This window comes from Pseudopipra pipra, chromosome 3 (genome assembly GCF_036250125.1).
Source record: "Pseudopipra pipra isolate bDixPip1 chromosome 3, bDixPip1.hap1, whole genome shotgun sequence".
In the NCBI taxonomy this organism is placed as follows: domain Eukaryota; kingdom Metazoa; phylum Chordata; class Aves; order Passeriformes; family Pipridae; genus Pseudopipra; species Pseudopipra pipra.
In genome coordinates, this window is record NC_087551.1 from 32,178,378 (window position 1) to 32,249,899 (window position 71,522).

The window sequence follows — 71,522 nt, forward strand, 5'->3', positions numbered from 1 at the left end:
TATACTGGCAAGAAGCAGCTGGCTTCCTTATGTGTATGGCAGCAGCCAGAAAAGCAGTATGCAGGTCCCCTGAGAAATGTACCCAAATCTCCTTCATCTCTACTGTGAAGATCATCTTCTGCTTGCAGGCAGTCTCCAGTAGAGGACAGGGACCTCTGTGTCCTGTGTCTGCACTCTGCGTGAAGGTGACTCAGCATGGTTTCACCCTGAGATCCTTAAATAAGATCACATAAGATAAGTGCCAAATACTTCTCTGTGAAAACCGAACGCCTGTGTTGAATTTGGGATGTGCACAGTTTTTGAAGATTCCCTCTACCTATCATTGTGGGTTTGGTAGATGAATCCATACACATGGAGAATGGTCCCATTTGCAGTGCGACTCTTGTCCTGCAGCCTTCAGACAGTCACAAGTTGCCCAATATCCTATTGGAAAGTTCTCAAAAGTGATGTTATTATGGGTGAGATAAAAATCTCATGAGATGAGTCCTGAACTTATCTCATTCCTGACTATGTACATCTTTCAGAACACAACTAATTCTAAGTTTTCTTTAGGCAGGACCAGTAGTCATTTCCATAAAGTGCTGGAATAGATTTTTTTTTTGTGTCGGTGGAGAGGAAAGCAAAGTCTGGCCTTAGCGCTATGTCATACCTACGTGGCTGCATGTCACCAATGCTACAGACTGGCAGGTCTGTTGGTATGCTCAGTGCTGTACTCACACCCTGGATTCTGGTTCTGAGCTGTGTCCCTTCACCTTGCACCCAAAGCAGCACATGCTGTTGTCGGGATGTACATTTTGATAACAAAGCATGCCCATAGCATGCCCATTAGCAACCCCTTGAGAATAAGTGACAATGCAACATTGAGTATCTGCAGAAAGGGAGTGTGTAAAAGCCCTGTAGATGCCCTAAGCATTGCACATGCTTTTGGTCATGCTCACCTCGGGGCACAGTGCGGCATAGTTGCCATCTCCAGTGTGTGCTGTTAGGTCCACCTACTCTGCCTGGGTTTTGTGTTCTTAAATGACTTTGAGTTTCTTTTATGGCTCAGGATGTTTCCTGTGTGTTCCCTCTTCTAGTACGTTGTTAGAAGGGTGAGGCATTAATTTTTGAAGTTTTATAATTGATGTGCCTACACCTGGAGGTCAAAACAGCAATTTGCACCAGGAAGAATGGAGCACTCAGAGGAAAGCCTTGCTCATTTTCTGCACGACAAGGGAAGTCTCTGGACCCTGCACATGACTCAGATATGGTCCACAGGAACTGCAGGGTTCTGGCATCAGCCTGGTGATTTTGCAGGGCTGCCTGTTGTGCTCTAATCACCTTGCTTTCATGGGCAGCTGCACCAGCATGACAGGTTTTCCTGCCTCTTCAAAACACAACACTGGCCAATGTGTATGGGCAGAGCTTACTGTTTACATTTTTCTGCATGACAAACATGTCCTGTTTGTCTGTGGAAAACTGCTGCCTGGAAGGAAGTGATGACTTCCTTGTATGTCCTATGTGTTATGTTTTCATTCCATCTTCACTCTAAATCTCAGGACTGAGATTTTCCAATTGGCCAAAATCCCCAGCACCTTCATGCAAGAAGCTCAAGCTAAAATGCTCCTCAGTGCTTCAAACATACTCAGTTGCCTCAAAGCATCATTCAGAGTGGGAATTACATCCAACAGCAGTGACCAGAAAAGCCAGTGTTGGTAGCAGGAAAGACCCAAAGAATTGTTCCCTTCACCCAACTTTGACTAAGTCAGGTCCCAAGAAGAAGAAATCGTAGCACATATGTGCAGCCCTCCAAGACCCAGAGGGTCCAGCAAACCTCAGTGTCAAGTGTTCACTGGACATGGTCCTTCCATTGTCAATCACTGAACTTGGGAGTGAGGCCCCAAGGAAGGCAGATAGGTTTCATCACAACTTTAGCCTCTGCTCAACAGTGTCAGCAGATGAACATGCTGCAGGAGCAGTACCACAAACAAAGCAAGGAGCCCATTAGGCTGCTGTCAAATACATGGCGGTAAATGGAATGACTTCAGTCCAAAAGCCAGCCTTGTTTGCTTGAAGACTGCCATCAGGGTTGAAAGTTGATGCCAGAAAGCATGGTGCAAGAGATGATAAGCCCTATCTTTCTAGACTGCATCCTGAACTTCTCTGGGCCTGAATACAAATGCATAGCATGTCCCCCCAAGTAAAAAAGTTGTAGAGCATGGTGCTTTTATAACAGTAAGGATACATAAAGCATACAAGGTTTATGGGTGTCTTCCTAATTCTCTGGTGTTTTCCTGCACTAGGTGGAATGTGGAGAGGGGATCAGCAGCCCTCTGGGGACTGCAGACAGGGAGGCTGTTCCGCTCACTTGCCATCTGCAAGGACACAAAATTAGTGTGATAATATCAACAGAAGCTCTAATTAATATCTTGTCTGTGGGACAATACCCCTCTGGAACTGAAAAGAGAGACATGAAAACTTCAAATGAGGAGGGTGATACAGGGTGACAGCCAGAGAGAGGAAGAGAAGAATCCAGTAGACTTCAGTTCCTGATTTGTACAAGAATTATACACAACTGCTACCCATTTCCAGCCAAGGAATGTGAGACTGTATGGGCTGCCTGGCTCACTCAGTCTGGTCCTCAGTTTTCACAGGCACTGTATTTCAGAAATATATTGAATTCCATCTTAAAAGGGGGTGGGTATTTGCCTGAAGTAGAAGGCTGTTTCAAAGCCCAGTTGCTGAACACAACCTCTCCAGGGTCATGACATGTTTAACAGAGGTTATGAGCTCATTGGAAAAGTGATTGCAGAAGAGGAGCTTTGGCTAAAGGTTGGGTAACATCAGAAGCAGTATTGAGACTCTTTCGAATTTCCCTCCTAATTCACTGTCCTTGCCCTCACGTGCCTTGCCTTCATGCCTTTTAAGATGGAAGAGGCAGCAGGCATGCTTCAGTAGCTACCCATTGTTTGTTTATTTTTTATGACCCATTTGCCTTAAAATTATCTTGTTCTATTCCAGCCTCCTTCACAGATCAGCCTTAAAATTACCATGTAAATCGCAACCCTCCTTATTCTATATACACAAACAGGGAGCAATAAAGAAGCTATAAAAAGAAATTTGGCACTTTTTCAGCTTATCATCTAAGTGTAATTGGTTGTTCTTTACACAAGAAAGAAGCTGACCTCTCGCCTATATTATTTGTATGGAAGAGGAGTAGCTAGATGGGGTTTTAAGGTGGAAAATTCCTGCAAAAGCCAGAAGTGAATGGCACAGAGAGGTCTATTGGCCCAGTTGTCAGGTCTAGGTTTCACCCTGGCTCACCCCTGCATGGAGAGGAAAAACATGTCCCTTCTCTCTATGTGGTGCTTGGTGGATGAAAGAGTTCAGAGCAGCAGGGACCTTGATTTACAGTCCAGCTGTCCTCAGTCAGAGGACATGATCAAAGCATCCCGCAATCCCCCACTGGAGAGATGGGAAGAAACGGCTGATTGGCTATCTGCTTGGCATATTCAGCTTTAGCATGAGGCCAAGGCAAGTGCTTTGTTTTCATGGACCAGAGCTTCTCACAGTGGCTGCTGAGAGGAAGTGACAGAAAACTAATTCTCAATTAAGTTGTGGAACCAGTAGGTGGGAAGTTCCACTCAGGCCAAAAGCCCATAATCTCATCTAGAGATGACTTTTGTCAAGAAAGAAAAGGGTTTGTGTTGTCCTGTCCACAGATTTCCTGCTGTACCCTAGAGGAGGTCATGACCCCCTCTTGTACTCCTCTCCCATTGAGCACTGATGCATCCATTTGGAGACCCAGCTACCAGGACATGAGCAGATCTCCAAATGGAGATGTAAAACAGAGAACATGGGATGCAGCCCTCTATGTTGAGCATAGGACCAGATCAAGATCCTGTGAGGTTATGAGACCAAGGCTGAGCTCAGAGCAGAGATGACTGTGGTCTCCTAGGTCCTTCACTGCAGCATGGAGAACAAGGACAGGTCCAGAGACATGGCTTGACAGGGACAGTCATCTTATCATCCCGGAGAAAAGGTGTAAGGCGTAGGGCATACCTGGTGCTGTGCTATTTCCAGAACATGGGGCCAAAGGGGTTTCTTGGTATTTGAGAGCAGGGCTTGCACATGCATATACTGCCAACCTGAGTTACATGGCACAATGCCACAGACACCTCATATACATTGATGATGGCTGGCTCACCAGACCTAGCTCACCTCTTGATACGTGCTTGGAAAAGGAAGGGTACCCATAGTAAGCAGAGAAGAAAACTGGCTGAAGGAACCCTTCTGAGAGTAATTTCTCTCCCTCCCTGCAATCCTAGCAGCACCTACTCCACCACAACATGGTGTGTGTTGTATTGTTTGATCTTTGGGACTGTCCTGAGGGGAAAAGCAAAGGGCCTTAGTGGAAATGTCATGCAGCTTGCCACCAAAGGGGCAGCTCTGGGGCAGCCTCAGGAGGTGCCACTCTGTGGCTGACATGGCTACAGAGCACATGGACTGTGTAAGGATACTGGGTCCCCCCAACTGGGGAAGCCTGTAAAGAAAGCTGATTAATGCCTGGAGGGGTGACTGACCTTCCCTTGTGAGCCTGGGGAGGATGTGGTAGTGGAGAAAGGGACTGTGATTTGGGGACGTATTTATATGGGCAATGGGAAATAAGGGAATCTTTGAGTCACCAAATGACAGACCCAGCCAGAAGGGACATGCAGAGAACAGTCACTATGGTAAATAGTCCTTGTGCGTATGTGGGATGGAGGTGCTCACTCTGGACAGAGATAGCTTTCACTTAGGATCAGTCCTGCAACCCCAGATGTGATTCCTCAGACTCCCAAGTTGGAAAATACAGCAAAATATGTAAGTCCACCTCGAGGATGTTTATTCCTTCAGTTCCTCCAGCTACCTCCTCACCTTAGCCTCTTAGCTCTAGTCCTTCTCATTTACATCATCATGCCTACCAAGGGGACTAGCTCTTAACCTGTACAGAAGCTTGCTTCTTTAGACTTGTTCTTGCCACCAGAGTCACTATCCCAGGCCCAAGCCACCTGCATAGTCACCCTTCCCTGACATCACTGTCAGCCTGAAGGAAGTGGTTGAAACATGACGCCCATGCCTGGTCTTGACCTCTGGTGTTGTTGCCATTTCCAGTTTTATTCAGTGTGGTTTCCTGGATAAATAGATGGATTTTCCTCTCCTAACCCTTCATAAATATTATTTCAAGAGTGCCTTTGAAATTGTACAAACAATCACCTGTTTTCCACCTTCACACAATATTTTTGCTGTCCTTCAATATGCAGATGGGTCTTCTTAGTCTCTGCCTAAGTTAGCATTCTTCTCCAGTGCCTCACACTTCTGTTTACCTCTTAAGGTTATTGCCTTTCAGTCACAGCCTCGAATTTCTTGCCTCCCAAATAATTTCATTGTATTTCAGTCACAGCAATGACTGAGGGATTCTTACAGCATTGGAGGCCTGTGCCTTCCTCACAGAGGTATCAAGGATCCTGTTAAAAAGGCCCAGCCTGACAAGGTTTTCTTTGAAGAACTAAAATGCTAAATTTGGATGTCTTATATTATTGTAGGATATGAGCAAGTGAGAGGAAACCTGCCCCTGCATGCCTAAAAGCTTGTCTTTTTCCTAATGGTGTGATTTGGTCCAAGCAAAAGGTATATTTTCTCCCCATGACACTTAATTTGTTTATATTATCTACCACAGATATAACACAAATATGGAAGTCTATAAATGTAAAGGACCGGGGTGAGGCAGCAGGAGCAGTCACCCTATTTGTATTTCAGAATTTAGTGCAACCATAAAAAACATTACTGATAAAATACTAGAAGGAAAATCAACAATGATTGCATCATCATCATCATCATCGTCATCATCATCATCATCATAATAAAGGCACTGAGAAGTCAGTCAAAAACAACCACAAAGGGAAGTTTTGGAGGTCTCCAAATTTTGCCAACATACTGCTACTGCTCTTTTTTTTGTACCTATTAGCTGCCACCCCATCTTGAGTAACTTCTCTGAAGCAAGCCCTAGAGAAGCGTGGCAGCCAGAGGCTGTTTTTCCTCTGTTCTCATCTTTTACTTGAAGACCTTTACTCCCTCAGCAAATCCTAACAAACTTATATGGCACTTGAATGAACAGCTTAACTGTAAACACAGAGCAGGACCAAAGGTGAGATAAACAGGAGCCCAGCAGCTCTCAATGATCCGGGAACAAGGGGCAGAGTTGACGTTCAAGAATTGGACTGAGACTGATGTTTGCTTGTCCCTGAGATCACAGGACGTTGTTTTGAGGACCCTTTCCATGGGGTTCCTATAGGAAATTCACTGCCTGTTAAAGGCAAAGTGGAAGGAAAAGCAGAACTAACTCCACAGCTCAGACCATTGATTGACCCTATGAAATGCTTGCCCAGCACCTGGTCATCCATCACACTGGCCTCATTAGCAGGAAAGGGGTCCTCCTGCAGTTTATGCTCCCTCTGCTAGTGCAGCTCCCTGGAATGGGAGTTTCCCTTCACCAGGTTTGCACAACACACAGAACCAGGGAGAATCAGTGGAAATACTTACTGATAGATAACTATTGTTTTTCTAAGAGCAGACTTGCATTGCTTTTGGCAAAATTTGACACAGCCAGTTTCAAAACACTTGCCCTGGACCAGGAACATGAAAAAGCTCAGCAGGACTGCATCGAGAGGACGCTTCATTCCTTGCAGAGTAGACTGGGATCAGCTGCCACTTCTTAACAGCCAGTGCTGTCCGGAAGACCTAAGCTCATCTGCCTTCCCCCCAACACCTCCATTAATGCACGTGGCTTCGTGGTGCAGTGAAGAAGGGTCTAGCTCTAAGTCCAGAAGAACTTGACCAGGTGATATGTGCTTGGAGCACTGCATCTGCATCACACCCACCGCAGAAGTGCCAGCAGCACATCGGTGAAGCTGCTTCTGCATTGTTATTTATCTTCACATCCCACCCAGCATGGCTACAGCTGAAACCAGTGTCTGCAGACAGAGCAGGCTAGAATGTTTTTAAGCACAGCTTTTTGTCCTAAAAGATGTTTTGATTAAATACCTTGTTTTTAATAACCAAATATGAATATCAATGGAAATTTCCCTGGTAAAATATGTCAGTATGGGCACCTTCTTTGTTCTGGGCTGAGAAATACATATTCATAAATTAATAAAATTCAAAATTTTATCCCAATTTTCATTGCAATGCTTTTTAACTTAATGAGAGCGCCTCAGCGTGCACATCACCATATGAAAGACTTGAAATATTGGTGGTTTATTTCCTTTCTTAAATCATGATGGACAGCTGTTATTTAGTACTAATTGAAACACCTTATCTTTTTTCACAGATCAAAGTGTCTCCTGTTTGTTTTGTAATGAAGTAGTTTGACACTTTCTGTGTTTGACTTTTTGTCAGACTATTTCATTACAAAACAAACAAAAGTCTCTTTGATCTGTAGAGAAAGATAAGATTTTTTTAATTAGTACTATATAACAGCTGCCCTTAGTTGTGCTTAAAAATAGAAGAATGGAAGGCCTCAAATCTCTTGCTATATTATGCATGAAAACTTTATCCTAAAATAGTCAGAGATCACTGCAAAACATGAAATGGACATGAATTAGGATTTCTAACTGATGTTTTAAAATTCCAGGATGTGAACAAAATATGAAGTGTAAAACTCAAAATCCCAGCTGGAAACATAGTAAGAATCCATTTTGTAAGAAAATTCCAAAAATAATTGATCTGATTTGCAAATACCTTTCAGAATTACTCTTCTCATGGAAAAGCTGAGAGCCTTGACCTGAAAAATCATCAAGCAAGGGCTAAGAAGAGCTTACATCATTGGAAAAACTTTTTGGCATGTTAGGACAACATGCAGCCTTGGTGTTCCCCTGGTTCCTCTTCACTTCTAGACATTGAAGTAGCCACATCTGTTAGATTCGTATCTGCTGCTCTGTATGAACATTGCCTCAAGCAGCAGAGTCTCATTCTTGACTGGCATCTCATCATACTGCAGATGAATAGTAATAGAGCATCTTTTGGCAAGGGAGACAGCACCTCTTTCCCGTTGCATTCACATTTTGATGGAGCCTTTCCAGAGACAACTGTCCCTGAATTTGTTCCTCCTAACTCCATGTTGGGCACCAACTTCAAACATCAGAACTTTGGTTCTCTGCACTAGCTCTGTACCAAATTTTGGGCCAAAGCCAGACTTACAGCCCTTCTCTCCAGACAAATTCACAGTCTGGGTGCTAGCTGCCTAAGGGAACTGTTTCATGCTTTCTGATGGTGGCCACTCACAGTAGCAGTGATTCACCCTAAAATCTTTGTCTCAAGGGAACACCGATGTCTGCAACAGATGGGCATCTCCCTTGCAGCTTGGCTTCTACCCCTATAGCTTGCCCCTGCAGGGCGCCAGATGAATGACTGCCAGCTTTCCCTGCTCCCAATGTGAGAAGCACGTCTCATTTCAGCCAGCTCACCAGAAAAACACCATGCACACCAAATAGAACCCTGGCTGCTGTGAGCACTGAGGAAGGTAGACTGTCCCACAGATGCAGAGGTCCCCAGCACAGCTAAAGAACCTGCTCCAGAGGAAAAGGTGTGTGGAGAGGGGAGGGACGGCAAGGGAAAACAGCAGCATTTCTCTCAGCAGCACATCTCTGCCAACAGCCAGCACCACATGCTTCATGGGTGGTAGTAAAACCCTCATAGTGGACAGTTATGCAATAGGCTTCCACGTCTGGCTCACAGCAATTATTGTCATGCAAGATGAAGATTTATATCCCGTGTAGGTTTTTAGCCCAGCTGGTGTAGGGGTGGATGATATTTTTATTGCTCCTGTATGGAAAATGTGAGAGTAATGTCTTGGCCCCAGTCATATTTTCAAACAGTGAATCCCACAGGTTACATACTGTATAACGCAGTATGTTCCCTTATTAGTATTTCAGGTGCAGTATTTTAAGTCATGATCTTTTTCTTTCTCATTCACCTATTTTAATAAAGAATAAATGGCAGGATCTTCTGTGCCTTCTCCCTGCCATTGTTCTTTTCATTCCCATGTCACATCCCTCTCACTAAATTAACGGTCCTAATCTTTTCTTTGTGAAATCCTTCTAGGTCTTCTAATAATTTGTATAATCTATCTTTAGACATCTTCAATTTCTGATATGTCTTTCAGAAAAGTGACAAAATCTGAGTACATCGTTTCAAATGTAGACCTAATTCTGATTCATAGGAAGGTATCATAATACAGCTTTTCAGTGCTAGCTATTGTGATCAGTATCGCTCAAGGAGCCTGAAAAGGACCTTGATGCTTTCCTGAGTAAGAAATAAATAATTTAGGGCCTGTCGTGTTACATAAGTAGCTTAAATTGATCTTTCATGTTGCATTACCTTGTACCTCCCCATGCTAAAATTAAACTGCCAGCTGCCGGTTCTGGAGAACCTCACGCTCTTCCTTCTTTGAGTCCTCTCAGCAACATGCATTGCCCTGGGGCCCACGTTAAGTCTTGCAAAACCAATGCCCAGGGCCCAGAGAGGTGCAGCAGGTGCCGCACAGCCCTCTGGCAGTCTTGCAATGAAGAGTGGTGGGTAACATACCAGCCATCCTCCACCCACTGCTGGGAAACAGCTGCTGAGTGTTGCTGCTACACCACAAGCAGGTCTATGGGAAAGGTGATGTAAGCCCATAAAGAATGGCTGCTGTCTGAGTGGCTAAATCCTTACCTGTGCATGCACTCAGGGATCCACAGGCACTTTTAGTCCAGCTTTCTTCTAATATCTGCTCAGTACCAGCCATAACTTTTGTCCCAGTCCTCTCTTCTGCAAGCCTTGGCGACTGCTGAATAAGGTAATGCCTATCTCTTGGAAAGTCAGCCAATTCCAAGTTTAGAGTGCAAGGCTCAGTGACCCCACTCCATTGCTGTATATTTCTCTGTGGGTCAAACCAGAATTTGGCACATGAATCTAGCTCCATACACTGTCTCTCACCTGATGCAGTTGCTTGTGGGAATGCCCATCTCTTTATGTTTTCTGTTTCTTTTTAATTATGATCAGTGACTCGACACAGGCTTGAGGAGTTGCATCAGCAAAGCTGAGAGTAATGGAAAGTGAGTTGGCTGAATCTGGATCAGGAAAGCTCCATACATTCTTTACACTGACAAAAAAGAGCAGAATTTGGAAGACAATTGTCAGGGATCTATAGCTTATCAAGATTTATCTCTTTGGACTAATTCTTGCTGCCTTGAAAGCAGCTTCATTAGAGTTGTTTATGTAGAATTGTCTAAACCCTCAGTAGTTATAAATCAGCATAGCTCCAATGAATTCAATGAAACTGTCAATTGACACCAAATAAGCACATGTAGTACATTCTTGAATCCAACCAGATCACCTCCTTTTCGTAAATACCTGCCTGGCAGTTTTCCCTCCAGGATCCCTACACACCTTTCCTTCTGGAATCCAGCAGAATCCATGTTCTTGCTGTCTCTTTGGGCACAAAGTAACATCTGAATGCTAGCTCCATTAAAAAAAAAAAAAAGCACACATGAGTTTTTTTACAACAGAAACCTATTAGCAAGTCAAAGCAACAGCTTGGAATGGTGGAGGCACAAACGTAAGGAATCTGTGGTATTTGTAAGAAATGCAGATAGCAGACAATTGACTTATTTCCAAATACTATGGCAAATGTTCCTTTCAATGCACAGGGCTCTGCTCAGCCTATTGTATTGCCTGAAACAGCAGTGTATTTATGGATGGCTGGAGGCAAATACACAAACCTTCCTGTAAGAAGTTCCTGCCCCATATAGTAGAGGGATAATATTCCTCCAAATCACCTTTCAGCAACAGATTTCTGGGCACTTTGCAAACAGCAAATTCAGTATCAAGGAAACCATCTGTGAGGCAATTAATTGGTGTTGCTATACTAAGAGAGTGATTCAGTATATTGCTGTAGGACAGTGGAAAAGGCAGTTAGTGGAAAAGGCAGTTAGAGTTAGAGGAAAACTCCACTAACCCACTTTTCACTTTCAGGCTACAGTCAATCCCTTCTCAAGTCTGGAACTAGAAGCCAAAAGCCTGAGTCCTCTCACCAGCTGCAATCTTCTTTTTTCATTGGCAGAATAATACCTACATCTCTCACACCCATAGTCCACACTGTAAACCTTACACTCTTGGTAAAAAGTCACCCAGAAAGACTCCTCCATTTGCTTTAAAATTGTATAAACCCAAGGTTCCCCATGTTGTGTGGCAGGGTACACCTTTCTGCTCTTCAGTTTCCTTTGGAAGTCTCCAGTGGAGACTCCTGAGGAAGGGAAGAAATCCAAGCTCTCAGTGACAGACTTCTCTATTCTGTTAGGACAAAAGTTGGATAAGTTATTGCAGTTCAGTCTGAATCTCTGCAGTGTTTCTGGTGATGATGTTTCAACACATTTCCATATTTTAAAATACTGATTCTTATTCCAGATGATCTCTCCTTTGCCTGTCTTCCTCTTTCCTATTCTCTACATCCCACAGATATTTTTGCTGTTTTTCTACTGTCCTCTGCATTCTAGCACCCAGATGTTTTCCACCCTTAGCCCACCTTTTCCTGTTTTCTTTCTAATTCTTTAAGTTCAGTCTGAATTCAGTGTAAACTCTCTTGCCTGACTCCAGGGTATCTGGATTTGTCTTTCCCCCGATGCTGTTTGCTGCATCTTTCCTTTCCTCACCACTCCTGTGCAAATCTCCAGGTGACATTATATGTGTCTGTTCTCTGAGATGTAGGAGCATTTTCCACTTTGCCCATCTAAGTCCATAGCCTGGCCACATTCTGATTTCCTGGTGGGACAAATCCCAGATATACTTGATTCTGAACCTCTCTCCACTCTACCCCATGCCTTCCTGTCCACAGATATAAGACCTGATATGTCCCCCTTGCCTGGGTAGGAAGACACATCTCAGCCACATCTCTGTCTGGACACTCACAGGGAACAAGACCAGAGTCCACACCATAGAGTACCTCTACCCATAGTGTAAACCAGCTTTTCCTGACTGTACTTCAACAATGCCACAAAAACTACACCTATTCAAATATCTTACCATATCTTCTTATAATAACTTCAACCAGACATTGAATGTGAGAAGTGCTTAGCATCTCTAAGTTTATGATCAAATAGTTACTGAGCCAAGCAATGAGATAAGAGATAAGAGAAGGCCTCCACAATCAAAAATAGGTACAAAGATGGAGCCTATAATCACACAGCAAGTTGGTGTTAGGTTAGGTACTGCACTAGGTCTCCTGATTGTCACCACTGGTGCCCTCACCACAGACTATATGACATTTCTCTCTCCTCACTCCCTTCTCATCAATCCCTTCTGCATCCCTCCAAGCCACTCCTCTCCTTTTATTTTAAGAGCTGACTCTGCCATTTCCCATCTATAAGGTGACATATGAAAACTTTCTTAGAAAACAGTCATAAAAAGAAGAAGAAAATGAAAAAGAAAGACCCAATGGAGAGCAGAAAATTACAGTGTCTGAGCCGTATTTACAATAATTATAATTATTATAAAGCACAATAGGGTGTAGAAACCCATAATTCTCCTGGTGCTTTCTGATTTTTAGATCTATGTTTAGAAAGCACATGTCAAAGAAACAGTCAGAAAAGGAATGCCATGAAGTCACTTTCCTCTCTGTGTTGTAAAAGCATTGGGGGGAATATTTGTGTTTGCAGAAACACAGGGACAAGCAACTTCAGAAATTAATCCATCGTTGCCTGTCCCAGGATGACGTACTACCTGCTAAAGTGAAAAATTAAGCCCTCTCCTGACATCACTTCACAAAAAGAGGTCCTCCTTTCTCTACCCCTTCCACTTGTCCTTTTTATAGGACCAGACATTTCTCCCATTTCTGATGCTTTAATGACTCTTACCCAAATGTCAGACTCCACACCAGCAGCCATGGTCCCCAGCCCACAGTAATGGAAACTTGGAGTTGCTCCCTCTCTTACACAAACATTTTGTGGCGGTATCTGAAAACCTCCTAGTAGCACCTGAGGCAGTCTGACTAACATATGCCCTATGGGACTCTTTTCCTCATTCCTCTCCCACATGCAGAAGCATGCAGGTAATGCAAGTGTTCCATTTTGCTCACCAGGTATCATAACCAGAGAAAGCAGCTTTGAAGTGCCCTCATATGTGAGACAGAAGGTGGGAATTGTGATTGTCCTTTGCTCCTGCAGACAGTTATCTAGCCCACCAGAAAGCTCTCCTGTCAGCCCAGAGGTCTCCCCATTTGGCAGCAAATTCTGTTGCTCATTGCTGCAGCTTTGCTATTAGATCTCATGCAATCTCTTCAAGGAACGGGATGAGACCTTCAATTCTAATCAGAGGTATTTCATGAGGATAAGAGCTTATATTCCTACCTAATCCTCCACAGCTGCTCACCTTGAAGCCCAACCAGTTCATTCTGGTCTTCTCCCAGTGTGAAAGTGTGAGATTCATATCTCTTAGAAGAAAGAGAAAGGTGTCACCATGTGGTTTAATTATGTCCACAGTAGTCTGTGTTGTTGGAGGTTATGTGCTTCAGCATCCAGTGGGTTATTTTACCTCCACAGATCTCCCTGCTCTTTCCTGCCTGGGTTCAGACTCTGCCATCCATGCCCTGACTCTCGAGCTCTGCTATCCTGTTCTCCAAAGCATCATATGCTGCAGCTGCTATGATATATGCCAACATCTCCTGCAGGAACATTTCACAGCCAGTAGCAAAAATGATGTTTGAAGTGCTATGGAAATGCCCACATCCGTTTCAGAGAGCGTGGGACACCTTCTTAGGCTATTTAGCTGGAAGCAACCACCAGACCATAACTCTTGTTTTGCCGAATGGACACTGAGGACTTTCTAACTAGCAAGATGGATTAGAGGCATCTTCACTTGAAAGAGATTTTTTTCTGAAAACAGGCCATTAGTTCTCTTTATTAATACATGAATGGGTGATAATAGCGCCCAAATGTGAAAACCCACAATGAGTTATTACTGGGAAACCTGTCTGAATAACAGGTACATGCTTACTGGGTAAATAGGAAATCAACCAGGGACCATCCGTGAAGGAAGAGATGGTTTGTGGTTTTGAACAGGAGTGAACACACCCTGCCCTCAAGTATCAGTTGTGTTTGGGTATAGGTATAGGGATTGGTTCTGCGCGTTGCATGGGTACATATGTGAGTATAGATACATGAATGCTTCTATGTATCTGTTTTTCTTTGAATGTTACACATTTTTTGCCCAAATAAGGGGGAGTGGGACTGCAGCATGAATGTTTGTAAGCAGAAGACAATAGTCCTTGCAATATTTACGCCAATCTGCAAAACCCCTCCCAACCCTGCAGTAATGTCAAGACCAGGCTCAGATAAAAAGTCACAGGATTATCCCGAAACTGGAGTGTTTTACATGCCTTCCACAGGCATCCCCTCTGCTCTGCTGCACACCTAGTGGAGACAAAGGATGAAGAAGCACAAAGAACTCAGAGAAGGACTTCTTAACCCTTGTTGTTTCCTAAGGGGCAGGTGGAGAGTTTTGCATGCTGCCTTCAGCAGCCAAGATGAGTTCTTTCCCTGAGAGGTAGGAAGGTTGCCAAACGAAGAGGTTTTCCACAAGGAGGGCTGAAAGTCACACCTGGCCAGGTGTTCTTGCTCTCTCATGAGACCAACTCCAACCCCACCTCAAATGAGACAGCCTGAAGTGGGAAGAGAAGATGATCAGATAGATGCACATAGAGGTATCTCAGATATGCACCTGCCACTCAGCCAGCGCCAGGGAGACGCCAGGGAGAGAAGGAAAATTTTTTTTTCTCTGACATTTTTAACATGGATAACAGAGTTCAAGCAGAGCAGAGGAGCCCAGCGATAATGGCTTCTGTTGCCTTGAGCTAAGCTGCTTAATTGCATTGAACTGGTTCATCTAATCAGGGAGAAAGGTGAAATCCCTTGTTTCTTGCCCCAGCTGACTTACCTCAATGAACAAAGACCGTAAGCCAAATGCCAGGTGATCCCACACATCAGAAATAGCTGAACACGGCAAAAGGAGTCACACTAATGTAAAATCCTGTGGGCAATAACATCTGAGCGTGTATGTGCTAAAATGGTTTGCAGATCAGGCTGAATCCAAAGCCCATGGTCCTCCCAGCTCACTGGAAACACATCATTCCTAAGTTACCTACTGTCCCATTCATGCTTCAGGGATCTGAGGAGCAGCAAGCAACTCCCGAGTGGTTGCTGGTATCTAGAATAAATTCTTCTAAAACAGTTGAAATAAGGATCTTTCTTCCACTCAGTGTCTCACAGTTCAGGGTAATTTTCTTTCCCCCTGCCCTTCCCCTTCTTTGCAAGACCTTGGCTTGCTGTTTAAAGAACTTGCAATCACCACAAGATATAACATGTTCTTCTAGGATGTAAAACTAAAGATCTTGATGCACCCCGAATAATCATGGGTAGAAGAATAAAATAGCTCAGCAAGAAGGGAAAGAGACCTGGACTGGTCTCTTTCTGTGTCCCATCACTCGAACCCCTCAACTCTTCAGCAAAACTGGATGACATGGGATAGAGTCTTTGCCAATGTGGGATCAGGGCAGGGCCGAGGGGTCCCACTGACCTATGAAATGTGTTCCACGGCATACAGAAAAGCATAGGTGGTAGTCTGTTTATTTTAACTTAGGAGCCATTCAAGGCAAGACAGGTAGTTTTGGTGCCATTCCTTGGCCTCTTTGGCCCATGACAAATTCCACATTAGTCAGGAACAGAGCACAATGGGATCAGTGCCCTGAATGGAGCTTGGCCCTGGTCTCTCTCTGGTGACAGATGCAGCATCAGACACCACAGCCTCAGAGAGGTGACCTCAGGCTTAGTGATCAATATTGCAATCTCTCTGGACAAGGGGACCCGCCACCAGTACATGGGAATGGCTCACCACACCACTCATGGGCCTGTGAGTTTATCACCAGCATCAGCCACACCACCTTCTAGCCCTGGACCACACACCCCTCATTTTCCCAGATGTCACCACCCACTGCAAACAGTGCCCCAGTCCTCCATCTGCTCTCGGGGGCTGCTGTCTGGCCAGAACTCACCTCCTTGTCTTCCCATGCACACCCATAGCCAGGCCTGGCTTTCTCTGCCAAGCTGGGGTTTGTGCCAAGATAGGAAAGTACCCTCATGCAGCCTGTGAGTTCAGGGGAAGGCCGTACTCTAATCCACTAGAAGGTGGACTCTGGGGTGGCTCTGGTATCATGCTGTGCTGGAGCCCTGTCGCAGAGGTAATGTGTACCCATAGTGCAAGCAATCACGAGACCTGGCTTCATGTCCTACGACTCACCCAACACGTGGCCCTGGGCAAGGCTTTTGTCACTTCCTTCTTTCTGTTTTCCTCCCTATCTGTCTTGTTTTATTAGGTAAAAGCTTTCCAGGGTAGAGATCATCTCTCCCTGAGCAGTAACACAGAGCAGCTGGGAGCACTCCAAGACACAATTAACACCCGAGCAGAGCAGACTCTCTGAATGCGACAGTACCAGCAGGAGCAGGCATCCCTGACACAAACTTTTATCTTCTCTCAATTAGCGGGCAGGAAAATCTCAGACCTTCTGTAGTTTGGTTGGAAAGCTAAGGGTCTCCCCAACAGAACCAGCCAGAGTGCCTCCCTGGCCTCAGCATGCCAGGAAAAGCGTGGCTTTTGCAGGAAGTGCGAGAGGCCTCTCCTGTCCAAAAAGCCTTGAAGGCTTGACTCAAGCACAGAGCAGAAAGGCTTTCTCAAGCCTTGGTGCTGCTAAAGGAAAGGATTTGCCCGCTAGCTGAAGATAGCTGGAAGAGTTCTGGAGCTCAGCCTATCTCACAGGTAGAGGCACACAGGCAGCAGGGAGACAGTGACCCTGGCATAGTTATTGCAAGGGCTTAGGGCTGCTTGCCTGCGTCATGGTGGAGATAACATCAGCCTACTGAAGACGGTCTTGGAGCAGCCTAATTGCTCCTCCAGAAGGAAAATGTGGGCCACAGGAGCCGCTTTGGCTCTCAGCTGATTGTCAGGCAGTCATGCTGCAGGGATCATGTATCCCAGAGGAAAGGCTGCTGAAGATGAGTGATGTGGCAGCTAGCATGGAGATGAGTGCTGTTTAAACACCACAAAAGATGGGGGAGAGAGGAGTACTCAGAGGAGCAGGCTCAGTTCTCTGTCTCTTGGTCCTCCCTGGGGACCTGGTTCCAGGTTGGGTGCTATGCTAAGGACAGTGGCTACCATCTCAGAAAAAAAAGGTGAGGGCTCTGTTAAGGGCCAAAGGAGAGTAGAGAGGAGGGGTGTGATGGCTGCCGAGAGCTTAAACAGGGGCACTGCAAGGGATACAAAAGCATACAAGGTCTCACTTGATTCTTTGCTACCCGCCTTATTATTTCATTGCTGTTTGCCAGTAGATTGAACACAATAAGAAGAGAATGTCGTGAGACTAGCGCCACTACAGACATTGCTAACCTCAAATGCAATCACCAGAGACAGCACTGCAGAATGGCAAACCTGAGGTGTGCTGGCATACCAAACCCAGACTCTCCTCACTAAAAATCCACATGCTCAGGATGTTTCTGACATGGCTTATAAATAACGCATTGGCCTTAAATATTCGGAAACCCACAGTTATGTCCTCTAGGATTGAGGCCAAACAAAATAAGCAAACATTTTGAGACGATATAGGTCTATGCGTTTGAGAGCTTCATACTAAAAGTGGTAGTGCCAATAAATGCAGTGTTCTTTGTTTGCCTGGTGAACATTGGAGGAGTAAAGCGTGTGTCAGGTAGCGTTCCAGCTAGGATGGAAACTGGAGCTGGCCTTAAGCATGTGGTTCTGGGCATCTTCCTCTCCTCTTACCTTCTAATCCCTGTTCTGAACAGCAGTTCCGGCAATTTGGCTCATCACTCTGGCTAGAAGCACAACAGAACCCAGCTACACTGATGAGGATCCATTTACACTGACCAGGCCAACTGCAGGACAGGGAGCTGAGCTTCGTGGAGCTTGCGAAGCAGCAAGACCTCAAGCAGTCTTCCCAGCAAACTCTTGAGCTCATTCACAGAACGGGAGCTCGGAGCACCGTGATACCACATGCTTACCAAAAGGAGCCTGGAAATCATCTGAGGGAGAGCACAGATGGAAATCATTGTCATCAGGGAGGCCAAGATCTTTGCAGGAAGCACGAAAGTATTAGATGTTTCAATGCATAAAAAAGAACATCCAGAGCTACACGAGATAGAATAAAAACGTGAGAGATCTAAGCCCTCTTTCTACGGAATACAAGCCAGCCCTGACTGACAGATTAAGGCAAAAAGCCTAATCTGAGTAAGTTGCTTTGTAATTACCTGCAGCCATATTTCCTGCCCCTTTTCCCTGCAGTGTCTCGTACTGGCCCCATCCCACACGCAGCTCTGAATTAAACAACTGGGAAACTGGCAGGAGTGGAAGGAGACTCTGTGGAGGGGAGACAAGGAGACAAACTGAGAAACCTCAACTGTGGTAGAGTGCACTTATCCCCCTCTTGCTCTTCCCCTTCTCCCCCACCACTTCTGCCAAGGAAAGATCTTGCCTAAGCAAAGCTCTGATGACAGAACAGCCCGCCTTGAATATTTAGTTAGGCAAGGGAAAAAATTAATTTTCAGACCATCTGTCCTGTCTGAAGAAGGGCAGTCTTTCCCAAACTAAGCTAACTCCATGCAATGGCAGGAGTAAGCAATGTGATATTAAACAATAATAAATCAAAACTGACATCATTTGGAGCACATCCCTGTGGGGGTATCACTCTTCTGTGTGTCAACAGCGAGAAGAGAAAAGCAGAAAGAAACTTAATCTGAATCAGATAAAAGACAGTGGGCCTAGGATGGTGCTTCTGAGAGAGAAGACCCCTCCAAAAGACTTGCTGTGGGCACTGCGAGGGTGGGAAAGGGGCACAGGGGAGGAAGGATGGGGCAAGGTCACCTGTCCCCTTTGAAGCAGATAACCGTCTAGAACAGCAAAGCCACATTTGGCACAGAGGGCTGAGACCATCTTTCCCCCCTGCAGCAGGCAGTACACCTTCTGGAGCCCCTGCTTTTGCAGTGCGGCCTCTTTTACCAAATTGTAAGAGGGCTGCCTGCATTAGTCCAAACCAACAAGCTCAAAAGCTCAGATGCTTATTAGGAGCAGCAGGGCAGGAGGGACGCTCTCATGGTGGCTCTGGACTGGAGGATGTGGTGGGAGTTTGACAGTGATGTAAAGTGCCAAAAGAGCAGCCCAAAATCATGAGGATGGTTTGGGAAGACATCCCTGACCAGTTTTAAACTAGATGGGGACTCATCAGAGAGTATGGGCAGCAGACAGCCAAGCTTGGCCTAAGCTGCAATCCAGATACCTCAGTGTGTAAAACCACTATATGGTGTAAACCCATGCTGAGAGACAGAAAACAAGGTTAAAACTCAGATTAAAACCCAAGCTCATCAGGATCTGTTTACCAAGCTGCAATCCCACCTCTGGAATGCAATGCAGACATACCCAATGGATGACTGGATTTAGCTATCTCCCTATAAAATACTAATGGAGAAGTGACTTAAGGGAGTTTTATTCCACAGCCAGTACTAAAACTGTGCACTAAGCACTTCAGGGTAAACCTACGTTTTGGTTTCTTCAATGGTAGCAGAAAAAAGGAGCCATTTTCCCAGTGATGTACCAGCAAGGGACAGCAGTGTCAGTGAAACATACTGCAGACATGCTTTCTGCTTGTGTCTCCCCTCTGCACACATCTCCAGGTCAGGGTATTTGTATCCGCACATACAGAAGTCACCTCCCTCTCTAGTTTGATACTTTCTTCAAGGGCACATCCAAGAAACTTGCCAGCAGGCAAGGGCAAGTTGGCATGTGGATGGTGTTCAGAGAGCACAGCTTGAACCTAAAAGCTGAGGGCATCTCCCAGGCGCAGACCTACAACTGTGCTACGGACGCTGTCAGCCCAATGCAGGGCTGTACAGAGAGCAAGGGCAGTGCTGTCCTTCGGCTACTTCAGCCTTTATAAGAGGTTGCAGACATCAGGGTGGATGGCTCTGAAGAAATAGGAGTCCAAGGCAGTGGTTGAGAAATGTGTTTTGGATCGCACCACTGACAAGCGCATCAGGCTGGGGGGAATTGGGCTGACAAGGGCCATGAGGCAGGAGAGAGGGGCACAGAAAGAGCAGGGGCAAGGGGGTGAAGAGGGGGCTGGAGACAGGCTTGGGGAGAATTTAAAGGGTCTTTAAGTGACTGGGTAAAGAATTATCTTTGTTACTCCCATCTCCCTCTCCCCTGGCCATGTATGCTCCATTAGAATAACTTGCTTCCAGTGATGCTGAAAGCTCTTCCGGCCAAGGACTAATTCTCCAGAAATGCTGTGCAGCTCCAAGAACCAGGGATTACAATACCCAGCGCTTCTGTCTCTGCTGCCCTCTCTGCAGACACTGAGATGTGCACGTGATAAAAGAGATGATTTACAACAAAAAGAAGAAATAAGGTACTTGAGCTTCTTCCTTTGAGTTAATGAGCTTCTCGTAGGTGTGCCACTGCTAATGAGTGTTGAGTCACGCTGGCCAGAGCTTTCTCTTGCACAACTTCTCTCTGCCTCCCCAGATTGTTCTGTATCTGCCCTCTGAGAGTGCTACACCTGATGACTAGGGCAAGCACCACTGCCAGCAGCAGGTTTTACGCAGTATTTGCTGAGCTTTACCAGAACGGGACCCGATTGTTTCACTTTGGCAGCTGTTTGCTCGGCCAGCTCACTGTTTGCTTGGCCGTTCCTCCCCTACGACCTCTCCAAAATCTTCGGCAGCTGCCCTTGCGAAGGGTGAAGCACCCCTGAGGTGCAGCTCCAGCCTGACAGCCCGCCGTGCCCCCAGCAGCAGCCAGCGTCGGGGCCGCGCTGCTCCCCTCTGACATCACTCGCACCCCACCCTGGCTCGCCAGCGCCCACAGCCCTGCTCCCTGCCCCTGAGCACAGGAGGAGCCACCCACCCGCCACCCCAGCTGCGCTTCCAGGGCCAAACACTGAGGCTGAAGGTGAAACCAGCTCTTTCCTGTGGCATCCGACCGTCTCATATGCAGACCTCCTCGCACCTTCATACCAATCCCCTTCAACCCCCCCCCCTCCCCCCCCGGGCATAGACTAATCCCAGCAGAGAACACACCAGCTCGGTGCAGGGATGGCTCACACTGCAGCCAGCTGGAAGTAGCCAGGAGCTACAGTACATGATCAGCCCCCATAGATGTTTAATTTTCCTTTTCCTTCCTATTTTTCTTCAGGCTGCCAGAGAAGTCTTACGGTAGGCAGTATCCATGTGCACCATTCAGAGGCATCAATACCATCAGGACTTTCTTGACAACCTCTGTGCACAGGGAGCACTTCTAAAGCTGGTTTGTGAAACCTCCTATAGCAGGACTGTGAGTCCAAAGACACAGTGTGAGTAGGCAGCATTCCCTTGCTGATTCAGCTGAATGTACTGGCGCATCACGGGGAAAAAGCTGAAGTTTTTCACTGACTCACATGGGTCCAAAGATCCTGTTAGATCTATCCCAGTCTATAAGAGTGGGTAGAGCCTGTCTGTAAGTGTCAGTGCTCTGGGACTGCAAAGGGCGGGAGAGGAAATCCCTTGAGGGGAGGAACTTGGATCCTGTTTAACACACCAAAGAGAAGAGAGACCTTCCACCTTGCAACAGGCACACGCCACAGGGCTACATAATGCAGCACCTAAACTGCCGTAAGGCAGTTTAGACTTCTTTCTGAATCCAGCCTTCAGTCTCTGAGTGACTCCACAGGCCAGGGCACAGTGTCCTGGCATTAAAAATACCAAGGCTGACAGATAGTGTTTATTAATAGCACGAGTGGTGTTTATTGCTGAGCAACAGTCAGCAGCTCGGAGGTTACTGCTGTTACAAGCCAAGGTCTGAGAGCATTGCCACATTGCTTCATTCTCAGGGGAGAGAGGCCCCATCTTTGGCAGAAGCCATGGGCATACGGGATGCTCAGCTGCCTCAAGGACCTGCTGTGTGAAGAGGAGCAGATTACAAGCGTAGCATCCTGACCTGAGGCACAGGACAGCCCCCATGGACAGCAGTACCCCAGCTCCCTGAGGTGACCAGCATAACACACAGTGCAGCCTGTGCAAATGGGTGCAGAGCAGACATGCCAGTGCTGAGCACCCGTTTTCTCCTCAGTGCCTTCATTCAGCTGTGCTGGAGGCTCAGGCACACTGTCTATGAAGAGTCCTGGTCTTCTGGGACCTCAGACCTACATGTGGGCCCCCAGCTCTGTCCCTGACCATTGCTCCTGCCCCATGGTCCCTGCCAGGCTCCAGGCACCAAGCTGCTGTTCAGGATGATGTTGGTTTTAACATCCCTGTTTCACAGGGAAGGAAGTTGAGGCATAGAGAGGTGAAATGATCCATGAAGGGTGATCTTTTGCCTGTGTTCCAGAGATCTCCACAGATCTGGTGACTACATCTTAGTGAACCAGAAGAAGTAATGAAGTAGGACACTTTGCTGGGTGTTCCGCAGAGATCTACACACCCAGCTTCTCTGAAGAGCTCTGAAACACCCCTGAAGGACAGACAGGGGCTCAGAGACTGAAAAAACTTGAAACAGAATAAGCAGTTGTCATTCTCTAGGCTCACAGTTCATACTATGGAGTTGGAGGCCATATCCACCTTTCAGCAGACATTTCTTTCCAGTCCTTGATCTTACCCTCCCAGCAGATTTTATGTGATGGTTCACACTCTCCGTGTGTCTCTCCTGAGAGCTGTGCTCCCTAGTTTTTATCTAGTTTATGGTTAGAATACTACAGAACACTACAACACTAGTGTGCTACAAGCAACATCCCACTTTGCTCTGTTTCTCCTATTTTTTTCCGTCCTCTTTGTCATCACATGCAACACGCAAGGGTCTCCTAGAGAATGTTATCCTGGATAATCTCTTTATATATTGCTTCAGTGGAAGATAGTTGCAGCTGGAAGGCTGCTCCATCCTGCCCACACGGACTGCTGCACACCTCAAAATAATATTACATGAGCGATGAGCACTTGTCCTAATCAAAGTGTGACTTTCCTTTGGAGTCACAGAGAGAGGAGTAAAGATGCAGGGACAGACTGCTATGTAAGCAAAAGCCATGCATTGCACAGCACGCACAACTTCGGCTTGCCACTCGCTGCCCACTATCATGGAATCTCTGAGCACTCAACAGAGGTTACCAATTAATTCTTCTTTAACTCCTCACCATTAATTCACTTACAGATCATGCCCCAGGGCAACTCAGTACTGTTATCATCACTGTACTGTTATCACCACTAACAGATGTGGAAACTGAGGCACAGGCCAGAGTAGTGATTGACACCGCTCTAATTAGCAAGCAAGGGACAGAGTTGGGAAGAGAACCTAGGACTCCCAGCCCTGGCACAGTATCAAGGTACAGAATCACCTGTACTGCACAACACTGTAAATTTTACTGAGTTTCTTTTACATCAAGACGAAACAGAGGATTTGGTAAAATAATCTTCCATAGAGGCTGCAGCTTTGGTTTGTCTTGGCTAAAAGATCCTATCCAAAACTCCCTTTGTTCTTGGTAGTAGCTCCCAGGCAGGTTTCCCATCATTACTCTGCCTTCCATCTTTACCCACACTCCCTCACCCTCGATGAGGTAGAGACCAGTCATCCAGTGTTAGCCAGCATCCTGGACTCAAAGGTTCCACTGTTTTCTTGTACAGGGCTCACTCTGCCTGGCCACCTGGGCTGGGAGAGCCAAGGACCTAGTTCAGAGGTACCCATAGACATGATTCTTGTCACTAGCATGTTTTACACACTTATTATCTGAATAAGAAAATGAGGAGTCTCTGGATACATCAGAGTCTGTGCACACAGGCAGGTCTGCAAAGAGATGCTGACTGAGTGCACGGACTTCTTGTGCTCTCAGCACAGTGAAAGTGAGGTGCCTCCTCTACTCTCTCAAGGCCCCCAATCCAGGTCAGGGATTCAGGCTGTGGATGTTTAGTCTGGAACAGTCTGCGGGACATGATTTGGTGGTGTTCCCGTGATATTTCTCACAATAAGCTTACAGAGGACAATGCAGTTGCTTTGTGAGACATGGTGATGCTGTGTCTTGTGACACAGCCTATTAGCAGATTGGCTAATGCTGGGTGTGCAGCTGCTTTCTGTCACGGGAAAGGCTGAAAGCAGCCAGAATATACCTGTGAGTCCTGTCTCTAATTACTTAGAGCAAAACACACTGTGCTCCCAGTTTTGTCACATCCAAGTACCTTACACACACATGAAAAATAACAGCCAATAACCAGCACAGAAAACCCCTTTTATGCCTTACTAAAACCCTGCTCAGTAGACAGGACCATACTTGAAATAGGCTGTGGTAGAGATACGAGGAAAGACACACAGATGCCCACATTTCTTTTCATGAAGAAACTTTCTAAACAGCTAAATGGATTTTGCAAATTCTGCTTAACCTCAGCTACCTCTATGGCCCCTATTTAAAACATTTTGCTTCTTTATAGGATCTGTCTGGCAGCCCTCCATCACTGCCTAATTGTGCTGGGGTGGGATGCGAAACAGCCTGATGAGGGAACATAACATTTTTCCCTTATTTTCACCAAGGCCAAGATTTCCCCTTCTTGCTGAGGGTGGCTTGATGGTAACAAGCATCCCAGCAGTGAACTTCCTGTGAACTGATGGGAATGGCCCTTCTCCTGGAGTGAGGAGACAATATCTGAGGGCTGTGGACAGAAAAACGAGGTAGTCAGCTAATAAAGAAAATTAACCCGGTGGACATGATTTGCCCACATTCTCCAAAGCTGGAGTTCTTTTATAAGGCTTGTCACAGAAAGCTCTTAAGGATAACAACTAATCCCTGGATAAGGGTCAAAGTTCTTGCTGGGCATTAAAACTTGGTGATGTGATTAAAGAAAAAGTGAAAATTCACTGCTCAGAGCAGAGCCTCCAATGAGGAAGCTGCAGGGTGCCAGTGCTCTGGTCACCTTTGAGTGATTCAAGGACACCAGAGATGAGGAGCTAATGGGTTTGGCTCATGGTACTGAGGTGCTTAAAGGAAATATGAAGATACTTTGGTGTGAAGCTGTGCAACAACCCTCTGAAATGGCTCCGAGATACACACAAGTTGATGTATCCTGGCACAGAACAGCCAAAACTTCACCTTTTAACCAATAGTTGTAGAAGGTCCCCTCTGGAAAAAATATTCAGCAGTTGCTGTGGATACCCCTGATGGGATGCCTGAGTTTTGTGTGTATCTACTACCGAAGAGGTAAACAGGACTCAAGTGACATAAAACTGGGTGAGAAATTCTAAAATATCCGCAGCAAGAGAAGGATGTATATACAACCCTCTTCCAGGCTTAGGAAAGGTCTGAGATTGACAACACCAGAAGATGGGGAGTGGATTAAAAATAGAGTGGAACCAGGATGTAAAGGGATATGGCGAGAACCTGATGAGCAGAGTCTGAAGCATGCCCAAGGGGAATCACTGGCAGGATTTAAGGCTAGGAAGGAAAGTCTTTGCTGGCAAATCACCTGCCCAGCTGAACCTTGCAGTGGTTTGAAAACTAACGCAATCTGGGCACACTTGCCTTCTGAGCTTTTGTAGTATATTTGGGTCTTGTTGAATTTTATTTTTTCAGGAGCATGAAGGGCCAAAATCTTTTTGGTTTGACTAAAAGCAGGTAGTCTTGAACACCACATGGCTCTTGTGCTGGTGTAATTAGCACAAGATTCTCAATGTTTGCTATGATGAGCTTTAGCAGCTGCCTCTTCACCTCTATAACCATGGAGGAAGCCATGCAGCATCTCACAACTGCCCTTTCTGGAGCAGGGCTCTCTGTAGCATGGTGAGGCCAAGGGGCTGCCCAGGGAAGGTTCCCCAGGTGCTGGAGAGGCTGGTAGCTCAGGCACTCCTGCAAACCCTAACCATTAGTTTTCGAGCACTCAAAGCAACTCACACCAGTGAGAAATGTGTCCATGGGAGTGCAGGAGGTTTCATAACTGGGAGGGTTCACTGTGCCTGGGGCTGCCAGATAATCTCAGATCTGCCACACCTCACTTCTGAGACATAGACAGCCTATTCCTCCTCATCCTTGCACCTCACGGGGCATCCCTTACCTTCCATCCTCCTCACCCTTGCACTGTGCCCTACCTCTTCCAGATAGTAAAGCCCCTCCTGAGCTGTGTCTTGCTGTTTCCCCTTCCCTCCACCCCCCTACCCTATTTGCTCCTATCCCCTTCCTATAGAGCACATGGAATGAGGTGCTATCGGTACCAAAATACCTGTTGAGGTTCTCTCTCAAATGATGGAGAGGAGCAGGGAGATATGACTGCAGCTGGGACTGGGTGGTGAGGGGATGGTGACTTAGCTGCTTTTGGGGAAGGTATACAGAGAACCCTAACAATTTCAGCAAGACGGGAAGCCTTCTACCAATAGGCAATAAAATAAGAAGCAGTAAGTGGCACTTGACATCTGTCAAAGGTCCCAAAAAGGAAGGTGGAATTTGTCTTATGCATGGAAAAATCAAGGCAAGGGAGGGAAAGCAAAGCCCCAGTGACCCAGCTGGGAACTGAACCCAGCTTTCTCTCCTCCCACACCTCTGCTTGGCTCTACAGACCAGGACCAACTGACTCCCACTGTTCCTTCAGCTGTGCTAGGCAATTCCTATCTGATGGTGAGGGAAAAATAGAACTCACCAGGTGATTGAACACAGCTATGCAAAGGACCGCACATGTGCCCACACCGTGGACATCACCACCACTACCCCAGCACTGGGAGCCACAGCACACTCCTGACTCAGCAGCACCAAGGAGAAGGTTCTCCCATGAACTCCCCAAGCTGGCACCTCCAGCAGAAGTGATTGCAAATTCCAGTGCAAACTGAGAAATCCTCCAAAAGGATTTAGAGAGATTAGAAATGAGCAGGAAACAAAATGAGATTTAACTTGGGAAAAGATAAGCTAATGTTGCTGGGGCAAAGCGGCTTTGTGGGGGGAGGGGACACCTTGGAAAGCAGAACTGCCAGAAGAGGTTGGCAAAGAGCAACCATGGAGAAATGCATCCAGAGAGAGACACAAGGGGATATGTTTAGAGCCAGTAGCCTGTTTGCTTTTCTATAGTTCTGGAGTGATCCAACTTTGAGAGTGTTCAGCAGTAGACAACTTTTGAGGCAAAAGGAATATTATTGTTATATATGAAAGATGTCAGGATATAAAACACAAGAATGATTGAGGGCAGAGCTCAATGAGCTGATGCCATGGGCTTTGAAGAACCATTTTATGTCACTGGCCAAGAAATGTCTGCAGAGGAGATGTAATGAGATTCCACAAGCATCTGAGGGGTCTATATCAGAGAGGAAGGGAACACACCTATTGATACATTTGCAAACCTAACTTAAGGGCGAAATTAAATCAGAGAAAACAGAGGATAAAGACAAGGACAGAGTCCAGACAGTGCAACAGGTTAGGCTGTGGGGTACGACCCGCACAAAGACAAACATATTCAGAACAGCAGCACATTTGCAGCTGGTTGACAAGACAACCTAACTGCACAAATTGTTCCTTTTGGGATGTCTCTGACTCTGTGACTCGTCCCAGCAATTCTGCAGGGGTGTGGATCACACTCAGTCCCACAAAGTGACTCATAAAAGTCACAGCCTCTTGCACTGTACATCCAGCCACCAGTGGGGTACTGGTGCAGAGGGCAGTGCCACTCCCTGACTCATCAGCACCTCCTCTGGCAGCTCAGCCAGTTCTCCTAGCTGCTGTGTATTGACTAGGTCTACGCTGCACGTCCACAACAGAGAGCTCTGGGAAGCCAATACTGCAACAAGAAATTGGCCCTCAGCCTCAAGACCAGCCTCATATTAGTCACCAAATAACTCAGGATGATCCTATGACTCATAATTTATTATGCCTATGAAGACTGTAAACAATCAGATTCAGTGCTGTTGACCCCCATTTGCGACACTTCCAGTAGTGACATGAATCAAAGTAAGTAGGAGTTGGCTCCTTATCTCCAGGAGCAATAACACCTTAGAAGAAACTCAGAAGATCTGCTCAGGAGTGTCCAGCTTCTCCCAGATGTGAGGTCCTTGCAGTGCAAAAAAAGAAGGCTTGAACCTTCTAGCAAGCTGCCCAACATAAGGAAGGGGACTTGGAGGAGAAATGAGTCAATTCAAGCTGTAAAGACAAAAAGTGGAGGTGATTGACAGGAAGTTGAATTTCCAGAAGTTAGTTCCTGCACAGTTTTCTCAGTAGTCAGATGAGGTGTTTCTTTGAAAGGATTGAGTCCAACATAAAGCTCTATGGGGGCTTTCGCTTCTGCATTCGTGGTGTCAGAGCTGAGGACAGGCAGGAGGGGCAGGGAGGGGTGCTGGTGGGAGCCACGCTTCTGGAGAAGAGGCCAATGACACAAACGTATACTCCCTGGGTATCCATATGTTCATGGCACAGGCTGCCTCCAGTGCCAGCAGGTTCTCTGTTATCTGAGGACAGGAAGACCAGGAAATGAGAGCAGCTTGGATGTCTTTCCAAAGTGTACACCACAGCTCAAGTACGAGTTATCGGCAAATGAAGGCAAAGGTCTCAGACAGGTCATGCTTCTGGCCTTAAAATCTCTGAAGAGGCGACGAAACTGAATTATTTGCTTAAGTTGATCCTTTTGCTCATCTTGTGCTGCCTCTCCCAAACTGTGCATAGGGCTTGCAGCTAAGGGGTTAGGTCTCTCTCCTTTTTGATTAGATAATGCTCCCACTGAACGGGGTTGTATGCCACGCTCTTCCACAGTTGTACATGAAAGGCCCAAGGGCTTGCGTGAATCACACCCTTCCTGCACACTTCAGACCCATTTGACCAAGATTTACAGGTAATGGCATCCAGTGCCAAAGCTTCTCACCTCCAAGTTACCACACAGCCTGGGAGCAAGACATCCTGACCAGCATCCCAGATTGTTATGGCATTACACAAGTCTCCCTGGGGAATGTTCAGCAGGAATTGCCACTCATCAGCAGTCCTGGCAGGGGGCTGAGCAGAACCAGATGCCTTTCCCAGGCCGGGTCCCACCACGCAACACACAAGCATGGAGTGCACCAACAGCTCTCAGAATAGCTGGCAAAGGAGGTGTCGAAGTAACCCCCGAAGTAAACCCCTGCCGTGCTGGCATCAGGCTTTTAGCATGCCTTCCCCCTGCTGCATGCACCAAGCTTGGCCTGGAGACAGGCAGCACAGTGGGGGGGGGCAGCAGAACTACCTGGTACTAAACCCATAGAAAAGCCTATGGCAGCAGGTTGCAGTGGGCAGCCCTGATGCCTAAAGAGATGCTTGGGCACTCTCAGGCTAGTGAGGGATTGTGCTTTTTTTTTCATCCCCAAACAAGTGTCTGGGGCATCTGAAATGGCAAAGTAAAAATAAAGAGCATGAACCAGCAAGATTAGCCCTGTATCACAATGTACTATAGCCCAGAACTGCAGATGTTTCCTAAGAGTTGTCACTGTGCAGCATTGCCTGCCTGAAGGTATGGAGGTGGCTCAGGCAGGAAGTTTAAAGAAATCCTTATGGAAAGGCTTTTTTGGCCTTGGGAGGCCAGCCTTGGGCAGGTAAATAGGTGGCACTTGCCCAACAAGCCCATTTCCCTGAATAAGTCTGTAATCACCTCACACGCACAGCGAGCTGCACCTCTGGGAGATACTACCCTGGTGTAGGCAGCCAGCAAACCACTGACGTTTGAAGGAGAACCTGAACTTTGTCCCCTCCTGAATGCAAAACCCCCAAGGCCCTCCCAGCTCCCCACACCGAAGGGCAAGCCTCCCCCAAAGCTGCAGTCAGGCGCTCTTTGCATTCCTTTCGCACCCTCCTTCACTGCTGGTGCAGGGTATTTCACCTCCCTGCTCTTATCCACAACTCGCCACCTCTTATGAGATATGGAGTACTTGGCTGGAGGTCCAGGCATGAGCGCCTGGTTCCTCTGGGATGGCCAGCAGCTCAGCCACCCCATCATGCACAGCATCGGGTGCTGTGGGGCACAGCGGGGGGGTCAGCAGCTGCCTGTGGGGTGGCACAGTGCCACTGAGGCCACATTGCCCTGGCCCCGAATGGGGACCTGGGAGCAAGCATGGTGTTTGCACAGACTGGGACTGCAGACCTTGTGCTGGATGACTGGGATTAGCCTTGAATTTCAGGCATCCCAAGCACAGAGAGACTGCCTGTACACTCACCACGTGGTCTACGATAAAAATACCCATCTCTCACTACCAAAGCTCCCACGGGCAGACAGTGGAGGACACGGCCTGTGGAATGAATTTCCTTTGGGTTTCCAAAGTCCTTTGAGGGACCACACTGAAGGACAGGAGCTTTATAGGCATTTCTAACAAAGACACTGCAGCTGGTGGTGGAGCCCAAGCAAAGCCTGGCTAACTTACAAACCCAGAGCAGAGGACATCAGCAACAAGGGGTTAAACCAGCTAGCAGGTGCCAAGAGTGAGAGAAGGACCGGGTTTCCAACCCATTATTCCATTGCCAGTGGGGTTTTCTGTTGTGTCTGTCTGTCCAGGACACCGTTTTCTGCCTTTCATGGTGCCTCCGCTTTTTGAATGCCACAGAATAAATGTGGGAGGCACGAGGAAAGCACCAGCCAGCTGCCTGAAGATAGCATTTTAATTAGCCAGCAACCAAAACATGAACGTGACCAGAAGCCTTTCTCGCACGCAGGGTGAAAGGCTGTATGCCGAGATCAGAGTGCCAGCCGAAAACCTGGCCTCCCTCCCTGTGTCCTCACCTCACCTTGGGACAGGGCACAGGCAAGCCAGGTGAGAACTCTGGGCAGGGTGAGGGGCAATGCACTCCTGCATCCCAGCTCTTCCAGAAGCAGGGGCCTCAATCACATACAGCCTCTCCAGCCAGCCTGAGCTCACTTCCAACACCAAGCTATAATTACTCTCCTCATGAGAGGTGACATCCCGGTTATATCAACCCTGAAGGATAAAGGAGAAGAGCTGGACTGCTTCTAGGGCCCCAGGTCCCTCATTAAGAGCTGGCTCAGGCAGGTTCTTGCTTCAGTTGTTTGAGGCAGCTACCTTGGTTCTGCTGCAGCCACACAAATTCTTTGAGTTGTCCCAGCTGAAACGTGCCATCCAGCCAGGCATAGCCTGTCTCATGGAGGAGGTGGCTACCAGATCACCTGGTTCTGCAGATATGCTATTTCTCCTGAGTCCTTAGAGGTAGAAAAAGAGCTCCTGTCCTCCAGGCACCAGGAGCAGCCAGCCCAGCTTGTCATTGGTGGGCAGGGTTTGATGTGTTGTGACTGACAGTAGGAACCCATTGACTCATCCATCTGGGAGACCTGGGTCACGTTTTGCTGAGATTTCATATCCAGCTCAGCCCAGGGGAGCAACACTGACCTGTCAGTTTCAATCTTTCCAATTTGATGACTTGTAAACATTTCCCAGGTCATATAGAGACAGTGCAGGTCTCCTGAGGATAGGCACACCATCTTCACCATCTTGCACAGCCATCTGCAAAACAGTCCATAGATCCACACAAACCAAAATCCACAGTGGTGAATACGCAAAGGAAGCAACTCCTTGGGTTCCTCACGCAGCAACATCCAGGTGGCCCTTGCTCACCTTCTCACCTCACTGCTGTACTCCACAAGATGTTACTGAACAGAGTGAACCAGAGCATCCTCAAGTATTCATCCTCTTTTCTCCGCTCTGCTCTCTGCAGAGGAAGTGACTGCAGATCCACCTGTTGAGCTACCTGAGTTCATCCAAAATAAAAGCCAGATCCTTTACCTTTGCAAGAGCAGGACAATGCAGCCATGAACTCGGTGGTCTGTATTAACCTGAGTGAGTCACCTCCCAGACATCCAGGAACATCCTGCGTGCTCCTTTCCAGCGTGGCCAGATGACTGACACATGACACACTCATCTCCATGGCTGACGAGGAAATGACACTGCTGTCGAAGAGCTTTTCCTCCAAAGACCCCAAAGCACATCATAAAAGATGCAACAGTATCAAAATCCCTCATGAAGCGATGAGCATGGTCAGAGCTGGTTTTTGTTCAGTGCTGTCCAGGATGAGGAGGTCATGCCAAACCATTACTGACAGCAGGTTACATACACACTGCTCCAACTGCAAACACCAAGTCCATTACCAGGAAGAGCAGGCTCAGAGCCTTACTTTCATCTTGGATTGTAAGCTCCACCGGGATCGCCTGTATAGTGCCCAGCTCACAGGGCTTGGCTCCTGGACAAGACAGAGGCAGGGTTGGGACCATCACCACACTCCTCGGCATCAGGTTGGGAAGGAACCCAGGAGTTCTGCCCCCTCGGTCCTGCCCATCAGACCACCCTCTTCTCACCAAGCAGGGAACTCGGGCTGAGCTCCACACAGAGATTCTGGTGCCTACCTCCCAGTCATTTCTACGGGCTTTGGTACCTAGATGCTTTTGGAGGCTCTGTGCCCAAATCCAAGAGTCCAACTAGCAGGTTGCTGATGCCCTGTAGCCTCCAGAGGCAATACTGGAGGAACTGTTACACAATGGAAGAAAACCAGGATGCAAGGTAGAAGGAGAAGGCAAAGGAAATCAAGATCAGAATTAAATTCTTTAATACAAAAAAAAGTTTGTTTGTCGTCGTCGTCGTCGTTTTTTAAGATATATCTGTAATTTTTTTGTTTAAAAATAAATATGTACTAAGGAATATCTTGAAAAAATTCACTAGACACAATATGTAGTGTTAATATCTTTTTTCCCCGCAATTATTACAGATAAACAGTAGCACCAATAAATAAAATGATAACAAATATTAAAATTAAAAAGGAGAGAGATTCAAGATGTAGAATTTTCTATTTTTCCTGCTTCTTCTTTTTACATATATAAAAAAATCGTAGCGTCTATTTAATCCGAATCACACATATACATAAACATATATATATATACAAACACATAGCCAAATATATATATAGTATGTAGATGTATATCTAACCCTTGTCTCAATAGGAATGTGTAGGGGTAGGTGTTAGAGAAATTAATTAAATAACTGCCCATAACATGCTACTGACTCTGCCAACAATTGGGGAGATAAGGGATGGGACAACAGGAAGGTTAAATTTATACACAACAAGTACAAATAAAAAAAAAAAAGGTACGGCTTATAAATAGTTGAAATTAAATATTAACAAAGAATACTGAAAAATCCCTACTCTTTAATTAAATTATCTGTTTAATTTCTAATTTAAAAAGGGATATTAAATAAGTATATAAAACACTTTCTCTTCCCTCCCCCCGATCGGAAGCCTCTGTCTTGCGCACGATGCAGCATGAGTATTATACATTGCAGATGCAAGCACCCACCCATGTGTTTTCTCTCCTTCTGAAAGCCATCGGTTGGATGGGGAGATCCTAGTGGTTAGTAGTCGCTTGTTGTGAGTCTGTTTTTAGACTGTCTTGTCTTTTTGGAAGCTTTCCGTGTTGTACATTATCAGGCGTTGAAAATACAATTGCAGATGATGTTTGGCAGCATTCTGACACAGACCGAGTACCTTTTTGATTATTATTATTAATAATAATAATTTTAATCACAGAACTAGATTATATATATCCACATAGATGTACAAACACACTTTCGGGGGGGGTGTGTGTGTGCGCGCATGTGTAAGGTGGGTTTCACATACACCACAGTGTATATTGCCGATACACACATAGCCAAGATTCTCATGACATGGCTAAGGGACTCTGCCTGCCTTCACATTTGATTCCCCAGCTCAAGATGTGGAAAAGGGGCCTGATATTTACAGTATGTCATAAAAAAAAAGTCTTGACGTTCTTAAGGGTCATTCACACTGGGCACGCAAACTGAAGGCAGCAAAAGTTCCTTTCTTTTTTCCCCCTTCAATCTTGGCATACAAATATATTATTTTTTTATATATATATATGTATAAAAATAAATATATATATATAAAAAAGAGAGAAAAACACATACATACATACATACATACATACACACAGACACAAATGCGTACTTTCACATACATACGCACACACACCCCCTACTGTGTATATACTTTTGATTAATATCCCTTTCCAGAAATGTTCCGTAAGCATCTTGGATGCTCTTGAGTGGCAGCTCTGTGCATGAAGAAAGCAGACAGTGCTGAACAACTGTGTGGCTATGCACCGGTCCCCATTCTTGCTTCAGCACACTGTAGACCTTGTGTCCTTTTGCAGCCACCAAGGGCGGGAAATCTAGACTCCTGTGATACTTCCGTGAATGGAAAGCTAGTGCGCATCAGCTGCCCACCATCCTTAAGAGAAGCCAGCACGTCTCTCTGGCAAAGTTTCTATAGCAAATAAAGTCAACGCAAAATGTACACTGACATCCCATGTCCCATCAAGGCAGGCAGATTATGAGACGAGTAAGGGCGAAGGTTGGGGGAAGAGAGGGGAGGAGGAATCCTTGATCACGGAGACGGCCATTTCCTTGGCCTTTGACCCATCGCACCACCCTAGGATGCCGCTCTTTGGAACTCCCTGCCCATCCTCTCCATCACCTCTCCTCCCTGTCCCAGGCAAGGAGAAGGTGGTTTGTGGTACAGCACACTCTACAGAGAAACAGCGGAGGCCGCACAAGTCAGTTAGAGTTAAGAAGTTTACACCCAGCGCTTCTACTCAGTCCAGTCTTAGCTTGTTTCTTATGCCCCAAGTAGCCCGCTTGTGTCCACAGCAGTCGAGTATTATCCAGTGAAGACACCAATAACATTAGCAATGTTAAAAAAAATAATCAGTATATATATATATTATATATATATGTGTGTGTGTGTGGTTAAGATATACATATATGTATATATAGATGTGGTTAAAATATATATACATATATATATATGTATATGCATGTATACACACATATATATGTATGCATGGGAAAACCCATCAAATACACCCCTATAAGTCTTCCTGGCTCTGTTATTTAGCAGCATGAAAAGAAAAATAAAATAAAACAGTTCAAAACCCAAAGGTGAATTCTGTGCGGCGGGTGCCTTGGGGAATGTTCCTTCCGGAGTCCATCGTCCGTACTGAAAGTGCTGTGCTCTACCGATCCTTCATTTTTAGGGTTCATTTGGATTAGTGTTTTGTTTTTTTCTGTCCAGGCGAGAAATCAGGCTCCAGAAACAGGGCTGTTCCCCCTTCTTTTCCGCTGCTCACCGTCTCGGTTTTTCACATCTGTCAAAGAGGAGAGGGAAGGAAAAAAAGAGAATGGGGTTAATTTTTGGGATGAGGGTGCAAGTAGGACAGAGAAGGGGTGGCTACTGTGTTTAAGAGCACATGGTGTTAAGACATGGCATGATGTCACTGGTGGGGTGAAATGCTGTGCAGATGGGGCAAATCAGCTGAGAATCTCAGTCCCATGAATCAGTCGATGAATTCTACTCCCCCAGGCTCACCTATACGGAGTGGGGGGAGATACTCGTACAGGGGTAAATTTAGGAGCAGAATCAGTGGCTTCCTCACAGATGAGCTGAGTGTTTTGTTTGCACCCTTTCACACCATGCGCACACAAATACACACAAACACACAGAAAAACAAGGCTAAGCAATGCATGCAGAAGGACACAACCCCTCAGCTCTCCACCTAGCCTCTTGTTTGGGTCGGAAGCAATGCAGCCAACAAGGCCTCATGCAGGCAAGAAGGTGAAAAGTAAGTGTCTTTCATTCCACTAGCTGCCATGAGCAGGGGTTAGCACCAGAGAACAGCAGCAGCCTGAAGAAGCAGCAGGAGAAATGAGAATTTGCCCTCCCCCATTGGGCCCAATTCTAAATCTAAGAAAGAGCATGAGGAACTCCAGCTTAATCAGCTTTTTATCCGGAAACTGATAATCTAACCACTCCTATGACTCCTTCCTATTTTTCTGGCCAACACACCAACCTCCCTTAGTGCCAATTATCCCATCACAGTGAAATTAGTAAACCCCTTCTGTCATCATGACTTCTTGGGCTATTGTTTGGCTTTTCTTTGTATTTGTTACTATTTCTCACCCTTCAAACCTTGTGGGGTAATTTTCAGCTATTCTGGGCTTTGGGACAGCAGCAGGGGGAAAAAGGCCAAAGGTCTCAGGCTTCAGGGGTTTTGCTCACTAGGAGAAGCTTAACTCCAGAAGTTGCTCTATTCTGGCCCCTCCATCAATTACTCTCCCACTGAAACTAAAGCATCTCAGAAAAATTCTCTGTATACAGAGCAGTTTCTACCACCCTGGCAGTGCCAAAGCCTCTCTGGTTTGGGCACAAAGCATTTTCATCTCCTAGATCTCTGTGGAAAGGATCTGAGTTCAGAGTCAGAGCCAAGGGCTCATTAGCAACCCCATTTCTATGTCTCTCTCTAGACAGGTTGGATGATCCTACACCAGAGATGCACACATACCTTGTGCGAGTCAAGATACCCCACTGAGTTCACCAAAGTGCTCAGACGGGAAACAAGAATCAGTTTCTGCACGTGTCTATGCCACAGATGGTGTGTGACAGTCCTCAGATGACACATGCACAGCATGGGTCTTTAAAAAAACACCAACCCCACACTGCTTTTGTATCTCCCACCTCACACCTGAATACGCATCTCTGCCTTCACCCAGAGACAGACTTAATCCTGCTGTATCCCATGTCACAGACCTGAATGCTGCCCCTCAAACCACAGCTCTGGACAGGACATGGACAGGGAACTGTGAGCACAGTGCAAGAGGACAGGCTGGTCTCCCTGGATTTTAGAAGAACAAAGAGGCAAAGGAAAATGTAGGCACAGCCTTGAGGGAGGCTCCTGGTGACTTTCCTCATTCTGCACACAGCAGAGCATCTCATCTACAAGCCGCAGAAAAAGGGCTTGGAAGACAGGGGTGATTAAATCCTAGTCAGTCAAGGATTTGTCTTTGTCCAACAGTATGCTCAGAGTCACGTACAGATGATGTACAGAGGGCTACAGATCCTCCCCTGGCTACCTCAGCAACACGAACTCCATTATCTTGTTCTACGATACAGGATACCTGAGAAAGAAATGCCTTGTCTCAGGGAGCCGTCCCCGTCCAAGTCCTGACAGCACATCTGAAACGCACAGCTGCCCTCTGAACCAGGGAAAATCTGTCCTCATCCCAGTTAGCCCCTCTGCCCTCTGGCCCATGTAGGACAGAGAAAAGAAGTAACCATATAGCACTGGTGCCAGAAGTCAGCAGGAAGCAAGCTCCCCCCCTCTTTCTCTTTCTCTCTCTTTCTCTTTGTGTGTTTCATCCTTCAGGACACAAACCTGCAAGTGCGCTCGTTTAACTCAAGCTGCCTCGACTTGCAACGTGAGTCTGTGAATTTGCAGGAACATTTACAGGTCTGGGGATCTTGTACAAACAAGTGCTTTCTCCTCTCTGAGCAAGGCTCACAGTGACTGCAAAAAGGCAAAAGGAAAGATGTCTAAGCTACAGCGCTTCAGCAGAAAGAAAATACACATGCAACACCCTAAACATCAAAGCAATCCCCTTGCCCCCTCCCGCAGCCCCCATGCTGCCCACTGGAGTGTCGCAGGCTGGTGGATTTTCCAGCAGCACTCTGACAGCCCCAGGACAGCACCCCCTTGCATTAGCGTAAAGAGAAAGAAAACAGGCCTTCTGCACAGTATTCACAAATGCTGCATTGGATCCATCGGCTCAGGCCAGAGGGAGGAAGAAGGGGAAAGCAAGGATGGGAAGGTGAGAGGTCCCAGCCAGCTACTGACATATCAATGAAAGAAGTTCTCTGAAGTGGGCTATTTGAGTAGAAAGAGGCCAGTGACTAAATGAGTTTTAGATAACACAGGGTCTCTGCTCCCCTGCAAAGTAGCTTACCCCTGCAGCTGGCACTGCCCTCCTTTTTGTAAGCCCCATCTCAACCTTGCCACCTAGGAGTCTCCTACAGAGGAGCCGTGAATTAACAATGCAGAATTTTGTGAATCACCATAAGAGAGGCAGAACAAAAGAGACAGTGAGAGAGACAGTGAGAGAGAAGCCACCAAATCCAGCAGAAAGAGAGAAACAAAAAAAAAACAACAGAGAGCGCACCCGCCCCAGTTCCCCAGCACCCCCTCTCCAGCTTCCCGCTGTCCCACCTCTCCTCTCCACCTGTGACTGCACCAGACACACACTCACACGTGCGCACACACGTACACACACACATGCATGGCAGATGCCAGCCTGCCTGTCACCAGTCGCCATAGCAGTGAGGGCACAAGACGAGTGGGGGAAAGCAGGTGAGTTGGAAGGCATGAAGAGGTGCAAGGCACTCGCCCATCTACCCGCACTCTTGTGCCTTGGGAAAATAGTCGCCACTGATGATTAGAGAGCCAAGCAAGCTAGAGCCGCCTTCCCTGAGACAGCCTTAGTGCCAGAGCGGTGCCGCCACCAGTGCCGCCCCTGCAGGATCCGCGGCCCACCAGTGACTGGGAGGGGAGGGTGAGATTTGAGTGAGCAGCAAGCAGGCAGATTGGTTTGGGGAGAGGGAGGGAAGAGACTCTACAAGCAGAGGACACAAACGTACAAGCTGAGTGGTTTGTACCGGCCTTTCTTGCGCTTTCTCTTTTGACCCTTCCCCTTTCCTCGCTTTGATTTTCTGGAAGAAAAACAAAACAAAAAAAAAGAGAAAGAGAGAGAGGGGGGGAAAGAAAGGGAGAGAGAGAGAAAATGGAAGAAAACGCAAGGAAGAAGAGAAAAAAAATACAGCCATGTGCCTTGCTGGGAGGGGAGCAGCACATGAGGCAGGACTGGAGGGTAAATCCCAGGGCCGAAGCACAGATCTCCACCTTGCACACACATTCACTGGCCCTCTGGCGCTCCGGTCAGCACCACAGCCAAGCCAAAACCAGGGTACTCAGCAGAGACCACCTCCAGCAGAGCTGCTGCGAGCAGAGGTGGATCTGCTGAAGACTCAGATGGGCACCTGCCCCCTCTGAGAGGGGCAGTGGGAAAGGGACAGGGGGTGAGGGAGAAGGAACAGAAAGCTTGGTGAAAGCATCACGCAACCGCAGTGAGCGCAGACAACCATTCCAGGCAACAAGCACGGGCGCACACCAATCGGCAAGAGGCAACCTGAGTGAAAGGGTTCTCTCCAGGGAAAAGGAAACCACTCTGACCTGACGCACTGACTGGCACTGGGTCTAGGCAGCAGCTGAGCTCCAACAGCTCTGCTGCAGGGCTGGTGGCAATGCTGCCTTGGGATGGGAGCCTGGCCTCAGCAACCCACAGACAAGGGGAGAGATCTGGTCTTCACAGCACTGCTGTGTGGGAGAGGGCTATCTAACCTGAAGGCTTTGCTCATCCACCGCACTTCCTGCCTGTGGTTCAGAGGACTCCAGGACACCCTACTTGAATGTCTGAAACATCCCCTCTGGCAGTCTCCATCCTGAGTACTGAAGGGGAAAGAGGGGGAAAACTGACTTAGTTATTCTACTCAGGAGATAACCAGCAAGCAGCTTTCAGTTCTTCCCTCCTTTCCTTCCTGTCACCTTCCACAAGGATCTGCCAGACAGACAAGCAGATGGAGCCAAGGTATTGACTCCATTCTGAGAAATTCACCAGTTGCCTCTGACTCTTGGGCAGGAGCTGGGACAGGCAAGGGCTAGGACATGCAGTCCTGGACACTAACCATGGATCCCTATGGGCCATTGAGAGCACAGGGAGCAAGGGAGGCTGGAGCCTGTGCTGCTCCTTGAGCCACACTAGCACAGGACCAAGGGAGAGACATCCAAGGAGAACACCCTAGGCAAAGCACTAGGGCTTCTCAGGCAAATGAGTCCCAGCTCTGCGGCACTTCTGCAAAGGCTCCCTCGTTCCCTGTTGCAGCCTACCTCAGGAGAGAGCTGTCAAAGGGAATTGAGAGGCAGAAGAGAAAGCACCATAGGTGTTTCCTAGGCCCTGTTCAAGTCATCTCACTGGAACAAGTCTCAGAGCATCAGCTCAATCCTGGTTCTGCCCTACATGTCAGGCAGGAGTCACAGGGAGATGGTGAGGGGAGGAAAATCAACCTGAAGGGAGGAGAGGGGTACCAATATAACAACTTTCAATCCAGCACAAATCAAAGTACACCAGCCTCTCCCATCCCTTCCCTTCCTTCCCTGGGGAGTGCAGAACCAGCAAAGAGCAGGCAAGGTGCTGTTAGAAGAGGAAAGTGAATGCAACACAGTTGGAGCTGGCTGCTACACCCACACCCCATCCTCACCAGAGTTCACACAGACCAAACTCTTGCACACCTTCAAACCACAGTACCACACAGACCAACCGTCCCCAACACGGCCCTGCGCACAGAGGAGTGTTGGCTGCACACAGCCCGATGCAGCCAGGAGCAGATTTCCAGGGGGAGGAGGAGAGGCTGGAAGGCAGCTAGAAATATACAACCACCAGGAGAGGGGTGAAAGAAGTTCTCTCACTCTCCTGTTTGCTCCCTCTGTCTCTGTTTCAGCCTCATCTCCAAACATTCACCCCTTTCTTTCCAACTCCGCACCTCTAAATGGCAGAGTTGCTTTCCCAGTCATGCGCAGTCCAGCTGACCCTCTCACCCAGAGAGGTCATTCCTTCTTTTCGACAGTGTTTCACATTTTGTGCTCATTCCTCAGACTACTGCAGGATGAGAGCTTATATTTCTACTTCCACAACCTCTTTACTTTGGGGAAGAAGTAAAGGGAAGGTTGTGCCTTAGCCTCCTTCACATCACCAGAGCAAATCCATCAGATTGCAAAAAACCCTTATGAAAGCCTCCGCCAAGACCCAGCAAGGACATCCATCTCCCTTCATACCCTCCCAGGTCCCCACCCAACCAAAACCAGTGTCACATCCTGCATGGCATCAGTCCTGCCTCACCAGGCCTTTATTGCCACCTCTCCCTGTAGCCAGCAAAGTTCCTACCCAAGCTGCTGTGAAAGAAGCCAGCAAGTACTCACTCAAGCAGCAAGAAAAAAATTAATAATAAAGAAAGGCAGCGATTTGCAGTAACCAGAAACACCCCAGAAAGAGGGAAGGGAGAATGGGGGCTGCACCTTGAATCCATACTGGTAGGACAGACACGACGGCATTTCCCTGACTTGGGATAATGCATTAGGAATGACTGCCATGGCCATGGGTCATGGAGTATGAAGGAAGGACCATCAGATCTGGGTTTCTGTGCCCACCTGGAATGGATTCAGAGTGTTGCTCCATGCACTACCATACGCCATTTCCAAAAACACCTTCTCAAAGTGAGTATCTCCAACCAAAGAAAAGGGCAAGGGGCAGTGGGGCAAGGAAACACCAACCAACCACCAAAAGAGGAAGGAGGAAAGGCTTGTCACTTACTTTTCTTGTTTGTTTTTGACATCTTTCTTTGGTCTGTGGGGGAAGAGAGAACAAAGGCCTCATTAGAAAAGAGCTTACCACGTATACTTCCAGTATTATCCCCAGTTCCCACCAAGTCCAGGGAAAAACATGTTCAGTCAGCATTGTAGGATGCCCACGGCACAGGTTAAGTCATCCGTCTCAAAGTGTTTGCTCTCCTGTTGCACCTCACTGGCAACCAGTGCCAAAAGACCCCAGGTTGCAGACTAGCACTGTCCACCTGTGATAGCTAGAGATGGAGGAGCCCTGCCAGCAAAGGATTGCTTTTCCCAGGCTTGGCCATCCCACTGCAAACCAAGTGAGGAGACTGCAGAAGCCTCTGAACAACAGTCCCAACCCAAAGGCAGAAAAAAGCAAAGGCTCAGAATAAGTTTATTGCAAGAGGAACCAGTGCTGCTCCATTCTCACCTGCAGTCACATTTACTGTGCTGTAAGAAGCTCATGTGTGATATGTGCTGACTCTGATGGGGTTTAATTCTCATGATCTGGAATGAAAGAAACAGAGAGGGTCACTGCCCATTCAGTCTTCATATTCACAACTCCAAAGCAGCCTGCTGCACAGCAAAGCATTTGCACCCCAGGTGCTCATGGGAAAAGCATGGCAGAGTTTGAGCTAGCTTTGAGGCCCTGTTCTCCCAGTCAGGGAAGGCCTTTGATCACAAGCAAGCAGCAGCAACACCAGATTTGTGCCAAAGCTCTGTTTGCTCATGCTTGCCAGGTGCCAGCACTAGTGGACTGCCTTGGAGACAGGCATGGGAGAGGGCATAAAACCATAGCAAGGTTCTCACTGAGCCATCCCTGGTTGATGCTAGAGCAGCAGTAAGAGAACATCCAGCCTGCTCACACAGAAGCAGTACTTCAGTCTAACACACAGGTCCAAAGCATATCTGACTCCTTTTCCCTAGGCCATATCTTCCCAGCTGACATCTCACTTTCTCAGTGACTCAACACATAAAATAAATCTGAAGATCTGTGCTTAAAAGAGCCCTGCACAGCCAGACATTACCCAGCCCCCAATCCCAGGTGCCTCCAGGGAAGTTATATTAGAAGATATGTAATATTGTCACAGTCTCTCAACCCAGAACGTGTCCAGACCACTCTAGCATTTTTACCAGAGATCTGCTTAAGAGCCTCTGACCCTTTACAGGCATGCAGGCATACCAGCCAAGAACTGCAGTTCAGCAAGGAATGGTAGGAAGAAAACCATCCCTAGCTACATCATGCTAGTATGCTCTGGTCCAGGCTGGAGCCCGCAAGGGGAAAAGCAGTATGGGGAACCATGGAAAGGGACAGACTGGTTCTCCAACAGAGTTTAAATACAGCTCAAATAACAAGTAAAAAGAGCCTGCTGGGTAATCACTCAGCACTGCAAATCTCTCATCGATATCAAAAAGTGATGGTAATATTTACCGTGGCTGTTCAAGAGCCTGAGGGACAAAAGTAGATGAGGGAGCTGTGGGTTATGGATAATGGGCACCAGCACCATTTTGGACACAAGCTGGGATCCAGGCTGACAGAAAAGGGCAGTAATAAAGCTCTCTAAAGCAGTTTGCATCTTCCCCACTTGCCCAGCCTTTGCAATCATGGCCATCTCTGTCTCTTCCAAGGAATGAATTCAACAGCCTCCAAACAAAGGAGGAAGATGCCCAGAGGCAGAAAGGCTTTTACACTTGACACTGAAGCAGTGTGTTTCTTAGAGCCCCTTTCATCCCTGCTGTGCCAGCATAGCTAATGACACAAATCCCCTGCACCCCTGGTACAGGCTGACCTCAAATGCCCTGCAGGAGAGAGTACTGACAGGTTCTCCCCTTTTGCACTACTCAGCTGCCTTCAGAACAGCAGCTGTATGTACCAAATGCAGAGTTAAAGTGGAGCAAAGGCCCAAGGAGTATCTTCTTTGGGAACTCAGAGGTAATACCACTGGAAATGCTCCTTTGCATTCTCTAAGCACAAAGTGCTCCTTTGCAGAAATGCTGCTTTTCATCCTCCTAGCTACTGTATTTGGACAAGAGCCAAAACCAGATTCTCCTCTTAGCCTTAGACAGACACAGGCAACTCATCTTTTAGCCCTGCATGGTGTAACACTGGGCACCAGGGTCAGGAGAGGGTTTCCCTGGGGTAGGCTGCCCTTCCTCTGAATTAGCTGGGAGGTGGGACTTAGAGTGGTTGTGATGGCTGACTTGCTTCCTTCCAATCAAGCATGGCAGATTGCAAGTTGGGCCCTCACCTCCATTGTGACGTTGTACACATCCACAGGGACACATTCTAGGCCCTCATCGCCGCAGCAACCCGCACATCTCATCAGAGGCACACAGGATGGCTTGAATATGTACTCCACCTCATCAGGGTACTCCTGGAAAATGTCCACCAGGGTCTCAATTGTCCTGCAGAAGCTGCGCTCGTAGACTTCCAGGAATTTGATAACTAAAAGGAGGAATGGAGGGAATAAGTTAATGAAAACTTAGCTCAAGAATGTCTAGTGCTTTGCCCCTTAAAATGAGCCAGACAGCTGCAACACAACTACCCTGTGCTTTTCACTAACAGTCTTGCAGTCCTAAGTCCTTTGTCTGTGTCCTACATACACACACACATAAGTGGGGAAGAGAAACAGACAATCTCTTCCTAAAGCTGCTTCGGGCAGCGGCGAGATAGACAAGAGACCCTCAATATTTGTCTCCCTGATGCGTGCCACAGGTGACTCTTCCCAAACCCCTTCTGTGCTATTCCCCATACTCCTGGGATGCTGCCACTAAGCATATCAGCCAAAAAGCACCTGAAGCTGCAGCAGATGATCTGCACTCTGGATTAAGGCCCTTCACCCCTTTGCCCTTTACCCCCTTTCAAAACAGCCAGTGGATGCCTCAGTGGGTTTTAGAAGGCAAGGGAATAAGCCAGAAGGATCCCTCGTACAGACCTTGGCACAGAGACGCTTTCAAGAACAGAGGTTCTGAACCATGCAGCTATGTATTTTCACTCTTGCTGTCAGCTACCTCTTTTGCCCACGCAGAACATGCACCTCAGCAGGCCACCTCTGAACCACAACAGCACCCTACAAGTCACAGCCTCCGTGTCTCCATGCTGACCACTTTCCCAGACCAAGGAATCAAGTCACTCACTGAAAGATTCAAAGCAAGCCCACAGGACCCCCAGGATTAACTAGACTATATATTTGGCTACTGAACCACAATGAGACAGTGTGGGAGAGGGAACAGGGTGGATCTGCCATTATCCCGTGCCTTCCCTACGAGTGGAGCAAACATTAACTGCTTGCGATCTGCACTGATTTCACAAGCATTTCTCAATGTTTCCCAGTCTCTTGCCAAAGCTTCATTTTGCTGCTTGGTCAAGGGTTGGAGAGATTTAAAGAGATGAGAGATAGGATAGATAAGTACACACGCACAAAACCCAGATGCTAACACACTACTGCAAACAGCGAGTACCTGGAGCCCTCCAGGCCCCCTAGCTCTACCAACATGCTGGCAACGGAGGATGTCTCAAATGGAGCACAGGATAAGAGTACACACAAAGAGATAGTACCTGCCCCATGCTGTTATGCACTATAATGATCCACCTGTACAGTATGCAGTCGTACAGCACCAAGGTTGATAACTCAGAGTGATAAGAGCAAACTGCTTGCATCATGGAAAATAATGGTCTCCAGTAAGCGTTTCTAAAGTGCCCTGAACTTGTGACAAACTGGCATAAAGGTTACTTTGCCACAAAAATGCAAAAGCTTCAGGGCTTGGAGCTCACAGCCCGCAGTTAATTGTTGAAAGTTAATTCTAGGTCATGCAGGGCTGACAGTGCCCCAGTGCTGAAGTGATGAGAGCAGGTACAAGAGGGGAGGAGCTTCCATCCAAGGAGTCTGAAGTGTGTCAAGAGAGCGTGAGCGGCTATTAAAAGAGAAAGTGGTCTGTGAAAGGGAAATGTAGCCTGGCAGGCATGGACTGCTTGTTGGTATTCCTTGTCTAGAAGACAGCATGTTTCTGTTCCCCGTTCCTTCCCTTCCTCTTCCCTCCTCCCCTAAGTGCAGTATATCTCCTATCTATTCTCCTATCTTGTCTGTGGCTACCTCATTCTTCCTGTTTCCCTTCAGAGTGACCTTAGTTACTGCCTATGTTCCAACAAGTTGGACAACTTAATATGTGGGAAATTCTGCAAGCACAATGACAGTTGCTGAATTGCACTGTTGATTATTCACATTCTGCCAGCAGAAAGGATCTGGGAACTCTGGCAGAAAAGGCACAGTTCTGGATAAAAATGCTTACAGATCTACATCAAGGGGAGGGATGGAAGGTAAGAGAGAGGGAAAGCATCAGTTACCTGTACAGATCAAATGCTCCCCACCACACCAGTCTGGGGCATAAAGAAGGCAGAAACCAAAACAGAGTAGAAAGCTGAAGTGAAACTGATCAATGCCTTACACACTTTTTTAAATGTTTGCACTACCCAAGCAGCTGGATTACACCAGAGAATCCAGACTACAGGTTGGCCACAGAACAGCACATTCAACTTCTTTTGCAGAGCCTTTACTTTCACCGCTGCACCCCAACAACTATACTTAAGATCTGGAAGATATGACAAGACCAAATCCTTCCCATAAAGAATCCAGGAGTTTTCACCTTTACTTTAACACATGATGATTTTACAAAGTCTGAATCAGCCTCTGAAAAGGAAACAGGGAATCTTTCCCTAGCTGCCAGTCAGAAAATCCTGCCAAGAAAGGTATGTTGCCTTGATATAGCCAGACACAGAGCAAGACATTGCACATGAGACTGTGCAACACTCCATAGTTCATTTGCACAGTTAGCACCCAAACCAAACTGCAGCGCATGACTGAGGTACAGCCATCCCCACAGCAAAGCCCTGCCCCTGCTATCATACCTACACTTCTACCCCTATGTACTGGGAGTCATATTCCACACTTTGCCAGGCTGATTCAGTCTGTGCTTCCTTTCCATTAGCCGTGTCAGGGACGGAAGAAGGTCTGTCTTTCATGGGGAAGCACAGGAAGGTCACCAAAGGACTAACACCACTTGGCCTGCTCCCTTCCTGCAATTTGGGCTTCAGCCCACGTTAGAAGTTAATCCTGCAATTAACCCACACCCCTACCCTGCAAAACACCTCCAGATTTGAGTCAGAGGTTCTTCATTGTGAATGGAGAGGGAAGCAAGGTTAAAATTCAGTCAGAGCCCACATTAACTCTTCGAGGCAGACATAGACACAGCAGGCAGGATTCAGTCCAAATTTGGAGCAGTCAAGTGGGAACATGCTGGACTAGAAAAGGAGAAAGTCTATGATCATTCTGCCTCCCTCCCCATCAATGGCTTAGGAGCAACACAGACACGCTGTTCTTTTAAAAATAAAAGTGCAGCCACAAGTGCTGGTGGTTTCCTTTATTTATACCAGAAAATCTTTTCTCATGGAACAAAGAGTGTTTGTCTGACTCCTCTACAACTTCCTGTGCCACAAAACATGTGGAAGGCTCTCTTGAGCACAAAAGGGTAGGGGCTGAAACTAAAATTACAGTCTCCAACCAGAGTAAGTTCATCCCAAATAAAGACCTGTCACCACTTGAAATCTCAGAGCAAGCACAAAATGGCCAAAGACACAAAACCACCTTTCGCACCAAACCCAAAGCCCCCAAGAGCTTCAGCAGAAGGAACTACACGGCTGTCCTTGTGTAACAGAGGCTCATCACTGTCTCCTCTTCACAAAGGAGAAACTGAGGTATAGAGACAGGACCTCTAAGGTCAAACAGCAGGACAGAAGGTAATGCCAGGAGTCCTGACTTCTAGCTCACCGATCCATTGCAGAACCAGAAATAGCACCAAGACAATACACCTAAGTCTCACCACTTATACTGCCAGACCAACTTCTCCTGCAATTCCATCAGCCTTCTTATGACAGAAGTTAATTCTGTTTGATTCTTCCCCTCTCCAGGAGGGATTTGTTGGACACAACGAATGGCAGAGATGAGGACACTAGCTCTTTTCTATCAACAGCAGAGGACTGGTTACCAAAATAAGCCTCACAGCAGGCTCCATCTTGATCCCTCTGGAGGCACTGAACCTTCTTCTGTTGACTTCAGCAGGAGCAAGGGTCAAGCGCTACAGGCAGCAGCCTGCCAGCAAATCAGAAACTTCACCCATGCAAAATGGACACCTATCGCAAACACAGCCTGCCACAAACCTCTGGCAACACACATGCAGTCTGTCACACCAATAAAGTTACAGAAATTGAAACTGACTGCTACCTAAGGGAAAAAAAAAGAAAAAAAAAAAGCCAATCTGAAGCCACACTGCTGGAGCCCTCTGCTGACCTCTGGCTGGAATAACGCTGAAGGTCACAGCCTGTGGGGACCCTGCAAGACACTAGCCAGACCCTGCCATGCAACGAGTGACCTGCTCTGCTACAAAAGTAAGGGGAAAACACAGTCAGGATGGTCCTAAAGCACCTGATGATCACCTCAGCCTGAAGGCTCCAAAGTCCACAGCCCTTTTACCCCACTGCTGAACTGAGGACTGTGGACAGAAAGCCAACCTCCTGACACACGCAGGGCTCCACTAGACAAGTTGTTTGCAGGAGGCATCTCTGACCAACCCCAGAGGGCTGACTACCCTCCTGATCTACATTTACTTTCACAAACCAACAAGGCAGAGAACACTTCCACAGCCTGGCCTTTGGGCAGCTGGAGAAACACAAAATCACAATGGCTGCAGAGGCACCACCTCATTTCCTATCAGGCAGTGGTCCCATCTGTACTGGACCACCAGGAATGAATTAAATAGAACCCATCAGATCACACTGCTGTCCCCTGCACCCGCAAAGCCTGCTAGCTCCAATCGGAGTAAAAAGGTGTATTTTTCGAGCCTGGCTTTGTACAGCACCCAGCAATATCCTGACTGGGGTGTACCTGGGACTGTCGGGAAGCATGAGACCAAAAAATCATCCTGGACGGCCCTTTTCTCCTTCTCTGCCCCCGGGGACCTGCTGCCTGGGGGCCGTTGGCTTCTGCTCTGGCCTTTGTTTGGGGGTCAGCCCTGGCCACCCAGACGGGCATTGCCAGCGCCCCCGGGAAAGAGGCGGGCAGCGCAAGATGACAAATCCCTTCCTACAGCACTGTGGCGAATCCCCAGCAAACTGCTCGCTGCTACCCAGCTCTTTGTGTGCGCCCGTGTGTCTGTGTATATATATATATATATAAATGAGCGTGCGTATGTGCACTAGCGCACGCACGCACGCAGTTTCCCTCTGAGTTGTGGTAAGCCAGCAGCGGGCTGGGCCAGCCCTGCTGCCCGCCCAGGCTCCGCGGCCGCCCCGGCGGCCTCGATCCGGCCCGGGCCCGCGGCGTGGGGCGGTGCAGCCGCCACGAAGGGGCCGATGGCGGCGGCGCCTCCCGCCGTCTGCCCCCTGCCCCCGCTCCCCGTGAGGTGCCGGCGTTGGCCGCCAGCGGCTCTGGGGGCTCCTGCCCCCGCCCGCCCCCGCCCGCCGGGAAGCCGCCCAGCGCTTACCTTCATTGGGTTTCCGCTCCCCGTCCCCCAGGGCAGGCGCAGCTTTCGACAACTGCAAAGACAACACAGAATCAGTCACAACACGGAACCATGACGCGGTCCCGGGGCGCTGGGGGATCCCGGGGAGGGGCCGAGGGCCCCGGTCCCGCCGCCGGCGGAGGGGCGGAGGGAGCCCCGGCGCTAGAGTGCGCCCCCGAGGCGGAGCCGCTCCCCGCTGGCCGCCCAGGCGGGCACAGAGGGACCTTTTGTTCCCCCCGTCCCCCGGGGAGCCGAGAGGGGCACGGGCGGCAGGGCCGCGGGCTGGGGACGGGGCTGGCAAGGCGGTGCGGCGGGCCCGAGAGAGGCCCCCAAACGGAGACACGCGTCCCCGGGGAGCCGCTGTCAGTAACTGCGGGCAAACACCGGGAGCAAACCTGAGCCCGGAGGAGAAAAGTAACAGGGGTGACCTGCTGCCGCCGACACGACTGGTGGGCCTGGGCACCGCTTCCTCCCGTAAAGGTGAACCCAGCAGAGGGGGGGGAGAAGGGCGGCCAGGCGTGAAAGGGCATCTCTCCCCTTTCAATGTCACACATGTCTATCGCCCAGCAGTGGTGGCCACCGAGGTGTCGGCATCTGGCCGGGTGTCAGGGCGATTAACTGTGACAGCACCACTTTGCCGACAGACGCAGCCAAACCGCCCAGGTTTCCTTCCTCTCTGCTGGAAGGGAGGGTGAGGCGCGCTCTCGCCTAACGGTCCCGGTCTCCAGCCCCCGCGTCGATCTCATTCCTGCGCTCCCCGCGGCTTCCCCTGGACGGGAATCAGAAAGGCCGCAAGCTCCGCATTCACTCCTGCTGCCTCTTGGGACAAGGGGCATTTCCAAACCACTGACGCAGGCAGCTGTGGTGACAGGTAACCCACCCCCAGATCTGTATGGAAAAGCATTACACCACTTTACTAAGGAAGTCTTTTTAATTCCAGGTGAAACAAGAACTCCACTCCTCCTGCTATTCGTGAGGGCTTTACCTCTGACGTAACTTTCCAGCCGTCAGGTTTCCCCCTGCTGTTCTGTTCTGAACCAAAACGAAAAATGCCCATTCTTCACTTCTCCCGAGGTACGCTGCCACCTGTGTGATGCCATCCACCCCAGAACTTGCTGCCTTTCACCAGAGGCCCAAAAGGAGCGTGGTGATACACACAAAGCTTTTAGGCTTAGAAAAATGCCCTCTGATCTCACAGCCAAAGACAGAGCTGAATTAAGAAGGCCAAGTCCACCCCAAGCTCATAACGTGAATCAGCCACCTATGGTCTTCTAGGCAGCTCCATGCACAGGGCGGCACCAGCATCCGAGCTGCCCAAAGTGTCAGTTTTTAAAAGAAGGGGGCAAGAGAGCAAGCTAGAAGCCCCTCTCCCAAACATTCCTTTGTGTCTGTGCACGGTTCCCTTTACCTAAGGTTCCCCTGACCAAACTTGCTTCTCATTTCAACCAAAGTCTTTCTGTACATGGGCATAACTCACCAGCCCAGACCTGAACCTCCCCATGCGTGGATCTGTTTCTTCTCTGGGGAGGAGGGGGCTGTGTGCCGAACCTCAGTGCTGTGACAAAACTTTAAAAAGCAGATTCCTAGAAACAGTTTCATTCCTGAAGTGTAAAGGTCACTGCAACAGCACAAACAAAATGGAGGCAGCGGAGGTTGCAGCAGCCTTCCAAAGCCACTCAGCGCCTGACAATCTATGGGTAAAAGGAAAACCGCATCAAGGGCAGAAAAGCCTCAATCTGCTACGGCACAGGAAGAGGATCACGAGCCAAGTCAGTTTATCCAAGTCACAATGCCCCCAAGACTTTTCGCAGAGGGATTTTTGGTTCACACACAAAATGACCACGACAGACTGAGCAAAATGAGCTCGGAGTCACCTTGAGGGACATTTTCACCCATTCTCTATGCAAGGCTACCCAGCGGGCTGCCAAGCCCACCACCTCCTCAGATGCAAACACACATGGTGTACAAGTAATGAGAAGCAGAAGCAAGCCACACGCTTTTACTGCTCACCTGTGCCTAGCCAGCACCTTGCCCTGCCGCAATGTAGTGGAGCAAGAGCCAGAACAGTCTTCCAGTGCTCACCTAGACCTGGGATGTGATCCCACATCAAGGATGGGCAATGAGATCAGTGCAAAGTGGGCAGAGAGCTTCTGAGCATTCCCAGCAGCACTCAGCAGAAACTAGAAAGGTTTCCCAGAACTATCAGTAACACACTCTCTGCTCGCTATTCCAAGAAACTTTTCTGCCCTTTCAGCAGTGCCTTTCACCTGTGGCTAGTGCCCTCAAAGCACGTCCACTAGAACAGCAGGTGAAGGGAGTTTTGTGCCTCACTTTAAACCAGTCTGCTACATATCAGACAGGGCAATGGGGAACCAAAAACATTCCATGGGACAAGCAGGCCCAATGTGCCCTTCGGTGGTAGCCTGAAGGTCACATTCTCCTCTGCTGGCTTTTAGCATTACCCAACAGTTCTGTAACTCAATTTTTTTCCAACAGATTTTCAACATTTCACAGAAGTGTGGAAGTAACCCCTGGCCTGGCCTTGAGAGTGGGATAAATGACCCCAGGAACGAGGCTGACAAAGAGGAAGCTTCTTTCTGTGCCCTTTGCAGGTCGCAGCTAATGTACATTCCTGCTGTGGAGTAAAACCCTCCCTAAGAAATAAACCCACTTCACACCATCCGTGTGTCTGTACCTTCCCTGTCTTCCTTCTCCCCTAAGGGAGCAAGCTTTTCTCTGAAGGGAGAGAAAAGGTTAATCAAGTCATTCCTCTCTAACCATCCCCTCACCACCACCACCAGCACTCTTTCTCTCCCTTCCCCTCCCCCTAATCTGTGCAGCCTCATTAAAAGAGCTTTGTAACTGTTTAGGACTGGAACAAACAATCCATCCACTTTGAGAGGGACTCTGGGACAGGAGTTAAGGCACTTTTCGTCTTAGGCACTAGAAATTCTCAGAGGTTTCTACTTAGAGGAGGGGGGGACGGGACTCACTACACTCCTTCTCCATTGTACATGCAGACAGAGGTCAGTAATCCCAGAAACTGCCAGCACAGCTGAGGCACCTCTGACAGAACAGAACAGATAGGAAAATGGGTTTGAGGTTGCTCAGGAATCAGTGAACCCCTCACATGGCAGCACCACGGGCTTCCCTCTCCCCTGCTCCCACAGGAGCGCTCCTGTTCCCAGCCTGCCCTCAGACCATGGGCCTGGAACATCTCTGGGGAAGGTGACCCGCTGCGTCCCAGCTGCCTACAGGCTGGGGAAGCAGGTTCTGGTGGCTCCCCATTGTGGCCTGGTGCAGAGGCACACCAAAGGCAGGGAGCCTGGTGGGTGTGCGATCATTAGCAGTCTAGTCACAGGCTTGCTCTCCCTCCCTCAGTGTCTAATCGCTGCCTGTTGCCTGTGGCAATACACTTGGTATATCCAGGTCTCTCCACTGTTCACTGCAGGAGAGTAAGACTCCCAGACCCTCGTCAGGGGTTACTTGTCACCAGGCTGCCAGCAGAACCCGCAGAGAAAGGAAGATGGGGAATGACCAACTGTCCCCCATTCTTTAGGAAATGGGTGACTGGAAGCAGACAACAATGTAACCTCTCTGATCCCATGGGGCATGAGGACTGTTCAGCGCAGCTCAGCAGAGTCAATCAGCTGGGAGGGCAGCACTGCAAAAGCACCTTTCCCTCCCTCTCCTGCACAGAAAGGCTATCACCACCAGTGGAGGCAGACACCTGTGGCATCAGCACTACCCGACCCAACTATGAAATAATTTCCCACCATCTCAGTCTTGCTGCAGGAGTGACCGTAACAACTCCCTCAGTAAGGAGTCATCCCCCTGCCACCTTCACCAGAGGAACACCTTGATTCCAGCATCCCTCTTCCTTCACTTCCAGGAAAGCTGCCCAGCACATGCTGGACCCTGCTTTCCCAACTCAGACTCTGCCAGAGCTTTTATTTAATGCTCTCTAACGCGCCTGGCTAGCTAGATAGGTTTTATTCAGTATGACAGCCAGATTAACAGTACAGATAAATATTATCATCAAAGCACAAAACCCTAGTCCCGGCGTGAAGAGTCATGCCTTCTGCCATGCCCAGAGTCATCGTCAAGCTGCCTACGTGAGATCTGCTGGTATTTCTAACGTTCCCATCACCGTGGTGCCCGGACGATCAACGGACAAATAAGGACAGAACCGAAGGGCAGACCTCACCGTCAATCTGCCTGAGCACTTACATGGCCCACATCACCCAGGTACCCGAACCTCTACCAATCTCTCATGCATGTGTTCCTGCAACATTTACCCCCAAGCCCCTGTAATTTTTCCCTACCTCTTTTTCCCACCATTATACTCCCTATTTTCTCATCTGCACCGTCCTCTAGCCTGGGAGAAAAGGCAGCATGAGGCTTTTATGCAGCTCCTGAGGACAGACAGATCTAGACTCTACCTGATCCGCCGTTTCCTCTTCTGGGGAAGAGGAAGGGGAGGGGAGAAGGAACAAGGGGAGGGTTAAAGGGTATTATCACTAGACACTGATACAGTTGTCTAACCTATAGCTAGGGAACAGATGCTACTGTACAAGTTTGCTGAGGAGCTGGGACGCAAAAAAAACCCTGTCCTGGGTGACTGTGGAAAAACTCTTGGAGAACGGAAAAAATTGTCCCACAAGCCAAATCTGGCAGGCAGGCAGCACGGAGCTGCTCTGTGCCACACTCAAGTGAGAGCTGCGCCTCAGTTCCCATCCAGCACAGCCTAATGTGCGGCTGTCACTGGATAAAGTAGAGATATAACAGGCTAGAAACAAAGCGTGCAGTGCTTGCATGACTTCAGTTACAGCTGAAATGGCTCCTAATTGGGGAGTTGCCTTCCAGCATCGGTGCTGAACAAACAATGTGAATAACTGATTAGTTTGCAAGCGACGTTTATTTTCATGATTATGGGAGATGATCTGGCCCACGCTCTCTCCAAGTGCCGAGGAGAAATGGCAGGAGAGAACTAACCTGTTATAACCTTTAAAACGTAATCCATGCCTGCCTCACGAACAGCCACTTTCACGTGGGTACTCTGTCTAAACCCCTTAATATCTCTTGGCAACACAGCCCTCTTGACTCTTTAGAAAACAGATTTATAGGACAGGTTTGCACAGGAAGCTGCCTTTCTTTTTTCTTTAAAAAGAGAAAGAAAAGGAGAAAGAGTTGGTTTCTAATCCGTCAGGAATGACAATGAGGTAAAAGTGACTGAAGAGGAAGAGAAGAGAAAAATCCATGGTTTTGTAATCTCGGTGCAGGAGATATGTATTTTGATTAATTTTTTTTTCCCAATCTGGAAGAAAATCAGGATCCATTTTGTCCTCTTTGATCTCTATTTGTTTTTCCGTCTAGGCATTTTGAACTCCACTCGGCGGTACGAACCCGAGCTGGGACCCAAGGCAAATACCGCCGAAACACCCTTTTGCAATGTCAGGAGACCCGAGGACGGGAGGCGAGGCTGATGCAAGAAGCCAGCGCGCTGCCTCCGTGCCCCGCGCCCCGCCAGCCGCAGCGCCCCGGCCCCGGCGGGACCCCCCGGCCGCGCCGCCCCGGGAGCCCCGCGCCGCGCACATGTGCGCGGACACTCCGTATGGCGCTGCCGGCTGCCCCGGAGGCCCGCGGAGATCCGGGCAGCGCTGTCCCCCCAGCTGCAGCACCGCACGCACACGTGCCTGCGCTGCGGGCACCCACCCGCACCCGGCGCCGACAGGGTGGCGGCACCGCACCGAGCAGGTGGGAGGCAGAGGGGGGGCAAGAAAACAAAAAGAGGGGGTAAAAAAGTATTTTCGGCCGTCTGCCCTCCCACCCCCTCCGGTACGCGTGGCACAAAAGCCCCCGTCCCGCCGCTTACCTCCGCGCTCTGGAGATAGAGCAGCGCCGCCAGCCCCCAGTGGATCCAAGTGAGCAGAAAGTTCATGGTTGCCGGCGCACGCCGCGGAGCGGGGCCTGCCGCGCTCCGCCTCGCCGCCGCCCCGCCGCCGCCGCCGCCCCGCCGCGCTCTCGCCCGCGCCTCCTCCGTGCTCGCCGCCGCCGCCTCCTGGGGTGCCGCCGGCCGGGCGCTGCGAAAGGTTCCGGGGGAAGGGGGGTTCCTCTTCGGGGTCTCCGGTTTCACCCCTCCATAAGCCCGGCTCTCCGCCGGCCCCCGCTGCTGCTTTCCGTGGGCGCTCCGCCGGGCCGAGCGCAGGCTCCGCGGCCGCCCCGCCGACGCCCGGCCCCCGCCGCCGGGCAGTCCGAGCTCCACAGCGGCTCCCGTCCGCGGCCGCTCTCCCCGCGTCGGGGCAGGCAGGCACCCGCGCCGCGCTCGCTCGGTTTCGCGCACTGACGCCAAAGTTTGCGCGGAAACTTTCAATGCATCTCTTTTCCTGAGCCCCCTCTTCGCGGCGGGTATCTCCGGCGGCTCCCCGAGCCGGGGTCGCCTCCCCAGGGGAAAGGGGCTGATCCCACAGCCGCTCGGCCCGACCCCTCTCCACAAGTCGGGGTGGCGGTGGCGGAGGGGACGAACAGAGCGTTTTCCTCCTGTCCTCTCTGCTTCTGTCTCTCTCTCCCTCACTTTTTCCACCGCTTAAAAAAAAAAAAAAATCAGAATAGTAATATATGGGGGGGAAAAAAAAGGAAGAAAAAAATCCAAACTGGCTAGAGAGGGAGGGAACTGGGGCGTGAGGAGGCTCTGTAGGAAAGGGAGGAAAAAAAAATCCCAGCGGATCAAAGTATAAGTGGGGGAAAATAAATTAAACGAGAGGGTAAAGCAAGGCGGCAAGCCAACAGCAGGTCCCGGTGCCCGGGGAGGGCTGCTCCCGCGGCGCGCTGTCCCTCGCCGGCGCGCGGTGCACTCCTCGCCCCCGGCGCGGCGGCAGCCCCGCTCCGCGCACTCCAGCGGCGGCTCCGCGCAGCGCCCTCCCCACCGCCCGGTCGCCGGCGCTCTGCAACTGCTCGGCGCTGCCGCGGGGAGAGACGCTCCGGCGAAGTCCCACCCCTCCCTGCCTATTCCCCTCCCTCTCCCCTCCCATCTCTGAGCTGGGAGAAAAGGCCACGGAGGTAGAGGGGTGCGTTGCCCCCCTCCGCCGCCCTCCGCCGTCGCCCCACGGGGGACCGCAGCCTCCCTGCCCCGCCTTCCCACGGCGGCTGCCCCGCGGGCCCTGCTTCCTCCACCCTTTCTACCCTGCCGATGGATGCATGTTCGGGTCAAAATTCACCTTGCCCGTGGGAATTACTCCAAAGTCCAGCACAGCCATTTGGGGAGAGGGAGCAGCGGGGGACAAATTGTAGTCACAGCCAATCATCTACCCCCCACCCCCACCCCCCCCAGGGCTTGGCTTTTCGGATACCGCGATGTCCTAGCACCTATGTGTTAAAGCGCTGAAGGGGGGATTATTCTCCTTTGGGTTTTATTTCTCTTAACCCAGTGCCATCTCCCCTTATCTCAGAGGCCTGCCTGTGCTGGCTGTGTGGTGCCCTGGTGTACAGAAGGGTGTCGTACTGAAAGGGGTGAAGGTTTTGCCACACGAACACCACTCTGCTTTCTGGGAAGGTATTTGGAGGGCAAAGAGGCAGCTTCGCTCCCTGGGTTTAGCGCAGGTATTCCCCAACCAAGCTCCTTTGCTCCTGTCACTCACAAAATTTCCTCATACGGCATACATAGTAACAATATGTGTGTGTCAACATACATAAATCTTTCTCCTGCTATCGTCCTCCAAGGACTTTAGGTGAGATAGAGTGGAAGTCCAGACTGGCAGATCCTGGGGCTTACTATGGACTGGGGGAAGGGGAAGGAGAAAAAGACACCGAAGAAAGAAAAGGCTGTATTATCATTCGAAAGCAGGTATTCCAGTGCTGTGCCACAGGCTCCTACTGATACAGGCAAAGCATTGGCTCTATAGAGGCACCTACTGGCTGAGAGAAATACATGAAACAAAACCCCCCAAAATAAAAATCTTTGCTTTCAGTAGATCTTAGACCTGTTCTTCCCTTTGTTTAATTTTTAAAGATTTTTTTCTCACCCCTTGGCGCAGTATGCGAGGATATCACCCTAGTCACACTAATCCCGAGGAAGGCTGGGAGATGAGTGACAGGTCTGCCTGAGCAAGGAGCAGCTCCTATCCAGCCCCTCTGCTGCCCCAGATGTAGAGTCACACCCCACACCCCTTGTGCCCACAGCCTTCCATCTGGGCAAGGGGAGAAATCCAGCCCAGTCAAAAGCCTGGAGGAGGATATAATCCCTTTCCACTCAGGGATTACATTTCTACAGAGGAGTGGTGGGTGTTGTTCAAATATTGCAAAATAATCCCTTCTCCTTTACTTTCTCTATAGTTTTTTAACAAATTGTTGCAGAGGGTTTCTGAGGAAATAATTACCCATCCAAAATAATTGGAGTTTCCCATGTTCAGAATGCAATTGCCAAAAATGTCTTCCAAGAAACAGGGAGACTTCAACCTCCCCAGGAAAAAGAGGGGCTATTTCATTAACTGAAGGTAAAGCTAAATTAAAGTTCCCGGAGGCAGAAACCGCTTCCGACTCTGTCCCAATTCACTGTGAACAGCTCCCTCTTTATGCCAGGCCTCTGCACTTCAGACCAGCAGCAAGCAGATAACTCACTCAGTACTTTTTATTTGGTGGAAGGTCCTAGGTACCTTTTTCTCTCCTGCTAGGTGAGTGTTTTATGAATGACGGTAGCTCTACCATGAATAACTTGCAACTCTAACACTCCTCTGGATGCACAAAATCCCTCCAATTGCTGCACTGCTTTAAGTCCCCCACAGAAACCTCACAGAAAAGATTTAATCCACGAGTGGCAAGGGGCAGCCTTATAATCTTAAAGCCACAATGTACTGTAAATAATGTACAGAACCCAGCTTCTAAAATTACCACTACAGGATTGCTCATCTCGTTTTATGTTTCGTCTGGATCCTGTGATCTTTCCACCTGCCAACATCTTGTTACCAGGAGAGCAATATAGTTAAGTTTGTGCAAATGATCATGTACTTGCTGAATTCTGGCACCAGCAAGGACATTCATGTGCCTTCCATGTTACTGTTACACCATAATAAATACTGACATTGCTATAGAATGAATCTTCAGTGTTCATGCTAAGCACTGCTCACCAAAAAAGCAAATCAATCTCTGTCCTGGCTACACTTCTTTATTAGCCTTGTTGTCTTTCCCATGTCCATGGCTCCTGAGACAGAAAGAAAGACAGCATCAACAGGCAGGATTTTAAATATGGAATATCTAAAAGCGTAAGCTCCCTGTTTAGGCACTTAAGGGAAGACGCGTGATTTGCAAAGAGGCTGGGTGATGACTTTTTGGAGCTGTGGGATGCTGAGAACTTTTAAGAACCTGACCATAATTTAGAACTTCATCTTGTAGATTGAATTCAGTGGAAGCTTTAGCATTGACTTCAAAGGGCATAAGATCAAGCCCTTATTGAGGGGTTCAAAATACAAAATTAGAAGTCTAAATTTAGGCATCCATTTTTTAATAACTTGTCCCATGTTAGTAATACCCTTTGTCTAATCCCTCTATTTAACCTGAAAAGAGACAAATGTCAGCAACTTTTTACTGACTCGTCCAGGAGAACCTGTGGCAAGAAACGCATTACCTGCACTTTGTTTATTTTTTATCCCCAGAATAACAGCCGGAGTGATGTTGGTAGAGGAGTTCAGACCCAGTTTGAGATTGGAACAGGAAATGTGAGAAATATGGACGTCAAAAAACAACCAAAACAAAACAATATTTCCTTAGTATTCTATCTTGTGGGCAAGTCTGGGGGGAATCTAGATTTGGATAATCCAAATTAGGAGAGAAGTCAGAGAAACAAAGAGTAATTTTAAACATTTTAGTGCCAGAGCTATTTCTTAACACACAGCTCACTCACTGATTTCAAATACAGTTCCTCAGTGCTGAGCATGGAGGACAGCACAAGAAAAATCAACATCTCGATACGGCCTAATAGCAGACACGGAAAAAAGGCCAGAGTGGAGTGAGCTGTTGAGAGAAGCAGCCAGGTGAACAAAACTTAAACGTCCTGAGATATTTCAGGTGGTTCTTTCGTTATAAGAAATCACAGGAACACAAGATGCAGTAACCAAGCTATGGCCGAATTGGCTGCAGTGATGACAAGATGATGAATCAATTAACTGCATGATCCTTATTATTGTGATTATTTTTGTATCAGTTGCACTAACAGGGAAGGGAGCAGCTGTGGGTATAACAAAAGGTTGCTCCTCTAAGATACTTTGCCAACGCTCCCTCTACTGTGGCATAAATAGAATACATGTGACGGGCAAGGGCAGTGCTCTGCTCGATTCGCAAGCATTAGAGATGCCCATGCACCACCCACTGGCAGTTTCACTCACCTCTGTCACTCAGGAGTTTCCCAAAGATATTCAGCTTCTGGAAAGGGAGAAAAATGTTCACAAATACACAGTACCATTACTTATTCTGTCCTTCTGGGCTGATTTTGTACCCTGGGTGCTTCTCCCATAGTCAATAATCACAGCAGGTCATGAGTTGCTTCCCTTCCCATATTCTCTATCTTCCTGTCTGTGACTGAATCTCTGTATCATCCTTCTGCAGCAAGCAGCAGAGGCAGTGATAGGTAACAGGACAGGTCCTCAACCACCAGCAGGATTGTGTTAACATCTACGGAGTGATCAAGGTACTCAAAACAGCTCTTCCTGCCAAAACTATATGTAATGTCAGCCTAAGGGTACAGTCATCTTGACCCCAACTTACATTTCCCCAGTTAATAGAGCTGGTAGGAATATGCACACACACTTATTGTGATAGTACTTCACTTACACTTACATCACATTCCCCGGAGAAGCATCTGATGGGGCAGCCTTACTTATTAAATCATTTCCTGGAGGAGAGAATACATTTGGACTCATTTATTATCATTTGTCCTGGAGCTCATATTTTAAATTCTGAGTGGAGGGAGTGGGTGTTTTCATGGCTATGGGTGTAAGAACCAAAGGCTAATTTCAGGAAAACTGTTCTATTGTTTGAGGTTGATCATCTGAAGTTTGTCCCAGGTGCTGGACATATGTTGCTTGTTTAAGGAGGTATGGCTTGATCTCAGATTTCAACATTTTGGTAATAAAAATAAAACTAAACTCAAGTATGCCTATCTCTCCCCTGAAAATCAAGTGGTGTTTAGCAATATTGACTTGAACAATAAATAAATTTATGCAACAATCAAATCAGAATCACATCAACGACACACCGAAGGAGTTACCACAGTAACAGAGGGACTCAGAAGTGGGACAGTCACCATGTACAGTTGCCTGCAAAGACAAGCAAATGGGACTTCAGTCCAGAGGAACCTGCAAAACATCTATTCTGTGTGCCATGGGCCACGAGGTCCCTCCCAGCCCTCTCACCGCACTTCAGAACTGTAGCAAAGACCAAATACCACAAACATGATGCACCACAAAAAGAGAAGAGGGCAAGGCTCTCTCCAAAATCCCAGCAGTGGCAGGCTATGGTTTGCACCAGTGCCTCACACAACTGTCAGAAGTTGTCAGCTCCAAAGAGAAAGGTAGCAAATGCCAACGGGTAGCGTCTACCTGATCAAGAAAAAACTCCCTCCTGCCCACAGACTTGACAGTCAGCTTAAATGCTGGGGACACAGAAACAGGATCATGGATATACTTTGTCACAAATCATCTTTTCTCTGACCTCTGACTCATCAGTGCTCCCCTAGAAGGAAGAAGCTGTAGCAGAAACCCAGAAGCCTCCTTCTCCTTCAAAGGCAGGAGAAACCCCTCCTGCCTCCCTTCAGGAAATGTGGGATTACTGCTGGCCACACAGGCATGGTGCCAACAAGTGCTGGCCCAACCTCCTCTCAGATCTGCTTGGTGAGACTCAGAAACCCCTCTACAATGAAAGGGGCAGATTTGGGAGTTATAACTTCCCTAGAGTGAAAAGCCAGGGAGCAGCTACTGGCCACTCATTTGTGGTTTCCCATCCCAGAGTACCAAAGGGACATGAAATGTATATGCACCAAAGCAATACCTACCCCTCTTCCCCAGTAATTAGAGTCTGAGGTAGGGAACCTCCCAGTCCCCAAACACCACTTTCCCACAGGTGACTCAAGACCTCCTTGCACCATTTCCTCCTCCCACCCGCTTTCCCACAAGTAATGTGATCATCCCATTCTCACCTCCACGAATGACCTGGGACCTGATCTCTTCAGGAGATCCTGCCCACTCAATTGTGCGGGCTATAAAGCCCAACCAAAGGATGCTCCAGTCAAATCAGCAACTGGATGCCAGTTAAGTATTTTCATACTTATACTACATTATTCTCTGATGTATAAACCACAAACCATAAATACAATTGTAAGGCTTCCATCTCAGAGACATATTAATGTCTGGCTCTACACTGCAAAAACATACAATTTTTTTAAATAACAGACTCTACAAATTGTTTTGGATAAATGGAAATTTTATAACTCTTTTCAATCACAGTTTACACAAGATTGTATTTCAGTTTCACCAGGACCTTAAGAAGAGCATATTGAATACAGTTCAGTGAGCAATTTCACGAGAGCACATTTGGTTTCTCGAAGCAGGGGAGTTTTCTTAAATTCCTTCTGTCTTTAGACTCTACAGATGACCACACACCTTGGTAGCTCTCTGCCCAGAGCCACGCCTTCACACTCTAAAAGAGGCTGGGCAATACTCCAACTAATTAAAGATCAAAGTAAGGGCAAATAGGCTGTTAGAGGGTTCCTAAATTCTCCAGCTCTCAGGCTCCTAGGGGAGCACTTCTCAGCTCTGGAACTGAAATGCAGCCTGTCTAGCATTTCTCGAGAACAGAATTTGAAAGAGTCTTCCTCATCCTTGGCCAAGCTCATCAGCCTCCTCCTTGCTAATTATAATTTTCCAAATTCCTTTTTCCTCTTAGCATTTCAAAACCAAGTTCTGAGGCCAAATCTCGGAAGAAGGAACTTTGTCCAAAACAGCTTCAACTTGAGACAGCACTTCACTAGTGTCAGTTCTGGGAAAACTTTACTTACATCAGTAGGACAAAATGTAGCAAAGCTTAAAATGCCTGAGATGTCAGAAAGGCTCCCTTTCTCCCTAATATGATATTCATAAATAAAGCTACTTTTGAAGAAGATTGGCAAAATCTGAATTGGGTAATAGGTTTTCTGATGTCACCAATTCACAGAAAGGTCAATATTAAAAGCCCAGATGATTTAAAACAAAAACCATAGGGGCAGCTACTTGTACAAATGCCATCCATCAACAAAATTAAAGTTCAAACATATAATGTTTCGTCATTTCCAGCTTATTTTCTGCTCATCTGAAAAGAAATGGTTCTTCTGGAACTAAACTATAGGTCAAAGAGCTTGGCTTCTGACATCTATAGTTTGATAGAGAAGTTGCTTTTCAATATTATCTGTATTCCCAAATATTCAATATTAACTCTTTCAAAGGCAGATGGACAGAGGAAGGGGTGTGAGTTTGTAAATAGTCAGTGAAACTAACATATTGTTTCTATTCTGGTAGCAAAAAAACACAGTGCAGGTTTACCCCGTCCCCTTCTTGGATGTTTCACAAGAGTTACATTGTGAGTGGACTAGTATCCATCTGTACTACGTTGCAGGGTAGCACAGGACCATCAGGGCAGCACTCCAAACCTGGACAGGGTAGTGCTGTCTTGTCATTACAATGTGAGGTAGCAGCATTCAGAATAAGATTAAGCCACTTTCCTAGCAAAGGAAAATACATAGCCCTTGCTCCAAAAAACACTTGCTATGAAGCATCTAACAGTTTGTCTTCCCTGAAAGTAACTCATAAAACAATTCTTACAGAAATGCGGATATGTGGTAGCCCATGTCCAGACTCAACAAAATTACAAATACAAGAGCAGCAGGCCAGTTGCAATAAAGCTTCCCTTACCCTTTAGAAGCAACAGCATGCCATTTCTTTCCATCTTCCTTTCTCATGTACACCCTCAAAAGATTCAGAAGCCCCAAAACACCCTCTCTACCCTGAACTAAAGAAATGCTTAAGTCATTTTGCCTTTTAGGGCTCATGACCCGGACACTTGGATGGCAAACCCAAGCCTCTCTTGCCTATTCAAAACATCTTTATGCCACAGCTGGAGTTGCGTGCCATTACTTTTGGAGAGGTTGGTTTTTATGTCTCACAGCTGCCATGCACAGTGCTGTGCTGTTCTGGGCCCCAGGACACACTTGACATCGGGACAAGACAACTGCTTTCTGAGGCAACATACCAAGTACATGTCACTGGCTGGGGACCAGGGCTGTCAGCAAAACAACTTTTGCTTCATTCGACATCAGCCCAGTTAGGTGAAATAACACTAGCTGAATTACATTTTCAAAGAAAACGGTTGCACAACCCAGTGCTATCTGTGAACACAAACAATTAAGCAAATGAAGCCAGCCAGCAAACTCAATGCAAGAGTAAGAGTGTTTCATGAAGTGCCATGCCTGGCTAGCCAGCCCTGCTCTGGAGACCAGCAGTCCCACCTCCAACACATCGGCTCGCTCTCCTCTTTGCACACTGACACATTTCACTGCATTTCACCTGGGGAGTTTGCTTTGATCCTTTACAGTACTCAGCAGAAGGACACTGCAGTGGTGAAGGGCTCCAGATGCAAAGCTCCGCTGAAGCACCATTTGTGCCTGTGATTTAGCTGGCCTTTTCTGTTTGAAAGAGAGGTGGCTATACAGTCTTTGAAGGGAAAAGGTGACCTTGAGAACAGAAAACTTTTTCTGCACTTTAATTCTTTCACTGTTGAACACATCTGCTGTGCATGTACCCTTTGTTCCTGCCCTTTCCAGAACTGAGGAGAGGTGTGAGCACACAAGACTGGGCTGGGCAGAGAGTGCATGATGAAGAGATGATGCAGAGCTTGCCTAGAGGAGGTGCTGGTGGAAGGTCTGTAGCTCTTCACTCAAGGTATTGTGCCTGGAGGAGTCCATGGGAAGAGGACAACCTGTCAGTTTTCAATGTAACAGCACCTTCAACTCACTAAGAGACATTATGAAGCCCAAGGGCTACCATTTTGAAGAATGAAGTGGTTGCCAAGGGAGTTGTCTTCTTTAGTAACATGCAGTCTTGACCCAGGTGCAGACCATGTGCAGACTGGCCTCGCTGCTGGACAGCATCCTATGGGGCAGAGGGCTGAGGCTAGGGGCTGAGGGCTCATGCCAGGTTTTGGTCAAAAGCACTTGCCTTTCATTTTGCTCTGGACTGAGCCATGGAAACAAAGGAACTGCATCAGCCAGCACCAATTTAAACTGCTCAAAGGTTTGGTGTTCTGAGTCAAGATTCATTAAGCAGCTGCTGAGGTTGCCTGAGCTGGCTGCATTTTTCTCCAACAACGTGCATGTGTGCTTCAGAGAGCAGCTATTGGTCAGCAACCGGTTGTCCCAGGTCTGGGGCTCATCCTGTCAAGGGGATGACTGAGAGGATCATGTTGGCACTTCTCTCCTGGCATCCCACCTGTATGTATCCAGAGAGAACAAAGGTCTCTGATGGGATCATCACTAAGGCAGACCCCCAGCGCAGGAGCAATATCCTCACCAGAAGTGGCCAGGTAGCAGAAACCAGATAAAAATCAGGATGTGGGCCACGTGGATGTCTCTGCACACTGATGGACAACAGGTAGCTGGAGGCCCCCAAGCACACAGCTGGAGCCAGCCAGCACAGCCTCTCTGTGCCTTCTTTCAGAGGATGGACTGTGCTCTGTCATTGCAGACACTTTGGGGACAGTCACCTTCTGGTAAACAGGAAAAAAACTGTCTAGGGTGGTTTATTGCTGGCTGCTCCTGTACTGAAGGCACCAAAGCATGTCCAACTCCAAAGCGCTGGAGGATTAAGACCAAAACAGTCAGTTGCATCCCAGAAGACTTGTAACTAGTGCATATTTAACCAGCACTAGTCACATGTCTAGGCTGACATGGAAGGTGATCCCACAAGAGCTAGTACACACATCTGCAGACAGAACTAAATCAGAGTGGGGTAGAAGGAGGCAGAGTGGACCTTTCAAAACACTTTCCTTTGGTGAAAACTCATTCATATTGGTATTCTGTGCTAGAACAAGACTACTAGCTGCAGAACTAAAAATGAATTATTGATCAGTTGAGTCAAATGAGCATGACTCAATGTGATTTGTTATGGGCAAACAGAATAAAGTCCAAACTCCTAATGTACAAAGCTGGAGTTTTAAAAAGGCTGGTTTCCAAAGCAGAAAACAGTTCAGCTTTGAGCTAAATGAGATGGGAGAGAAACACAAACAGAAAAAATTGAATAGTTGGGAAACAATATTTTTATTGGTGCTGAAAGATCACAATTGAGAAAGAAGGCTGGTTTGGAGGGGAACTAAAGCAATAATTGAATATATAGATGTTGATCTCTGTATGAATTTGTGTGTATGTAGATATGGGGGGAAAGAGAGAAACTATTACCAATAATTAATATAATTTCATTGATTGCAACTGTATAAAGTTGATAGGGGGAGCAAAAGCACAGTAGGATATTTGAGGACAGGATATTTTAGTGCAGTAAGACAGCTTTTTTGAGCAGAGTAAAACGAAAGGATATCATAAAACAATTCTAGACAATTACTTTGTGGAAATACTGGTGAAATAATTATCCAATAATGATACAGAGAACAGCGGTAGCCAACAAATATGACTGTTGTAGACTTTGGACAGTGACGACACATATTTTCTTCTCAATAGGGACTACGGGGTTTTTTACAAATGTAACAGAAGTGTAAGACACCTGAAGGCAATGATTTAGATTGAACACACATCAAAAAAGAAAAAATCCTGAAAAACTCTAAAAAGACCTGGCAGAAAAAGACTCTGAGGGGCTTCAATAAGTTTGGGAAAACAAGTTCCATGTGCCTAGAAACAAGGTGGCATTGTACCAGTATTACAGTAAGTAAGGAATGTTGTGTAGCACTGCAGCAAGATACCCAGAGACCTGGTGAAGTCTCCATTCCTGTGCTTTTCAATTAGAAAGAATGAATTAAAGGGGATAGCATAATTTGTATCAATAAGTCTAGATGGACAGAAAATGGATCAAATTAGAATAATGACAGCTTTTATCAGTGAGATTATGAGTTTACCTGACAGAGGTAAAAGGGTTAATGTAATTTATTTGATTTCTTCAGGCCTTTCTAGTTCATGCCATATGACGATAGAAAATATATATGGATCTTATTAAAAGGATTAAAAACTGGATAACTAGTAGGTCTTAGGAAGTGATATTGTAAGTGAAGAGTCACTGTTTGGCAGGTGGTGCTTTTGGCCCAGCTCATTCAAATTCCAACTCAGAAAGGTGTACAAAATGATTCCTACTGAAGTCTGAAGATGATGTAAAGATGGAACTATTAAGTAATGAAGAGGATGTCTTTGCTGCAGAACAATACTGATTGCCTGGGTTTATGCAAACACAGTGCATTTTAGTGTATAAATGTATGTCTCACAGCTGTAACAGAAAGCAGGAGACCTCCTACCAGAAAGGGATTTCTACCCAAGCAAGCCAAAAATCTGGAGACGACTTGGAGGTCATGGAAGTATCTGACAGGGTGAAATACAGTGTCAAGGGCAACAAGATCCTGGGCTGCAAAACAGGAAATATTAAACAGGAAAAGGGAGGTTGCATTATCCCAGCCTTTAGAACCAAGAATACTGCTACTGGCATCACTGCATGGGCAGGGAGGAGTAAGAAGGGTGTTGAGAAAAGCCAGAGGATGACTGCAGCACCGGAAAAGATGCCATGGAGTAACTTGCCAGGACGCAGCTTATTCATTGGATGAAAGAGAAGGTCATGGGTGATTTAGTAATGGCATATAAGAGTCCTTATACTCCAGCAATGCAATAACAAGGTTCTCTTTGGTCTAGCAGTTACAAATTTTAAAAGATCCAATGAGGGAAAATGATGCAAGGCGATCTTGGAGATTAGAAATGAGGCAATAATACAACTGAGGAAAATTACAAGAAGCTCTGGTGGATTTTTCGAAAACTGGAAATCTTTCTGCCATTTATTTTCTAGAAAAGAGCTTTAATGTTTCTCCTTAATTGAAACAGGGACAAATTCAGGATGATTCTTTGGCAGGTGTTATATATATGGTATATACATATATATGATATTATCACTGCAGTCCCTTCTGACCTATGTTTCTAAATCTGTTATAAAAGTCAGATTCTGTGGGTGTATTTGTTGCTTGCTCTGATTGCAATAGGGATTCATGCCTTCCTGCTGGTCAGTCAGCGCTGTTTCTCCACATCCAGTAGTGATTCCCTTCCTGACAGCCTCTTTTCCTTCTTCATTGCTGTAGCCAGAAGCAACAGTCTGCTTCATTGCCTTCCCTCTTGCTTTCCACAAGGTTCAAAATCTCACAGGCCACTCCTGGCTCCCCACAGCTCCATTCCTGTCCTGTTGTGCCCAAGTCTCCACATTCCTCCCTACTCTACTCCTTCTGTTCAATCCCAAGGGATGTCTCTGGAGAAAGACCTTACAGACACCTGGAAAGGCACCTATGTCTCTCTCTTCAGCTACCGACAGCAGCTATGCAACTGCCTGAGACTTGAGTCACGGGCAATTTTGGGGCAGCTAAAGGCAACTTTTGAGCAGGTAAGGCAACTCTCATGATGATCAACTTGCCCGTGTCATACTCCAGGTTTATGGTAGAGCAGAGAAGGGACCCAGCACAGATACCCGCCTCCTGCACCGGCATTCAAACCCTTCTACCATTTTTAGTGGATTGGCCCTTTTTCCCCCGAAGGGGGAAGCGACTGGATTTTCTTGCTGCCCACACTCCCCCCTGCTGGTCACAGCGCGCTGGGCCGCTGCAGCCTGCCCCTTTTCTGACTCCATTAGCTTTCTGGTTACTTCAGATGCTGGAGGTGAAATATCAAAAAACATCACAATGGCACCTGATCCGGTGCCTGGAGGTACGTGGGATTAAATATCCTTCATCCACGTGTTTCGACAGGGCATGAGTTTCAGGCTGGATGAGGGGAGCAATGAGGAATGCCTCTTTTTGGCTGATGCTAGCGAGAAAATGAAGCCTGTGTAAACAGAGTCACCCAAGCCAGGGAAGCCTCTCTCTGCAAATGCCGCTGTAGCAAAGACTCAACAGCATCGAAGGAGGGCCATTGGGCAGGTGTGTGAACAGGAATGTCATTAACGCCTTCCGTGAGTCATAGCTGGAAGCGGAAGTGCAATCTCATTACCTGCACCCTCTCATGGTACAGTAATAACACCAGCAGAAAGAGATCGCTAAAAATTAACGTATTGGTATTGCTGCTGTTGTTGTTGTTATTACAGAGAAGCCAGATAGAGGAGTGCTAACTCAAAGGAATGGCCTGTCTCCTCCTGACAGACACTCTTTGAAGACTTTTCTGCTGAAGATAGGGATTAAGGAGAAAAACGAGCTAAGTCTTCCATTCTGACATAGCTGGTAATAATTAACATGCAGCTAATGGAGGCGCATGTTGGTTGGGCTTTCCGGGAAATGTATTCTAGCTGCGAGAAGATGGAAAAATTCCAGAGTGAAGTGCAACTGGCCTTGCACCTCATATTTCTTGTGCTCTCCAGATCCCATCAGGCCATTAGAAGGCCAGACCCTGAGCACACTGAAGCTACTCTGAGCATTTTCTTCGAATGTGGAGGACTTTGGGCCAAGGCTGCTGAACTCCAAAGAAGAAAAGCAGGATTATACTCCTGTTAGAGAGAGCTGAGGCTCGAGAAACCCATGGGATACCTCTATCTCTCTGCCAATATCTTTCTGCTAAAATGAGACTGCAACTCTTGCTGAAGCTTCCCCTCTACCCCAAACTAATCTCTCTTTCAGAACTTGGTTCATCAGGAAAAACACATCCCAGGCTTTTGCACAAAAGGACTCTGATATGCCTACCAATACAGCAGACCAGTGTGTGATCTAGTCTGTGGACTGTACATCACCACAAACCACCCTAAACAAAGCAGTAAGGGACGACAGACCTTGCTGTAACAGGGACAGGACAGCCCCACGCAAGTGATAAGTTAAACTTTTAGTATATCTCTGGCCTATCTGGTAAGGAATCCAGCACTGCTTTCCTCTGTGGTAGGACACTTCTCACACTGTTAGCCCATACAACACTACCAGTTTTTAAAAAGGGAAGAGCAACTTCTTCCAACAACTGGGATTAGACACATTTATATACAAAAAGTAGAAACCACCATCAGTTTGTGTTATCATTCACTATTGCATATGCAGCAGGAATAGCTCAAGATAGTGTAAGAAAAAGTCATACAAACATACAGATTCTGGGATATTTATGGGACAAGATAATGCAGTGAGGAAGGACAGATAAGGTGGTATAGGAAGAAAAGGAGAAATTTTGCCGTAGGCAGTTGAGAGATTGAAGAAGACATGAATTTGAATGAGAAAGTTTTGAACATCAGATGATCTCCAAAGAACATTTGTGTTTTTCCTCTCCTTCATAAACATAGAACACTGGGAGGGGAAAAACACGCCGAAATCTTAAATCACATTAACAGCATATAAAAAAAGTCTCACTCCATGCAATTTCTTGCAGCTCTGTACAGGCAAAGACTCACATGGGAAAGGGGACTGAAGGACTGTGAGTAATCACAAAACTCAATCTCCTGTAATTACCATCCAACCTTAAAATAAAAAGTTTTTACAATTTGCCAACCATAACTGTAATTCTATTGTCTTTGCTCCTGGGTCCCTCGGCTCACAGTTACAAGACCACTCATGCAGAACGCCAGGTTATAATTCTGATAGGTGGTGGAAAGAAAGAGAAAGTCCACCAGGGAAAGATAAATATTGTTCTATAAAGATCACCAACCAAATCTACTCAGATTCCAGAAGATAAGAATCGTTAATAATTTCCTGCTCAAAGTGGCCAGCCCTGGCCTCTCCTGCAACCTCTTGTTCCCATGAAGCTAACATTTTTGAATAATAATTTTTTTTTAAAATTACCCAAAACTAAAGCAGTTTTCCCCTGAGTAAAACTTCTGTCCCTAATTTAGCCAATGTTGGCTTTAGGCCATCACACTTCTTTCTTCTCTAGTGGGTCATACAGTGCATTTGGAGAAATACAGCTATATCTGAAATGCTCACGCACTTTATTTTAAGCAAAACAGAGTTTCTATCCACCTCCAAAAGACATAAGCATTCCAGTAAGTAAAAGCTACCCATTTGTCTTACCAGATTGAAAACTTTTTCAGCTGTCCCCAAAGAACAAAATAACGATAAGTAAATTTTGAAGTAAATTCTGTCTTTTAAGGGCTGATGAAACATTTTGACTGTAAATATGCAGAATCACTCTCTGGAAATGTTATCTACCAGTAGACTCCAGCACGTTCAGACTCTCTCTCATACTCAAATAGCTGGAACTTTATAACTCTGGTGTTATTTTCAAGACCCTTTTGGTTTGGTGATACATTCTCTTCAGATAGAGAAAACATTTTGCAATAGCTGCTTTCTGGCTCTTCTGGCTCAGCAAAGCAGCTGCAGAAGTGATTTGCCTGCCTCCTAAGAACAACTGAAAACTGTCTGCATCCCAGGACAGGGAAAACAGGCCTAATCGTTACTAGAACAGCGTCATATCATGGTCTGCAAAATGTCTGTAGCTGTGACCATTCCTTATGTCAGAGCTGAGCTCCCTGTGCCTGCCTTGTGCTTCTTACTCTTGAAACTCCCACCCACTGTACTTCCCTCTGTGCTATCCCCACAGGAGCCATCCAGCTATGAGAGAGAAAACTGATTCTGCTCACCAAAAATGTGGCATTTTGCTTATTGCCATGCACCAGGGAGAATATCTTTGGGAGCCAGATCCAAGGACGGGCTTGTGTGGTGAGCATTGGAGGTCAGTAAGTTATCGCTTTATTTGTAAACATGAGAAAACTTCATCTGGAGTCAATAAAAACACAGAGTCCTGTGGGGCCATTTTCCTGGGTCAAAAGCAATAAATTCAAAGAGCTCATCCTTACAGAGAAGGGAAATTGGCAAAAACCAGCAGCATAATAATATGTTACATTGTATATCTACAGGCCCTTTGATCCCTGGATATTTAAAAATATTAATGAGTCATGCTTCTCAAGCACCTTTTTGGAAGGTATCATTAGACTGTTTTCCAGATGGGGAAACCCACGAAAGAGAGAAGTGATCCTTCCAGAGCCACACAGAGCGTCTGTGACACAGTCAAAAGAAGAAACCAGATATTCTTGCTTCCAGTCCTTTGTTTTTAATTGCAGCAACATTCTTCCTCTCGTATTTTATGCTGTATTTTATAACAAGTCATATATGAATACACCTATGTAGGACATTTGTTGCTGGTTCACTTTCCACCAGCTACACTGATATTCTAGTCCTTGCACTAAATGAATTTTAACTGACTCTATTACAGTAAACTCAGTAATAAATATATACTACAGTCACACAGAGGGCGTTCCTCACACAAAATAGTAATTGTCTTTGCAAGCAGCAACAGGACACTGAAAATTTAAGAACAGATGCATCTTTAATGTTTGAGAGGGAAATTTTAAAAGAACA

General features: G+C 47.4%; 1 protein-coding gene and 1 long non-coding RNA gene across 13 annotated transcripts; one reads left to right on the forward strand and one right to left on the reverse strand.

Moving 5' to 3' along the window:
• Positions 1-32,636: 32,636 nt before the first annotated feature.
• VEGFA (vascular endothelial growth factor A) lies at positions 32,637-55,894 on the reverse strand. 12 transcript variants are annotated; one of them, XM_064648484.1, is made up of 9 exons: positions 54,817-55,525; positions 48,924-48,975; positions 43,637-43,833; positions 41,818-41,894; positions 41,371-41,403; positions 41,076-41,207; positions 38,585-38,656; positions 37,329-37,460; positions 32,637-35,264 (listed from the first exon to the last, which is right to left on the reverse strand). In XM_064648484.1, exons 1-9 carry the CDS (start codon positions 54,880-54,882, stop codon positions 35,243-35,245), a joined length of 783 nt encoding a protein of 260 aa, XP_064504554.1. In that variant the 5' UTR covers positions 54,883-55,525; the 3' UTR covers positions 32,637-35,242. The 12 variants fall into 12 exon arrangements, with proteins under 12 accessions (XP_064504554.1, XP_064504553.1, XP_064504560.1 ...); XM_064648483.1 differs by lacking the exon at positions 54,817-55,525 and adding an exon at positions 49,370-49,497; XM_064648490.1 differs by lacking the exon at positions 41,076-41,207 and having other exon boundaries at positions 54,817-55,894.
• LOC135411210 (uncharacterized) lies at positions 49,699-51,621 on the forward strand. The gene is made up of 3 exons (XR_010429050.1): positions 49,699-49,812; positions 49,882-50,015; positions 51,438-51,621. It is a non-coding gene; the product is annotated as an uncharacterized LOC135411210 (long non-coding RNA).
• Positions 55,895-71,522: the final 15,628 nt, after the last annotated feature.

What these genes read in the sequence shown, in the direction of transcription:
- VEGFA (XM_064648483.1), bottom strand. Translation starts at nt 49,495, where the DNA reads ATGTGTGACATTGAAAGGGGAGAGATGCCCTTTCACGCCTGGCCGCCC. An exon ending in AGTCGTGTCGGCGGCAGCAG is followed by an intron (nt 48,976 to 49,369) that starts GTCACCCCTGTT and finishes TTGTCTTTGCAG; the next exon opens with TTGTCGAAAGCTGCGCCTGC. An exon ending in GTCAAAAACAAACAAGAAAA is followed by an intron (nt 41,208 to 41,370) that starts GTAAGTGACAAG and finishes AATCCATTCCAG; the next exon opens with GTGGGCACAGAAACCCAGAT.